The sequence below is a fragment of the Salmo trutta genome, chromosome 30, assembly GCF_901001165.1.
Source record: "Salmo trutta chromosome 30, fSalTru1.1, whole genome shotgun sequence".
Taxonomy (NCBI): Eukaryota; Metazoa; Chordata; class Actinopteri; order Salmoniformes; family Salmonidae; genus Salmo; species Salmo trutta.
The window spans coordinates 31,620,958-31,693,046 of record NC_042986.1 but is presented as its reverse complement, the minus strand read 5'-3'; the positions used below and the strand labels follow the sequence as shown (position 1 = coordinate 31,693,046).

Sequence of the window (72,089 nt, the reverse complement as noted above, 5' to 3'; positions counted from 1 at the left end):
CGTGTTCAAAGCCCTCGTACGTACATGGTCCCAATGAGAAAACACACAAATGCAAACTGCAGCTCACCTGGGGAGAGGGAGGGAGGGAGAGGGAAAGGCATAGGAGAGAAACAGAGAGAGGCAATCAGAAAGACAGTTAATTTTCAATTGCTGATGAACGAACACCAAACAGTAATGTGACATATTCAGGTTATTTTACAGTTCTTAGAGCAAAGGCTGTAGTTGTCAGTTTTCCTATTAAATGTGGTTTATAGTGGTTGAGGATAGGCACCTGAGGCAGAAAGACGTATGACTACAGCATGGTTGCAATCATGTCAATTCAAATGTCTAAGCCCCAATCTCTTTTGTTGTTCCGCTATCTATAACGTCTAGTCTAAGTTCCAATTCACTTTATCTGCTCCATAAATCCACATAAACCAGTAAAATATATCACATAGATCTTACCTCCGCTTCACCTAGCTCATTGAGTGGCTGCTGCTGGTGGTGTTTCTCCAGCAGAATGTCCAGGGCATACAGTGGCAAGAAAAAGTATGTGAACCCTTTGGAAATACCTGGATTTCTGCATAAATTGGTAATACAATTTGATCTGATCTTCATCTAGGTCACAACAATAGACAAACACAGTCTACTTAAACTAATAACACACAAACAATTATAATTTTTCATGTCTTTATTGAACACACATTCACAGTGCAGGGTAGAAAAAGTATGTGAACCCTTAGATTTAATAACTGGTTGACCCTCCTTTGGCAGCAATAACCTCAACCAAACGTTTTCAGTAGTTGCGGATCAGATCTGCACAATTTGGAATATTCCTCTTTACAAAACTGTTACAGTTCAGCAATATTCTTGGGATGTCTGGTGTAAACTGCTCTCTTGAGGTCATGCCTCAGCATCTCAATCGGGTTGAGGTCAGCACTCTGACTGGGCCACTCCAGAAGGGATATTTTCTTCTGTTGAAGCCATTCTGTTGTTGATTTACTTCTGTGTTTTGGGTCATTATCCTGTTGCATCACCAAACTTCTGTTGAGCTTCGATTGGTGGACAAATAGCCTAACATTCTAATGCTTAAATAAAGGTTACATTTGTATTTTTTTATTTTTTTATTGTTGATAAATTTGTGAATTCATTTTTCCGTCGATGATAAGAAGCTGTCCAGGCCCTGAGGCAGCAAAGCAGCTCCCTCCACCATACTTTACAGTTGGGATGAGGTTTTGATGTTGGTGTGCTGTGCCTTCTTTCTCCACACATAGTGTGTGTTCCTTCCAAACAACTCAACTGTAGTTTCATCTGTCCACAGAATATTTTGCCAGTAATTCTGTGGAACATCCAGGTGCACTTTTGCAAACTTCAGACGTGCAGCAATGGTTTGTTTTGGACAGCGGTGGCTTCTTCCGTGGGGTCCTCCCATAAACACCATTCTTGATTAGTGTTTTACATATCGTAGACTCATCAACAGAGATGCTAGCATGTTCCAGAGATTTCTGTAAGTCTTTAGCTGACACTCTAGCAATCTTCTTAACCTCACTGTGCATTCTACACTGTGCTTTTGCAGTCACCTTTGCAGGACGGCCACTCCTAGGAAAAGCAGCAACAGTGCTGAACTTTCTCCATTTATAGACAATTTGTCTTATTGTGGACTGATGGACATCAAGGCTTTTAGAGATACTTTTGTAACCCTTTCCAGCTTCATGCAAGTAAACAATACTTAATCTTAGGTCTTCTGAGATCTCTTTTGTTCAAGGCATGGTTCACATCAGGCAATGCCTCTTGTGAATAGCAAACAATTTGTTTTGTGTTTTTTAATAAGGTAAGGCAGCTTTAACCAACATCTCCAATCTCGTCCCATTGATTGGACTCCAGGTTAGCTGACTCCTGACTCCAATTACAGTGGCTTGCGAAAGTATTCACCCCCCTTGGCATTTTTGCTATTAACCCCCCCCCCCAAAAAAAAAGTCAATAGATTGTAGAGTCACCTTTTGTAGCAATTACAGCTGCAAGTCACTTCAGGTATGTCTCTATAAGCTTGGCACATCTAGCCACTGGGAGTTTTGCCCATTCAAAATGCCACCATGGCATTTTTTTGCTTTTACCTCCCTTATCTCACATCATTTGCTCACATTGTATATAGTCTTATTTTTTTATTTTTTTTTCTACTGTATTATTGACTGTATGTTGTTTACTCCATGTGTAACTCTGTGTTGTTGTATGTTGTCGAACTGCTTTGCTTTATCTTGGCCAGGTCGCAATTGTAAATGAGAACTTGTTCTCAACTTGCCTACCTGGTTAAATAAAGGTGAAATAAAATAAATAAAAAATTCTTCAAAGCAAAACTGCTCCAGCTCCTTCAAGTTGGATGGGTTCCGCTGGCGTACAACAATCTTTAATTCATACCACAGATTCTCATTTGGATTGAGGTCTGGGCTTTGACTAGGCCATTCCATGACATTTAAATGTTTCCCTTTAAACCACTTGAGTGTTGCTTTAGCAGTATGCTTAGCAGTATTGTCCTGTTGGAAGGTGAACCTCCGTCCCAGTCTCAAATCTCTGGAAGACTGAAACCGGTTTCCCTCAAGAATTTCCCTGTATTTAGCGCCATCAATCATTCCTTCAATTCTGACCAGTTTCCCAGTCCCTGCCGATGAAAACTTCCCCACAGCATGATGCTGCCACCACCATGCTTCACTGTGGGGATGGTGTTTTTCGGGGTGATGAGAGGTGTTGGGTTTGTGCCAGACATAGCGTTTTCCTTGATGGCCAAAAAGCTCAATTTTAGTCTCATCTGACCAGAGTACCTTCTTCATATGTTTGGGGAGTCTCCCACATGCCTTTTGGCAAACACCAAACTTGTTTGCTTATTTTTTTTCTTTAAGCAATGGCTTTTTTCTGGCCACTCTTCTGTAAAACCCAGCTCTGTGGAGTGTATGGCTTAAAGTGGTCCTATGGACAGATACTCCAATCTCCGCTGTTATAACAAGTGCGCTGAGAGTCGGGAAGCAAGTACAGGGAGTGAGTGCTTTAATAAATAAACAAAACAATAAATACGAAACACAAACAATGCACCGACATGGAAACAGAGTCAATAACACCTGAGGAAAGAACCAAGGGGAGTGACAGACATAGGGAAGATAATCAAGGAGGTGATGGAGTCCAGGTGAATGTCATGAGGCGCAGGTGCGCGAGACGATGGTGACAGGTGTGCGTGATAATCAGCAGTCTGATGACCTAGAGGCCGGAGAGGGAGTATACGTGACAGTACCCCCTCCCCGACGCACAGTTCCAGCCACAGGATGCTGACAAAGGGCATGAACCCGGGGATCAGGAGCAGACCGGTCACCCCTACTGAAGCGCGGGAACCTGACATGCCTGCTGAGGTGCGGGAACCTATCGAGCTGGCTGGGGCTCGGGAACCTGACAGACCGGCTGAGGCAGGGGAGCCTGGCGATCCGGCTGAGGCATGAGAGCCTGATGAGCCGGTGGAAGCAGGGGAGCCTGGCGATCCGGCTGAGGCATGAAAGCCCAACGAGCCGGCTGAGGCAGGGGTGCCTGGCGATCCAGCTGAGGCATGAGAGCCTATAGCGGCTCCCGGACCAGACGTCATTTACACTGACACAAAAAAACACTTCCTGATGCGTGTACTTCCTGATTGCAATAAACTGTAGCTTTTGGAGAAGTCATTAGCCTAGGGGTTGACATACTTTTTCCAACCTACACCCAAATCAAATGAAATTTTATTTGTCACTTACACATGGTTAGCAGATGTTAATGTGAGTGTAGCGAAATGCTTGTGCTTCTAGTTCCGACCATGCAGTAATATCTAACAAGTAATCTAACCTAACAATTTCACAACAACTACCTTATACACAGAAGTGTAAAGGAATGAATACGAATATGTACATACAAATATATGAATGAGTGATGGCCGAACGGCATAGGCAAGATGCAGTGGATGGTATAGAGTACAGTATAAACATATGAGATGAGTAATGTAGGGTATGAAAATATTATATAAAGTGGCATTGTTTAAAGTGGCTAGTGATACATTTAATTACATCAAGATGCAGTAGATGGTATAGCGTACAGTATATACATATGAGATGAGTAATGTAGGGTATGTAAACATTATATAAAGTGGCATTGTTTAAAGTGGCTAGTGATACATTTATTACATCAATTGTTCCATTATTAAAGTGGCTAGAGTTGAGTCAGTATGTTGGCAGCAGCCACTCAATGTTAGTGATGGCTGTTTAACAGTCTGATGGCCTTGAGATAGAAGCTGTTTTTCAGTCTCTCGGTCCCCGCTTTGATGCACCTGTACTGACCTTGCCTTCTGGATGATAGCAGGGTGAACAGGCAGTGGCTCGGGTGGTTGTTGTTGTTGATGATCTTTTTGGCCTTTCTGTGACATCGGGTGTTGTAGGTGTCCTGGAGGGCAGGTTGTTTGCACCCGGTAATGCATTGTCCAGACCTCACTACCATCTGGAGAACCTTACGGTTATGGTCGGAGCAGCTGCGGTACCAGGAGGTGATACAGCCCAACAGGATGCTCTCGATTGTGCATCTGTAAAAGTTTGTGAGTGTTTTTGGTGACAAGCCGAATATCTTCTGTGAATGTAGGATGTTTTTAATATAGACAAGAAAAATACAATTATTTGTGTGTTATTAGTTTAAGCACATTATGTTTGCCTATTGTAGTGACTTACATGAAGATCAGATCAAATTTGATGACCAATGTATGCAGAAATACAGGTAATTCCAAAAGGTTCACATACTTTTTCTTGCCACTGTAGCTTAGGTCTGGGCTACACTGGGTGATCTGGGCTGGGGTGGCTCCAGGAGGGTAGGTTTGCCTGGGGATGGGGGAGAACCTCAGCTCAGTCCCATCTCTCTTCATCCTGTGCAGCCTGTCCAGCCCCTCCTTCATGGTCTGACACTTTATCGTTCCTAGGCAGGTTCTGTTCCTCACGGTTCTTGGTGTTTGAGCTAAAGTTATGGGATTAGGTTGTTGACGGCACACATACAACCCAAGAGAAGCTGCAACCTTGTGGCCAGCTCCTGGTTCACCCAGGAAGTTAGGGAGACACACTTATACATCAGCTCATACGGGTAGGGGCCCAGGAAAGGGTCCAGGTCTTGTAGGCCCACCCAGACCCGGCCCACCTCCTCTTCATTCTGGGACGCAGAGAAATCCAGATCCTCCTCTTTGGGGTCCCAGTTGGCCAGACAGATCTCACTGCTTCAGAGGCCTGTTTTAGAGCCTGTTTCACCCCCACAGTCTGGTGCGTTGGAGGAGCAGTAGTGGAGTAAGTGGAGGCCTGGTGGGATCATCTTGACCCCCTGGAAGCAAGACCCGACCTGCCAGCTCTTGTAGTTGATACCGAGCTCTGTGCCCTCGGGAACGCTCCATAAGAACCAGGGTTGCCCCCTCCTCAAACAACCCCCATGCCCCCTTAGGATTTATGTCTCAGTTATCTCTTATAGTCTTACATCAGAATTAGACTTTCATCCATGTTTCTCAAATGTCAAATTTTGAAGTTGTTGCAAATGTCAAATTTCTAAGTGTTTAAGGTTAGGTTTAGCCATTATCTCTGAAATGTTAAGGCTAGGGTTAAGTTTAGACATTAACTCTGATTGGTTAAGGTAAGGGTTAAGGTTTGGGATAGGCTTTGAACAAAAATCTCAAAAACAACTTTATATTGCTGGATTCGAATTTACAACCTTTGGAATCAGAGAAAGAGGATTAGGTTAGGCATTAACTCAGAATGGTCAAGCCAAGAGTTAAGGTTTGAAATAGGCTTAAAACAAAAATCTCAAAAACAACTTTATATTGGTGGATTCGAATTTACAACCTTTGGAATCAAAGGCAGATGATTATGTTAGGCATTAACTCCAAACGATCCACATAAGGGTAAAGGTTTGTGAAAGGCTTTAAACAAAACTCTCAAAAGTAACTTTCTATCCCTGGATTCATACTTGCAACCTTTGAACAAAGACACAGATACCTATGTACACCTGCCATCTCTGTCCACACAGCCCTAGCAAAATCAAAACCTAATTGAAGGTAAAAACGATCACTATTGCCCCCTAGTGACCGGCTTTCATGTATGTGAACTGACGGATGGAAGTCAAATACTGATTTGTATCCAGTGCTCAAAACCCCCTAGAGTCGATTTAGCGTAATAGTAAAATCCCCATCAAAATCTGTGGCCCGTTAAACTAGCGATATCAGTTTTGTGTATGGGTACCAGTGAACAAAATGAATGGAAATACATGGAGATCGTTTAGTGCCTAAAATAAGAGGTTATATACATGTAAAAAAATATAAAAATAAAATAAAAAGATACATATACTGTAATTTCCGGACTGAATTTTTTTTTAAATTATTATTTTGAACATAAATAAGCCGCAGGTGCCTACCGGTACATTGAAACAAATGAACTTTACACAGGCTTTAACGAAACACGGCTTGTAACAAAAATAAATAGGCTTTAACGAAACACTGCTTGTAACAAAAATAAATAGGCTTTAACGAAACACGGCTTGTAACAAAAAAAATAAAACATTAGCAGTAAGCTTTAGTTGTCTTTTTGCACTGAGTCAATTCCTCACGCTGCTGTTTCCAACATCTTATCATCGACCAAGCTCCCGTGCAGCAGCTCTATTTCCTTTTCCAACAGCCAGATCAATCGCCTTCAACTTGAAAGCTGCATCATATGCATTTCTCCGTGTCTTTGCCATGATGAGGGTGACAAAATGACTACCGTAATCAGAATGATGGGAAGTTTGAGAGCGCTCGATTTAATCTAAACAGTAAACAAAAAAGTTGTTTGACCTTAACCCGTTCGGCAATTTCATTGGTCTGATGAAAGCTTCATGCCGCCAAAAAACTGAGCACGTCACAGAATGTGTTTTTTTGGAAGAAAAAAAATTGAAAGCGGGAAAAATGCATATATTAGCCGCGTCATTGTTTAAGCCGCGGGGTTCAAAGCCTGGGAAAAAAGTTGCTGCTTATAGTCCGGAATTTACAGTATATATATTTGTGTCCTGATCATTCTTATATGTCTCAGATATAGGACAGACACTTCAGAATAAAATTACTTTAGAATGTATTTTCTTTATCTATGTATGAAGCTGTTATTCAATGTGTTTCTATGGGCTAATAGCAGTAAGGCCAAATTCAATGTTTCATGAAACAAAAAATGTTTTCATACCTTAAGGGGTTCTAAAATTGTAAATCAAATAACTAAATGATCCTTGGTATGACCATATTGAAGTAGACATTTAAAATAGTTAGGGTTAAAGCCAATTAATTTACATTACATTTACGTGATTTAGCAGACGCTCTTATCCAGAGCGACTTACAAATTGGTGCATTCACCTTATGATATCCAGTGGAACAACCACTTTACAATAGTACATCTGTATCTTTTTTGGGGGGGAGGGTGGGGGGGGTAGAAGGATGACTTAATCCTATCCCAGGTATTCCTTAAAGAGGTGTGGTTTCAGGTGTCTCCGGAAGGTGGTGATTGACTCCGCTGTCCTGGCGTCGTGAGGGAGCTTGTTCCACCATTGGGGTGCCAGAGCAGCGAACAGTTTTGACTGGGCTGAGCGGGAACCGTGCTTCCGCAGAGGTAGGGAGGCGAGCAGGCCAGAGGTGGATGAACGCAGTGCCCTTGTTTGGGTGTAGGTCCTGATCAGAGCCTGAAGGTACGGAGGTGCCGTTCCCCTCACAGCTCCGTAGGCAAGCATCATGGTCTTGTAGCAGATGCGAGCTTCAACTGGAAGCCAGTGGAGTGTGCGGAGGAGCGGGGTGACATGAGAGAACTTGGGAAGGTTGAACACCAGACGGGCTGCGGCGTTCTGGATGAGTTGTAGGGATTTAATGGCACAGGCAGGGAGCCCCGCCAACAGGGAGTTGCAGTAATCCAGACGGGAGATGACAAGTGCCTGGATTAGGACCTGCGCCACTTCCTGTGTGAGGCAGGGTCGTACTCTGCGAATGTTGAAGAGCATGAACCTACAGGATCGGGTCACCGCCTTGATGTTAGCGGAGAATGACAGGGTGTTGTCCAGGGTCACGCCAAGGCTCTTAGCACTCTGGGAGGAGGACACAATGGAGTTGTCAACCATGATGGCAAGAACCATGTCTGGCAGACACTGATATGTCTGCCAGACATGCAGAGATGAGATTTGCCACCTGGTTATCAGAAGGGGGAAAGGAGAAGATTAATTGTGTGTCGTCTGCGTAGCAATGATAGGAGAGACCATGTGAGGATATGACAGAGCCAAGTGACTTGGTGTATAGCGAGAATAGGAGAGGGCCTAGAACTGAGCCCTGGGGGACACCAGTGGTGAGAGCACGTGGTGCGGAGACGGATTCTCGCCACGCCACCTGGTAGGAGCGACCTGTCAGGTAGGACGCAATCCAAGAGTGAGCCGCGCCGGAGATGCCCAACTCGGAGAGGGTGGAGAAGAGGATCTGATGGTTCACAGTATCAAAGGCAGCAGATAGGTCCAGAAGGATGAGATCAGAGGAGAGAGAGTTAGCTATAGCAGTGCGGAGAGCCTCCGTGACACAGAGAAGAGCAGTCTCAGTTGAATGACCAGTCTTGAAACCTGACTGATTTAGATCAAGAAGGTCATTCTGAGAGAGATAGCAAGAGAGCTGGCCAAGGACGGCGCGCTCAAGAGTTTTGGAGAGAAAAGAAAGAAGGGATACTGGTCTGTAGTTGTTGACATCGGAGGGATCGAGTGTAGGTTTTTTGAGAAGGGGTGCAACTCTCGCTCTCTTGAAGACGGAAGGGACGTAGCCAGCGGTCAAGGATGAGTTGATGAGCAAGGTGAGGTAAGGGAGAAGGTCTCTGGAGATGGTCTGGAGAAGAGAGGAGGGGATAGGGTCAAGCGGGCAGGTTGTTGGGCGGCCGGCCGTCACAAGTCGCAAGATTTCATCTGGAGAGAGAGGGGAGAAAGAGGTCAAAGCATAGGGTAGGGCAATGTGAGCAGGACCAGCTGTGTCGTTTGATTTAACAAACGAGGATCGGATGTCATCAACCTTCTTTTCAAAATGGTTGACAAAGTCATCCGCAGAGAGGGAGGAGGGGGGGGGGAGGATTCAGGAGGGAGGAGAAGGTGGCAAAGAGCTTCCTAGGGTTAGAGGCAGATGCTTGGAATTTAGAGTGGTAGAAAGTGGTTTTAGCAGCAGAAACAGAGGAAGAAAATGTGGAGAGGAGGGAGTGAAAAGATGCCAGGTCCGCAGGGAGGCTAGTTTTCCTCCATTTTCGCTCGGCTGCCCGGAGCCCTGTTCTGTGAGTAGTGTTGGAGGAGAGCGAGAGGGAAAAGGATACAAGGTTGTGGTCAGAGACTTGGAGGGGAGTTGCAGTGAGATTAGTAGAAGAACAGCATCTAGTAAAGATGAGGTCAAGTGAGAGGGTGAGAGGGTGAGGTTAAAAGAGGAGAGGAGTGGAAAGAAGGAGGCAGAGAGAAATGAGTCAAAGGTAGACGTAGGGAGATAAAGTCACCCAGAATTGTGAGGGGTGAGCCATCCTCAGGAAAGGAACTTATCAAGGTGTCAAGCTCATTGATGAACTCTCCAAGGGAACCTGGAGGTCGATAAATGATAAGGATGTTAAGCTTGAATGGGCTAGTGACTGTGACGGCATGGAATTCAAAGGAGGAGCTAGACAGATGGGTCAGGGGAGAAAGAGAGAATGTCCACTTAGGAGAGATGAGGATTCCAGTGCCACCACCCCGCTGACCAGATTCTCTCGGGGTATGCGAGAACACATGATCAGACAAGGAGAGAGCAGTAGGAGTAGCAGTGTTTTCTGTGGTAATCCATGTTTCCGTCAGCGCCAAGAAGTTGAGGGACTGGAGGGTAGCATAGGCTGAGATGAACTCTGCCTTGTTGGCCGCAGACCGGCAGTTCCACAGGCTGCCGGAGACCTTGAATTCCACGTGCGTCGTGCGCGCTGGGACCACCAGGTTAGAGTGGCAGCGGCCATGCGGTGTGAAGCGTTTGTGTGGCCTGTGTAGAGGGGAGAGAACAGGGATAGACAGACACATAGTTGACAGGCTACAGGAGAATGAAAATTAACTAAACAACTGGGGAAGCGAGAGACCAGGGCCTCCCTCACTAACCTTTCACTGAAACACTCAGATCTAACTCTTCCAACTTCCACTTTAGAAATTATAATTGATGTAAACTACAGTGGTTCAATGTTTCCAGGAATAGGCTCAAACTTAGTTTATTCAGCTAGATAACTTGGTACAGTATTCTTCCGTGAAACCCACCCAGTGCACCGTGTCCTATGACGCCGTAGCTAACTAGCATGCTAGCATCCAATAACACACGGTTAGCACCAATACTTGGTTACAACAAACTACCAATGGATCATTCGTGTCCGTGTCCAGTTCCTTTCATAACGCAGAAGTAATTAAACGTTGGCTAGCTAACACAAAGTCAGTCCTGCTAGCTACACAAGTGGAATGCACGACTCGAAAGTTCAGAAAGTTAAGCTTACGTTGCAAAAATCTTATTGACTAAAAATGATACAGTACTGCTAGCTGCTAGAGTTGGCTAGCTAGCAGTGACTGCGTTTACCTTTATCTTTTATCTTTGATACATAGACAACTATGTAGCTAGCTAACATTACACTAATCAAATCGTTCCGTTGTAATGTATTTACTTTCTACAGTACTGCTAGTTGGTAAAGTTGGCTAGCTAGCAGTGGCTGTGGTGTTGTGGTGTTGACACCGTTTAGAAAACGGCGCGAACGAACGAATACAGCTGGCTAGCTAACCTTGTTAGTTTCTCAAAGCTACACCTACACCTTTAGCTGCACCTTTATCCTTGATGCAAAGACAACTATGTAGACAACTATGTAGCTAGCTAGCTAACATTACACTAATCAAATCGTTCCGTTACAATGTAATGAAATGTAATATTACCAGCAGAGTGAAGTACAGCACGACTACTCCCTCCAGCAGCCAATTCCTCCTTTGGCCACCTCTCCTTCCAGTTCTCTGCTGCCAATGACTGGAACGAACTACAAAAATCTCTGAAACTGGAAACACTTATTTCCCTCACTAGCTTTAAGCACCAGCTGTCAGAGCAGCTCACAGATCACTGCATCTGTACATAGCCCATCTATAAATAGCCCAAACAACTAACTCTTCCCCTACTGTATTTATTTATTTATTTTGCTCCTTTGCACCCCAGTATTTCTACTTTGCACACTCATCTACTGTCAAATCTACCATTCCAGTGTTTTAATTGCTATATTGTCTTTACTTCACCACCATGGCCTATTTATTGCCTTTACCTCCCTTATCTCACCTCATTTGCTCACATTGTATATAGACTTCTTTTTCTACTGTATTATTAACTGTATGTTTGTTTTACTCCATGTGTAACTCTGTGTTGTTATATGTGTCGAACTGCTTTGCTTTATCTTGGCCAGGTCGCAGTTGTAAATGAGAACTTGTTCTCAACTTCCCTACCTGGTTAAATAAAGGTGAAATAAATAAATAAATAAATTAAATAAAAGTTTATGGTATGGACGTCCCAAGGATCCAGGATAGCCCTAACAGTGCTACAGAGTTCATGTTAACATGACTGTGCGTGTGGAATATCTTTCCCCACAGAAACAAAAACCTAGAATGAGAAACGTTCTGGAAGTTATGCAACTTGGGAAGTTTCTTGTTTTTGTCCATTTTGATAACAATTTCTTATAACAAGAGAACTAAACAATAGGTAACTAGTAATGGTCCATGTTTTGATCATTACATCAATAAACAACCAATGGTGCAGTTTATGAAACCTTTATCAGTGGGCATCTTGAATACATTTCATAGAACAGCAAATGTATCTATCGGTTTCACAAAAACAATATCTGGATTGTGAGATATTTAAGAGTTATAAAATGTGTGTGCACCAACGTATTACAAGTAAATATTTTCACTGCGTTGTAAAACCATCCTCTAACAACCATAATTAATGGGGCAACTCAGTCGGGTCTCAACTTACTGTTAAGAGTTAGAATAATAGATTACACAAGGTGACATTTCAACATGTGGTTGTGCATCAGCAGTCACTTAATTAGCCCAAGTCAGTTAAACATTTTTAGATTGGCAAGTTAGTCTAGCGGCTAGCTATCTAAACTTATAGTAAGCATGATCAGTTTGTTTTCTTTGTGGCCCCCGCCCACATCAAAGTGGCCCATCCCTGATCTATGGTGACTTATAGCTTATACATGTGGGACTGTACAGACAAGAAGTAAAAGGTCATAAACAGAGGGCCATTCCTGACATACAAACTGTCATTCTACTCTACCAAATAAGAACCAAACACAATCATAAATGCTTTTTTCAAACAATTTTGATAAAAATAAAACATTTTTTTCAAATTATTTTGTGGGTGTGTACAAACTATGCAGCTTCTGCCAACAGTTTATCAGTGCCCTGATGAGTCTCTTCCTCATCCTATTCTTTCCCTTCGTCCTCTGGGAAGTCACACACGGCGCTGTTCTCTTCTGTCTCCTCACCTTAAAGAAAGCAAAGGCAAAACATTGAGGATCCGTCTCATCTCATTACATCGGCGTTGACTGATATACATCATTTATACACGTTTACTATCATTATTAAAAAATGAATCGTAAGTGACAAAAAGCATTCGCCAGAACCATAGTGAAACCTATCCCTGTCTTTAAAGCAGCCTCACCAGGTCAGTGTGCCTGCAGTTCTGTCTGATCAGCAGTGCCATCATCTCCACTGGCTTCTTCATGCCCCTCTGCTGTCTGCTGCCCCGCCCGTGTCCCTGGTCCCAGCCCTGGCACAGGAACTTCTCCGTCATACCATGGATGGAGCGCAACACGTGCTGCAGCTGCCATAATGAAGCATGGGAAAACAGTGCATTATTAGGCATACTGTCAAATAAGATATTCACGTTGGAGATACATTTTGTATAATGATTGTGTTGTCATCTGCAATTCGCATTTTTATTTCATACATTCAAGCAATCAATCATTCATTCAATCAATCACTCAAACAAACAAACAAACAAAGTTGTAATTGGAGTATAAGGCAAGGGGTAATTGTTTTCACAGAGGGGCATATTAGCTACATCCCCTGTCCATGGTGCTGAAACTGACACACAAACAAACACACACACACACACACATTTGTTTTACTATCCTTGTAGGGAGCAAACAATTGATTTCTATTCAACATCCTATTTTTCCTAACCCTTAAACTAACCCTAACCTTAACCATAACCCCAAATCTAAAACTAACTTAAGCCTAAAATATAATTGTTTCCTTGTGGGGACCTGTGAAATGACAATGAAAATTTTCATTGTTTTACTATCCTTGTAAGGACTCCTGGTCCCCATAAGGATAGTAAAACCAAACACACACACACACACACACACACACACACACACACACTACCTTTCCTGAGGGACAATGGTCCCTCTCTTTGGGTGTGTCAAAAGTGCCTGTCAGATTCTGTTCCAAGAAAGCATACATGTCTGTTAGACAATAAAAGGATATACTTTTTTTTAAAGGATATAACATTCATAACGCAAACCAGTGAAGGCAATCAAAAACATGTATTCCACTGTACAGACTTGCCCTGCATAATATTTGTGTAGGCTCAAGCTAGTGCCAGACTTATGGAATACGTTTTTCTGAAGTGTGAATTTTGCATCTGCCATTTTCCAGAGTCAATATAACAGGTAGAATAAATTAATAAAGGCACAACTAATAGTTATGTTTGAGATAAAGCCATTTTTATCTTGTGAACAACAGTAACACACTTTCAACGATCTGAAGGACCACATACCAAATTCTGAAGTTCAACGAAGATTAGTTCTCTGTAAGTGCTGAGTATATCCGTGTAGTTGCACCTGCGCTTACTGTAGGAGACACCCAACAGCAGAAACACCACGACGCTACGGAGCACAGGCCCGTTCACAAACTGAAAAATCAAGTAGTGTGTGAGTTAACACATACCTGCCAGTCAGCTTGTTTTAATTCACATTAATTATTTGTAGATTTAATATGGAATGCGTCCTGCGCGCAATGCGGTTATTCTTGGGCGCACGACGGAGTCCGTAAACTGTAAGTATATGTCTATATTTAATCATGATCAAACTATTCAACATGCAACAGTTCAGAACAGAACAGAGAAAAAACATTATAACATTAGTTGGTTTTATCTACATGAATGGACCCCATCTCCAAGTGTGCTTTCCATTGATCTAGGACAGCACCCATCGTTACACAAGTATGCATCACATGTCAGAAGGGAATGGCCACCTACCATTTATCATTTTCTATAGGATGATCTTCAGACAAGCAAATCCGTGTCCTCGGGAGCCAGCAGGAGCTGCGGGAGTTATTCGTGATCGGGCTGTGTACATTGTATCCAAAAGGTTAGTAGCCTATTTGGGTGTTTAAAAACGCTTTCATGGGTCAACGCGTTGGCAAGCGGACCCAGGATGTGCAGTGATTTTCCCGAAGTTCCGTGGTTACCCAACATCGCCGAAATCCTATTGGCGTCTCTAGTTTCCCTCTCTGTCATGGGTTGCTAGCGGTGGGCTTAGAATTTCAGCAAACTCCAGTCCCATCAAGTCGAGGACAATTTCCACGATCAATCAATCACTTTTTTGGTTTCTTTCGGTTTCGTTGGAGTTGGAGAGATTATAGATGCAGGGGAGCAACGTGGATAGGTTTAGGTTAGATGCGCCCCAATCAGCGGGCTAGGTTATGTACACTTTGGAGACCTCAAAATAGTTTGGGCAAACTGTCGTGCGTAATAGTAGAATAATGCTGAAACTGTTGCTTTCAAACTGTTCCATTACAAACCGTTGCATTCAAACTGTTACATTGAAGTCTATATACAAAGGAATGTGAAATTGATGCCAAAAAAGCGTCTACTAAATGGCATATATTATTATTATATATACAGTGGGATCCCAAATGATTTGATCCCTTGATAAAGATTAGCAAAAAATACAATAAATAAATAATACAAGTACTGAGCTATATTGTATGCTAAAAAAACGGACAAATTGTTATTTTATACTAACACAATTAATCAGAGAAAGAGATTTTGTTTAACAAGTAAGAAAAAATATATATTTTTAAAAGTACCCTCACCTTGCAAGCTCGAGGATAATGATACGAGTATTTTTCTAAAATGCTTGATGAGAATGGAGAACACATGGGAGGGATCTTAGACCATTCCTCTATACAGAATGTTTCCAGATCATTGATATCCTTCGTCTGTGCTTATGGACTGGAACATTCTATTCAAACCACAGGTTTTTAAATGGGACTCAAGTCCGGAGACTGAGATGGCCTTGCAAAATGTTGATTTTGTGGTGAATTAACCATTTCTTTGTGGATTTGATGTGTGCTTGGGGTTATAGTCTTGCTGGAAGATCCGCTTGATTCACTTGGCAACCAGGTTTTTGTCTAAAAGTTTGTGGTACTTGGTAAAGTCCATGATGGGTACTGAGTCAGTCTGGTTGGGAGGGCTGCTATGATGTATGGTTGGATTAAAGAATGTTTATGTCCAGTCAGTACTGGAACGTTTACTTTAGGCACAGATGGAATCAGCAAATCCCAACCCAGAACATTATGGGTGAAATGCCAAACTGGTCTTATATCAGTGTCGAGACACACTGTCCACTTCATCTCTCATTGTGCTTACATCCAGAGCCCGGATGCACACAAACAGGCTACTTAGTGTTTTTTGGGTGATTCTCACAAAAATGTCATTTTAAAGAGATATTCTTAGGATTTTTTTTATCCTCATTTTCATTTGGAGTAAAAAGAAGGCACTATATATTACATTTACATTTTAGCAGACGCTCTTATCCAGAGCGACTTACAGTAGTGAATACATACATTTCATTTTTCATTTCATGCATTTTTTTGTTGTTTGTTTTTGTACTGGCCCCCCGTGGGAATCGAACCCACAACCCTGGCGTTGCACACACCATGCTCTACCAACTGAGCCACAGGGAAGGCTACAATATATACAAAAGTATGTCGACACCCCTTCGAATTAGTGGATTTGGCTATTTCAGCCACACCCGTTGCTGACGGGTGTATAAAATCGAGCACACAGCCAAATCTCCATAGACAAACATTGGCGGTAGAATGGCCTTGCTGAAGAGCTATTTGACTTTCAACGTGGTACCGTCATAGGATGCCACCTTTCCAACAAGTCAGTACATCAAATTTCAGCCCTGCTAGAGCCACCCCGGTCAACTGTAAGTGCTGTTATTGTGGAGTGGAAATGTCTAGGAGCACCAACGGCTCAGCCGTGAAGTGGTAGGCCACATAAGATCACAGAATAGGACCACCGAGTGCTGAAGCACGTAGAACGTAAAAATTGTCTGTCCTCGGTTGCAGCACTCACTATCGAGTTCCAAACTACCTCTGGAAGCAACGTCAGCACAAGAGCTGTTCGTCGGGAGCATCATGAAATGGGTTTCCATGGCAGAACAGCCGCTCACAAGCCTAAAATCACCATGCGCAAAGCCAAGCGTTGGCTGGAGTGGTGTAAAGCTCGCCACCATTAGACTCTGGAGCAGTGGAAACATGTTCTCTGGAGTGATGAATCATGCTTTAGCATCTGCAGTCCAACAGACGTATCTGGGTTTGGTGGATGCCAGGAGGACGCTATCTGCCCCAATGTACAGTGCCAACTATAACGTTTGGTGGAGGAGGAATAATGGTCTGGGGCGGTTTTTCATGGTTCGGGCTAGGCCCCTTAGTTCCAGTGAAGGGAAATATTAACGCTACAGCATATAATGACATTCTAGACGATTCTGTGCTTCCAACTTTGTGGCAATAAATCAAATCAAAATCAAATCAAATTTATTTATATAGCCCTTCGTACATCAGCTGAAATCTCAAAGTGCTGTACAGAAACCCAGCCTAAAACCCCAAACAGCAAGCAATGCATGTGAAAGAAGCACGGTGGCTGGGAAAAAAATAGATTGGGGAAGGCCCTTTCCTGTTTTAGCATGACACTGCCCCTGTGCTCAAAGGGAGGTCCATACAGAAATGGTTTGTCGAGATCGGTGTGGAAGAACTTGAATGGCCTGCACAGAGCCCTGACCTTAACCCAATCAAGCACCTTTGGGATAAATTAGAATGCCGACTGTGAGCCAGGCCTAATCATCCAACATCAGTGCCCGACTTCACAAATGCTCAGGTGGCTGAATGTAAGCAAGTCCCCACAGCAATGTTCCAACATCTAGTCGAAAGCCTTCCCAGAAGAGTGGAGGCTGCTATAGCAGCAAAGGCAGGACCAGCTCCATATTAATGCCCATGATTTTGGAATGAGATGCTCGACGAGCAGCTTTCCACATACTCACCAGAGACCCAAAACGCGCAGAGGTGTACTGCCAGGAGATCAAGAATCTTCAGACGGTAGGCTACGTGTCACTGGTGCCACCTGAGGTAGCTGAACAATATACTGAGTCCTGGTTTATACCCCACCATATTGTGAATCACAATGGAAAGGATAGGATTGTTTTTAACTGTTCGTTCCAGCATAAAGGACAGTCACTCAATGACCTTCTCCCTGGACCAACCTTGGGACCATCCCTGTCCTCTGTCAACATGCCGTAGCTGTAAGTGGTGACATCCCCTCTGCCAATGAAGCAAGAAACCTTGTTGATGTACTGCGGCAGTTGCTCCATACCATAGGCTGTCGTCGAGCACCTACTGCCGAGGCTAGATCGGAAAGCAGTGAACTGTGGCTTTCCCAAAGTAGCACAGACCTCCAGGTACCAACCCCTTTGGCAACGTTGGAACTGCCTCAGAGACTCCTTGAGATATAAGCACCACATTGTGTAGCTCTCCAAACCTACAATGAGGAATATCTACAGCATGCTTGCCCGTCAATACCACCCACTAGGCTACATCGTGCCTTTCACAACCCGAGCCAAGGTACTAGCCCAGGACCTGTTGAAAGAAGGGATAGTTTGGGATGAGCCCATTCAGCTTCAGAGCCTGCTGGACAGATGGCTTTTCTGGGAACAAGAGATTCCTGACCTTGTCCAGATGGAACTCACCAGAACTTACACACCACCATATGCTGACAATCCAAAGTCAACCAGAGACCTCCACATATTCTGTGATGCATCATAGAGAGCATATGGCTCTGTTGCCTACATGCAGACTGTGGATGACCAGAAGCAGATGCACATTTCCTTCATTCTGGCCAGGTCTCGCTTTGCACCAAAGAAGCAGCTGTCGATGCCACGCTTGGACCTGAGTGCTGCACTCACTGGGGCTCAGCTGGCCAGTGTCCTCGAGGCAGAACTCACCCTGCCCATCGGACAAGTCATCCTCTGGTCCGATTCAACTACAGTCCTTCATTGGCTCAAGTCAGAATCTTGTAGATACAAGGTCTTCATAGGAACTTGTGTTGCAGAGATTTAGAACCTTACAGATGTAGTCAACTGGGGACATGTAGATACCGCGAACAACACTGCAGATGACATCACTTGGGGCAATACCTTGAAAGAGCTGGCCCAACCACATCGATGCACCAAGGCCCTGAGTTCCTCCAGCACTCAGAAGATCAGTGGCCTTCAATGCCTTCTGCTGACCCGGAACCTGATGACAGCGAATTGAAGAAATCAGCCTTCTGCGGACATGTATCAGTCAGTTCCAGTCTTCAGCTCCTAACAACTAGATCCCTACACGGGGAGGCCGATCCACTCTCCAGTTCACCCAGCGAAGCAGCAGACTACATAGCCGCAGAGAACCTCCTCCTGAAGCAAGCTCAGATGGAATTATTTCGTGAAGAGGTCAAGGCCGTCATGTCAAACCAGTCTATTCCTTCTAACAGTCGTCTGGGTCCCTTGTCTCCTGAGTATGATAAGGATTCAGGACTCCTTGGAGTTGGCGGTAGATTGCGAAGAGAAGAGCACCTGGAGATGGATGCTATGCACCCCATCGCCTTGGATCCACATCATCCGCTGATCAAGTGACTGATTCAAGATTTCAACTAGACTCTCCTCCATCCCGGCCCAGAGTGGGTTCTGGCAGAACAGGGTCGTAGATATTAAATTCTGCGGGTAAGGGAAGCTATCCGGAAGCTTCAGCACACCTGTTTGCAATCCCAAAGATGGCGCATCAAACCTGATGTTCCAAAGATGGCAAACCTACCTCCTGCTCATCTGCATCTGTACAAGCCATCCTTCTACTCTCCCGAAGTGGATTATTTCGGACTATTCAACATATAAATTGGACGTCACAGCTAAATGAGATGGAGCATCGTCTACAAATGCATGACCAGCCGCTGCACCCACCTGGACCTCCAGGAGAGCCTGGATGCCAATGCCTTCCTGATGTCTCTAAGACGCTTCATTGCATGGCCTGTTGGGAAGATAACTCATACTTACCTGATGGACGTATTAGGACTGCTGCTATCCAGGTCAAGTGTCGGACTTACTTACAACCAGTGGCCCAGCTGGTGCAGCTCCCAGCCATCCTTGATGATGATGCAGAAGAACCTGTCACCTAGAACAAACTTTAAATTGGTCAGAAAGGAAATAATGTCCAAAACTGAGATTTGTAGGTGGCGAGCTGCACTTGGTAATGAACTAAACACTCTGCCTGCTTGTGATAGATGTGACAAAGTCACTGAGTTATTAAAGAGACAGGCTTTCTTACATAGCTGCCTAAATGTCTGCCACGACATTCTAACCAGATGGATTCATCAATGTGGGTGAATACCAGAACTGTAAGACCACATCTTGTATGGATAAATGGACAGTTAATTGGATATTCACAGCTGAGTGACATGGCACAGAATTGCAAACATTGTTAATCTTTAAACAACATTACAGAACCCTAAACTGAGGAACTGTCTCTCTCACCGTCTCTCTAATAGGAGCACAATCTCCATAACGTCACCTACTCAATCAGTGTATAAATTCCAGAGGCATCAAACTCTAATTCAATGCCATTTAGCAGACAAAAGGGACTTAGTCATGTGTGCATACATTTTACATATGGGTGGTTGACTTTGACTGCAGGGTCAGAATACGTTTCCCTTCTATGACTCTAGCAACTTGAATGTGCCTTGAGAGGAATATTGATCTCGCATAAAACACACAACCACAAGCCATATAGGTAAATAGGTAAACTATTCTACTGTGGGGTTGTCTGATTTTGTTATACTAACAACATTACATGGCAAAAATAGTAGCACTGGAAAGTTCCATCCTGAGTGATGAAGTATACGCTCTGAATGACTTTGCCAGAAGCGACAGTAGGCTACACACCGCTGTTGAGAGCTGCAATGATGCACATTATAGACTATTTAATTCCCTTCATCTGAACATCATAGTGTCAGCAACAATCATGCATGTCACTTCAGTGCACACAGCGTAACAGAGAAAATAAAATATTTGTGAATATATTTCATAGAACAGACATGCTTCTGTCTGTATTAGGCTGTGTCATCTCCAAACCATATATTGAGACAAATGACAGAGTAGCCTACAAGTAGATAAATAGAACTTGATTGATTGAACATGAAATGTATTTCAATATGATTGAAATAGGCCTATAGCCTACTGTTTATATTTTAAACTGTCTAAACCTTTGGGAGGGTTCTATTCAGAAATGTCAAAACAGACAGTCAAAAAAGAAATCATACGTGTTTGAAGTGTCTGTCTTATAGGAGATATAAGAAAGGTCAGTAAATATTTTTTAAACACACATTTAACCCCTTTTTTTGTTGGCACAGAACTTCCATAAAATGTTTTAACCGGTACGGGGTTACCTTCGTATGAGTCCTGTAACACTTGTGGGATCATAGAGTAAAACGGAGAATATCATTGTGTTTGTGAGAGTCTCCCCTTCCGTTTGGGGTCATATTAGTTTGTAGCCCAAACCGTTGGAACGCTACAGAGGTCTTCGTCTCGTTCTCTGACAAACATTACTACTGTAGCTCTACCACTTTCCACCGCAGATGCGAAAGGCCGACATAGGCAAACGCGGTAGATTGAGACGCAGTCCATACAAAAAACATATCTCTAGATTCAACAGATGGATTTTGATGGGGATGTTTGTATTATGTTAATTAGATTGCAGTCATCTCGGTATGTCGCTTGTTTGTATCAATTTCAAAGACAATGGCAATTTTGTATTTGTTGTCAACTTTGTTCTGAAGTTACTGGAGGTCCCAGAGAGATGGACCACCATTTGATTCTATGTTTAGCAGAGATGTTGTGTGTATAAAGTGACTTGGGAGGGCTTTATGTTCTCCAAGTGGTCTGAGGGAGGTGTTTGCCTGGATCATTTCTCTTGGAAGAATAGTGTCGCATCCCTCCAATAGACTTCCAGACAGTTGTAGAATCTATGCCAAGGGGCATTGAAGCTGTTCTGGCTCGTGGTGTCCCAACACCCTATTTACAGACTTTATGTGGATGTTTATATTGGCGGGATGCAGTTACTAAGCTAACACATGGAATTGTTTTAAGATGGCCATACCATGGATCATTTAGCTATTTGATTTTGAAGTTTAGGACCCCTTTAGGTATCAAAATAACTCTAAATAAAATATTGAATAACACATTGAGAAATGGCAAAAGACAGCCAAAAATGTATCATAAGGAATACGAGTTTGAAGAGTGTCATATCTAGGAGATAAGAAAGTTCAGGAAATATGACACATTTAACCACTTACTTTTGTTGCCACAAAACTACCTCCATACTTCGTGGTTAGTATGGGTTCCCTTCACACGAGTCCTGTGACACTTGTGGGGGTCGTAGACTAAAACAGAGAACACCATTGTGTTCATGGGTGTCTCCTCTTTCCAGAGTGGTCATAATAGTTTGTAAGCCAAACGTTTTCGTGAGAATACCCATTTTTGGGACGTCTAGTGGTCTGACAAACACTGCTGTAGCTCGGCCACTTTCCACTGCAGATGTAAAAGGCTGACACTCGGATGCTGTGGATTGAGACACAATACGTGCAAAAACTTATATCTCTAGTTTAAACTAATGGATTTTGATGCCGATTTTTTAAAGGTTACTTAGATTGACGCACAGGTGCGTCAATAGACTCTTAAATTAACTTTGCACTGTTGGAAAAGGACCCGTAAGTAAGCATTTCATTGTTAGTCTACACCGGTTGTTTATGAAGCATGTGACAAAAAATGTGATTTGATTTCCTTTACTTTGGCAGTTACCTGTATGTGATCTTTGAGCTGACTCATCTCACCATCATACCATACAGATCTTGGAAGATGCTTGTTTTCTTAAGAAGAGATCTCATATCCAAGGCAATTAAATGGTCGATTTTCAGTTTGTTGTTTATTGAGGAATCCTCCGGAGCGGTTTTAAACAGTTGTAAGACATACACAAGCAGTAAATCATAACTAACTATTTACGGTGTATATCTCGATCAAGCAAATTAGAGGAGTAAAAAAAACAATACCATGGTCAAATTAATGGTCACATTAACTTCTTTACAGAGCTGGTATCAGGTAACTTCGTCTGCTCCAAGAATACCCTTGCAGATTCAATTGAAGGACATTATATTTCACAATTCCATAAAAAATGAAGTTCAATAAAATATCCTGTTTTCATTTTCCCAACAGCAATGTGCTTTAAAAAAAACTCTGCATACATTGTATAACACTGTAAATATGCAAATATTCTGTACTAATAGTGAACCATAGTCCACTCCTCAGCCCAGGCAAGTGTGTGTCCGAAGACTGCAATTATGCTGTTACTCCCTACCACAGACTTTGAAAGGAGAGAACTTGAGGTGTGTGTCACTGGTTAATGGACAGAGGGGCATGGAGCCATAGAAACAGATCCATAACACACACAGTGTCTGTCTGTCCAACTTTAGAAGGTGTTTTTTATCTTGGAGGCGACCTGTGTGAGGATCTCTCCTATCTTCTTCTGCCAGTAGAGGACATGTTTGGACTCGGCACACCACAGCTCCCCGTGACGCGGCTCAGCGTTCTCACAACGCTTACGTACCTCTTCCTGCTGTTCCTACAGGGGACACAGAGAGAGAGAGAGGATGTGAGACACCATAGAACAACACAGAGCCTCCCACACACATACAAGCTCATTCACACACACACCTCAGTGCCGTGTTGCATCTCAAACTTGTAGAAGAGGGCCCAGGCGTCTCCCAGGTCTGGCTCAATCTTCACTGTCCTCAGGAACCACTCTCTGGCCTTAGTGATCTTACGCTCGCTCCAGAACAGCCTGCAACACACACACACACACACACACACACACACACACACACACACACACACACACACACACACACACACACACACACACACACACACACACACACACACACACACACACACACACACGAGCTGGTTACTGCCAGATTACGACTAATATGTTGACAGAGTGAAAGCAAGAGAGAGCGAGGGAGAGTTGAACCTACTGAAGGAATGAAAGCAGAGCGAGGGAGAGTTGAACCTACTGAAGGAATGAAAGCAGAGCGAGGGAGAGTTGAACCTACTGAAGGAATGAAAGCAGAGCGAGGGAGAGTTGAACCTACTGAAGGAATGAAAGCAGAGCGAGGGAGAGTTGAACCTACTGAAGGAATGAAAGCAGAGCGAGGGAGATTTGAACCTACTGAAGGAATGAAAGTTTTAAGTTTTAAGTTGTAATGTCACATGCACAAGTCTTTCTTGCAAACTCAAAACCCAACAATGCAATAATTAATAACAACGTAATACTAGAAAAAAAACATGAGAAATAAGAAATATGAAGAACACAATAAGTAAGCAAGCAAGCATACTATATACAGGGTCAGTTCCAATACCATATTTACAATGTGCTGGGATACTGGAGTGATGGCGGTCAATATGTACAGTACCAGTCAAAAGTTTGGACACACCTACTAATTCAAGTGTTTACATTTTTTACATTGTAGAATAATAGTGAAGACATCAAAACTATGAAATAACACATATCGAATCATGCAGTAACCAAAACGAAGTGTTAAACAAATCAAAATATATTTTATATTTGAGATTCTTCAAAGTAGCCTCCCATTGTCTTGATGACAGCTTTGAACACTGCACTGGTACCACTTGCCGTGTGGAAGCATAGAGGATAGTCTACGGCTTGGGCGGTTGGAGTCTAACGACTTTCAGGATATTTCTAACACACCGCCTGATATAGATGTCATGGATCTCGGCCCCAGTGACGTACTGAGCTGTCCGCACCACCCTCTGTAGCGCCATGCGATCGAGGGCGGTGCAATTGGCACACCAGGCATTGATGCAGCCACTTAAAATACTCTCAATAGTACAGCTGTAGAAATTTGAGGATACGAGGGCCCATGCCAAACTATTTCAACCTCCTACAGCCTTTCACGTTGTAGCCAATCAGCTCCTTGGTCTTACTGACGTTGAGGGAGAGGTTGTTGTTCTGGCACCACACTGCCAGGTTACTGACCTCCTCCCTGTAGGCTGACTCATCGTCACCGGTGATCAGGCCTACCACCGTCATGTCTTCAGCAAACTTGATGATGGTGTTGGAGTCGTGGGTGAACAGGGAGTACAGGAGGGGACTAAGCACACACCCATGTGGGGCCCCTGTGTTGAGGGTCAGCTTGGCAGAGGTGATGTTGCCTCCCCTCACCACCTGGGCTCAGCCCATCAGGAAGTCCAGGAACCAGTTGCAGAGGGACGCGTTCAGACCCAGAGTCCTAAGCTTGGTGACGAGCTTGGAGGGGACAATGGTGTTGAACGCTGAGCTTTAGTCAATGAACAGAATACTCACATACGTTTTCCTCTTATCTAGGTGGGTTAGGGCAGTGTGGAGAGACATTTAGATTGTGTCATATATAGATCTGTTGGGGTGGTATACAAATTGGAGTGTGTCTAGGGTCTCTGGGATGGTTGAGTTAACGTGTGCCGTAACCAGCCTCTCAAAGCACTTCATGATTACAGAAGTGTGTGCTACAGGGCGGTAGTCAATGTGCGAGATCACCCAATCCTCTGGGTTGGTGACGGCCCTCACACCGGACACAATGTTGTTGTTGTCAAAGCGTGCATAAAATGCATTGAGTTAGTCTGGTAGAAAGGCATCGTTGGGCAGATCACGGTGAGGTCATCCTTTGCAATCCGTAATGGCCTGTAGCCCCTGTCACATGCGGCGGGCGGCGGAGCCTGTGTAGTATGATTGTCCTTTGGCTCGTTTGATGACTGAGGAGGGCATAGCGGGACTTCTTAGTCGTTCCTGTCCTTGGCCGTAGCCTCAGGGTTGTCTACGATAGCGCTGTGTGCGGTAGCCTTGGCCTTTATTTTAGCACCAATCTCAGTGTTAATCCAGGGCTTTTGATTGGGAAGCAGCGAACCCTCACCGTGGGGCAACGTCGCCGATACATTTTCTAATGAAGAAGGGTGCCGGAGGTGGTTAGGTCGTCAATGTTGTCGGTGGAGTCTCTAAACATATTCCAATCAGTACTAGCAAAGCAGACCTGTAGCATGATCTTTGATTCTGGTGACCATTTCTTAACTGAGCGTGTCACGGGTACTTACTGTTTGAGTTTCTGCTTGTAAACAGGAAGCAGGAGAACGGAGTCATGATCTGATTTGTCGAATGGCGGATGAGGAAGGGCCTTACATGCTTGCTTGTGGATAGAATAATAGTGGTCTAGGACTTTATCACCCCTAGTGTCGTTGGAGATGTGTTGATGGAAGTTGGGCATCACGTGTTTTCGTGATAGGAATTAATATCGCCGACAACCAGAAAAGCACCCTCTGGATATAGGTTTCCTTGCTGGTTTACAGCCTTGTACAGTTCGTTAAGGGCCGGCTTGTTATTTTTCTTATCCCGAGGTGAAATGTATACAACATTCACGACAACAGCTGAAAACTCCCTCAGGAGATAGAAGGGTCAGCATTTGACCATCAGGAATTCTAAGACGGGTGAACAGTGGGTCGACACTTCCATCGTGCTGGAGTTAGAGGCAAACCCCTCCCCCCCTTGATTTCCCTGACTCCACTGTCCTGTCCGCCTGGTGAATGGAGAATCCATTGAGTTGGATAGTCATGGGGGGTGTCTTGTCCGAGAGCCATGTTTCAGAAAATCAAAGAACATTGCAGTTTCGAGAGCAGAGGGAGAGTTTAACCTACTGAAGGAACGAAAGCAGAGCGAGGGAGAGTTTGTCCTACTGAGACAGTACAAAGTGGAAGGTGGTCATAGAAAAGATAAGAGGAGGGGTGGGGGGAGTTTGTGAGAGAAAGAGTGAAAGATTAATGTTCTGTAGTTTGGTAGTGTGTGTCGTACTTGGCCACGGCTAGCAGGACGTGTGGGTCGTGTTCACACTTCTTCAGAGCATCAACACTCTTAGTCTTCCTCTGGGGCCGTGCCTCCAGAAACACTGCCTCAGCCCACAGGATACCTAGAGAAAGACAGAGATATATGTAAATATAATATGTAAGAGTATTTTCTCCACCCTGAACTGTTTTATGTTGAACTGATGATCATGACTAAATATAGACATAGTTAAAACACAAACAACTTTAACCTTCTGATGTCTGAGGACTAAACCATGTCAATTGAGTAAATACATTAGAATTCGGTTTTATTTACACCTCACTAGCTAGGTTTCCAACCAGTTGGCGACAGGTTTTCATGCGAATATTCTAAACTCCACATAAATACAACATTTCCCACTGGAGATGTTTACATCATCAAATTGACTTGTTGCGGATAAAAGGCTGTGCATGAGGACGTAATGCACATACAAATGACTTGTGCAGTTAAATTCCTATATACTGAATAAATAAATCTAATGTAAATGGGTTTCCATCGCATTTTCAACTCTACTGATGGGTTTGTAAAAAAATATTGTTGCGTTAAATAGCAAATGTGCCCAGCAGCTCGAAGATACAGCATACTACATGATGAGATCATTATTATTTTGTTTTGTCAAACGGCAGTCAAGCATCGATCATCACGTCACCAGAAAAAGACCCTCAAAATGTATTGGAAAGGATCATCAAGCTCATCTTGCACTTTCACCACCCTGTGAAGTTCATCATAACTTATTTCATCTGTAGTCTAATAAAGTGCACGCTTTCCAGATGAAACGTAGTGGAAAGACCACACACCATATCATCGCGTGACTCCAAGTTTACGTCAAAATGGTTATTATATCCATATTTGCGCATAAAGGCATTTCCGCCGCCATTTAACAAAAAGATCCCACCTTGTCTAGAGTATTGTTTTGTCGACATTGGAAAGTTTCCCGACACATTTGCTGTTTCCATCAGGTCTGTCGTGACATTATCTATCCGACGTGTACTTTACTCGCATAAAAATGTTAGATGGAAACCTGGTTTAGGTGAGTAAATACATCTCATATTCTCAGACAGTGAGACCTAGCAAACTGGGACAATCACCACCTGGATCTAGCAGACTAAAAAGACTGAGAATTGCTTTCCATCACACACACATTGTGACTGACTGTCTTACCTGAGTTGGGGCACTCTTGTAGGGCTTTAGCCATCAGTGTGTTGGCGATGTTCTTCAGCCCTGCCCTGAACTCCAATCTCACCGACTCCAACCTGACAACACATACACACAAGGTACTGTGAATGCATGTTTTACGAGTGTGTGTGTGTGTGTGTAAGCGTAATGCGTCTGTATATCTCACCATAGGTCTGGGCTCTGTGGGTTCTTGAGGCGTGATTTCTCCAGAATGGATCTGGCCCTGGTCAGCTGGCCAACCCTCTCCTCCAGACGAGACAGCAGCAGCCACAGGGACATGGAGTGGGGACACTTCTTCAGCTGCGCACACACACACACACACACACACACACACACACACACACAGAGAGAGTTAAGATGAATCAGTGTTAAACACATCTGTTTTAAGACCGGATCAATAACTGGGCAACATTGAACTTCAGATAGCCTACTGTCTCTCTAGCTATATGAATGTATTCAGATATCTCTCATCATCCAGAATGCTCGCTCCTGTCTTCACGTCCAATCTCCCTTCCACCTCTCTCACCCCCTGGTTGTAGGCCTCCTCGGCCTTCTCTCTCCCTCTCTCCCCTTCCTCACCCCCTGGTTGTAGGCCTCCCTGGCCTTCTCTCTCCCTCTCTCCCCTTCCTCACCCCCTGGTTGTAGGCCTCCCTGGCCTTCTCTCTCCCTCTCTCCCCTTCCTCACCCCCTGGTTGTAGGCCTCTCTGGCCTTCTCTCTCCCTCTCTCCCCTTCCTCACCCCCTGGTTGTAGGCCTCCCTGGCCTTCTCTCTCCCTCTCTCCCCTTCCTCACCCCCTGGTTGTAGGCCTCTCTGGCCTTCTCTCTCCCTCTCTCCCCTTCCTCACCCCCTGGTTGTAGGCCTCCCTGGCCTTCTCTCTCCCTCTCTCCCCTTCCTCACCCCCTGGTTGTAGGCCTCCCTGGCCTTCTCTCTCCCTCTCTCCCCTTCCTCACCCCCTGGTTGTAGGCCTCCCTGGCCTTCTCGTTGTGCTCAGACTGCTCCTCGATCTGTCCCCTCATCATCCAGAGCTTGGGGAAGTCCTCGTAGTGTTTAAGAGCCTCGGTACACAGCTCGTGGGCCGCTTCGATGTTCCCCAAAACCCACTCCAGCTTTACTGACTTCATAAACACCTGCAATGGGACAAACACACACTCTGTACATACATTTTTCATCTTAGTCATTACATTAGAACACTCTTACTCTCAGCAACATTCCATTCTGAATAAAATCTTGCAGAAGAAATAGCATTGAACAAATACATTTTTGGTGGCAAGACATCAGAGAACCATTTGAAATGTAACTAATATCATGTTAATGCTGCCAGGTGCAACATCCTGAAGCCTAGCCTGAGTGTTTCTACCTTCAACAACACCACATTGTTACTTTATCTGGCAAGGCAATGCTATGATCTCCTGGAGACAGACAGCACATTGGCAGTTTCCCATCCAGTTGTGAATCTAGCAAGCCTGGGCATGGATGCATGGATAACACACCATTACCTTTCATATAATACTTCCTCCCAAGTCTGAGGTCAGGTCCATCTCACCAATTGCTGCTGTTCTACCTGACCGAGAAGCAACCCCTACACACCTAGCACAGCCAGCAGCTTCCAGATTCACATTTCCCTGATAGTAAATGACTGAGGAAACTGTGTGTGTGTGTGTGTGTGTACTGTATGTTATCTATCCATCTATCCCACTGGGCCACTCTGACAAGACAAATGAGTTTGGAAAATATCCCCCTGGGGCTTTCGTTCTCTTTCACCCGACACTGATGTTGAGGTTGTGCAAACTGGAAGATGGATGACTGTAGGACTCACTCAGATTCAGCTCTTTGTATCCATAGAGGAGTCCTGGCTGACTGTAGGACTCGCTCTGATTCAGCTCTTTGTAACCATAGTGGAGTCCTGGCTGACTGTAGGACTCGCTCTGATTCAGCTCTTTGTATCCATAGAGGAGTCCTGGCTGACTGTAGGACTCGCTCTGATTCAGCTCTTTGTATCCATAGAGGAGTCCTGGCTGACTGTAGGACTCGCTCCGATTCAGCTCTTTGTATCCATAGAGGAGTCCTGGCTGACTGTAGGACTCGCTCTGATTCAGCTCTTTGTATCCATAGAGGAGTCTTGGCTGACTGTAGGACTCGCTCTGATTCAGCTCTTTGTATCCATAGAGGAGTCCTGGCTGACTGTAGGACTCGCTCTGATTCAGCTCTTTGTATCCATAGAGGAGTCCTGGCTGACTGTAGGACTCGCTCCGATTCAGCTCTTTGTATCCATAGAGGAGTCCTGGCTGACTGTAGGACTCGCTCCGATTCAGCTCTTTGTATCCATAGAGGAGTCCTGGCTGACTGTAGGACTCGCTCCGATTCAGCTCTTTGTATCCATAGAGGAGTCCTGGCTGACTGTAGGACTCGCTCCGATTCAGCTCTTTGTATCCATAGAGGAGTCTTGGCTGACTGTAGCACTCGCTCTGATTCAGCTCTTTGTATCCATAGAGGAGTCCTGGCTGACTGTAGGACTCGCTCTGATTCAGCTCTTTGTATCCATAGAGGAGTCCTGGCTGACTGTAGGACTCGCTCTGATTCAGCTCTTTGTATCCATAGAGGAGTCTTGGCTGACTGTAGCACTCGCTCTGATTCAGCTCTTTGTATCCATAGAGGAGTCCTGGCTGACTGTAGGACTCGCTCTGATTCAGCTCTTTGTATCCATAGAGGAGTCCTGGCTGACTGTAGGACTCGCTCTGATTCAGCTCTTTGTATCCATAGAGGAGTCCTGGCTGACTGTAGGACTCGCTCTGATTCAGCTCTTTGTATCCATAGGAGTCTTGGCTGAGGCTAACAGTTAAAGGTTATGGCTACATTTGATCACACTTGTTTTCCCAGAGAATTGTCCTGCGCCGCAGGAAATATAAACTTGTAGTGTAATTTCAAAAGTTTGTAATTTCCACTTAAAAATTGCCCGACTTGATTTTCCCTAACAAAAAATGTATTAACCCCTACAAAAATGTCCATTAATTATAATCCACGTATCTTGTAGCTGCAGGATTATTTTCCTGCGGTGAGAAACTGGTCGAATTAAGACTTGACATCTGTACAGTGGAGCAGCAGGATATTGTCCTCTGTCCCCCCACCTCAACTAAAGTTCCGGTCGAGGCTCACACGTGAACCAGACTCAAGCATCATATTATATATCCTCTATCACACATCCGCTCATTCCCACCCATACACAACCCAGGGTTTCCGTCGCCGGACAACATGACCGGGAAGATTTTAATTCACCGGCCATGACAGAAATCACTTTTAGATTATGGTAATGGATCTTAACAGACCACGGAACTCATGTAATGAAGGAGACAAAACATAATTTTCAAACATTTGTCAAAATGCAATTCGCTGGGAAGATGGCATTCTAACCAGTGCACCTGATAGCAGCGTGACAGAGATGAAAATCTGTAAAAAAAAAATAGAAAGAGGAGGAATCGAAAGATGCAACAACTACGATGGGTTGCTAATATGACTAGGATTGTGCCTTTGGCTTGTGGACAATTAAAGAAAATTGATATGAAAACCAATAGAACAGGAGAGAAATGACATAGCTTTGGGTCCAATAGAACAGGAGAGAAATGACATAGTGGTGGGTCTAATAGAACAGGAGAGAAATGACATAGCTTTGGGTCTAATAGAACAGGAGAGAAATGACATAGTGGTGGGTCCAGTAGAACAGGAGAGAAATGACATAGTGGTGGGTCCAATAGAACAGGAGAGAAATGACATAGTGGTGGGTCCAATAAAACAGGAGATAAATGACATAGTGGTGGGTCTAATAGAACAGGAGAGAAATGACATAGTGGTGGGTCCAGTAGAACAGGAGAGAAATGACATAGTGGTGGGTCCAATAGAAGAGGAGAGAAATGACATAGTGGTGGGTCTAATAGAACAGGAGAGAAATGACATAGTGGTGGGTCTAATAGAACAGGAGAGAAATGACATAGTGGTGGGTCTAATAGAACAGGAGAGAAATGACATAGTGGTGGGTCTAATAGAACAGGAGAGAAATGACATAGTGGTGGGTCTAATAGAACAGGAGAGAAATGACATAGTGGTGGGTCTAATAGAACAGGAGAGAAATGACATAGCTTTGGGTCTAATAGAACAGGAGAGAAATGACATAGTGGTGGGTCCAATAGAACAGGAGAGAAATGACATAGCGGTGGGTCCAACAGAACAGGAGAGAAATGACATAGCGGTGGGTCCAACAGAACAGGAGAGAAATGACATAGTGGTGGGTCCAATAGAACAGGAGAGAAATGACATAGTGGTGGGTCCAATAGAACAGGAGAGAAATGACATAGTGGTGGGTCTAATAGAACAGGAGAGAAATGACATAGTGGTGGGTCTAATAGAACAGGAGAGAAATGACATAGTGGTGGGTCCAATAGAACAGGAGAGAAATGACATAGTGGTGGGTCCAATAGAACAGGAGAGAAATGACATAGTGGTGGGTCCAATAGAACAGGAGATAAATGACATAGTGGTGGGTCCAATAGAACAGAAGAGAAATGACATAGTGGTGGGTCCAACAGAACAGGAGAGAAATGACATAGTGGTGGGTCTAATAGAACAGGAGATAAATTACATAGTGGTGGGTCCAATAGAGAAGTAAATGGAAATAAATTTGCCAAATGTATATAATTACTCCTGTCCATACATAAAATATTGAAAAAACTTCACCAGAAAGCATGACTTGGCCAGAGGAATCAAGGACCATTAGTTTCTTTAAAAATTGCTGTTGATCGTTTCAAATTACAAGCTTGTAGGCCTATGTCTATTTGGGAAGCCTGCGGTGCGAGTGGCAATAGGCCTAGATGATTACTGAGCTGCGGCTGTCAGTGAAAAACATCTAAGCACGCATAGAAACTAAAGTTATTATTGAAATGAAACTGCTCCATGAAAAGGCACATAATGAGAATCTTACCTGGCACACAGTGCACCAAATGGTTTAACATGCGATTGCATTTAGAATTGTTGCGCAATGAACAGGCTTATATAAAAGTGCATGTTTTCCTCCATCAGGAGAAATCCCACTCAAAATAGGCTCTGCTGGGCGCGTATAAAAGTTGTGTTGGATGAATAAGATACATAATGACTAACGAAAAAAGGCCAATTTCATTCCACCAAATTATGCACATTAACCTATACACCGATAAGCATGACGGTCAAATGTATTTCCATCAACTGGTATTTCCATCATTTAATAAAAAGCATTATTTTGCTATGGGATTTTTTTGGGCCGACAACAGTTTTAATCGGCTTTTCATTTGGATTTATTGGTGGAAAAAAGGCAAATGCCGGCTAACGGAAATGCTGCCCCCCCCACCACACTCACCCTGGCAGTAGGAGCACTGCTGCACCACACTCACCCTGGCAGTAGGAGCACTGCTGCACCACACTCACCCTGGCAGTAGGAGCACTGCTGCACCACACTCACCCTGGCAGTAGGAGCACTGCTGCACCACACTCACCCTGGCAGTAGGAGCACTGCTGCACCACACTCACCCTGGCAGTAGGAGCACTGCTGCACCACACTCACCCTGGCAGTAGGAGCACTGCTGCACCACACTCACCCTGGCAGTAGGAGCACTGCTGCACCACACTCACCCTGGCAGTAGGAGCACTGCTGCACCACACCACACTCACCCTGGCAGTAGGAGCACTGCTGCACCACACTCACCCTGGCAGTAGGAGCACTGCTGCACCACACTCACCCTGGCAGTAGGAGCACTGCTGCACCACACTCACCCTGGCAGTAGGAGCACTGCTGCACCACACTCACCCTGGCAGTAGGAGCACTGCTGCACCACACTCACCCTGGCAGTAGGAGCACTGCTGCACCACACTCACCCTGGCAGTAGGAGCACTGCTGCACCACACTCACCCTGGCAGTAGGAGCACTGCTGCACCACACTCACCCTGGCAGTAGGAGCACTGCTGCACCACACTCACCCTGGCAGTAGGAGCACTGCTGCACCACACTCACCCTGGCAGTAGGAGCACTGCTGCACCACACTCACCCTGGCAGTAGGAGCACTGCTGCACCACACTCACCCTGGCAGTAGGAGCACTGCTGCACCACACTCACCCTGGCAGTAGGAGCACTGCTGCACCACACTCACCCTGGCAGTAGGAGCACTGCTGCACCACACTCACCCTGGCAGTAGGAGCACTGCTGCACCACACTCACCCTGGCAGTAGGAGCACTGCTGCACCACACTCACCCTGGCAGTAGGAGCACTGCTGCACCACACTCACCCTGGCAGTAGGAGCACTGCTGCACCACACTCACCCTGGCAGTAGGAGCACTGCTGCACCACACTCACCCTGGCAGTAGGAGCACTGCTGCACCACACTCACCCTGGCAGTAGGAGCACTGCTGCACCACACTCACCCTGGCAGTAGGAGCACTGCTGCACCACACTCACCCTGGCAGTAGGAGCACTGCTGCACCACACTCACCCTGGCAGTAGGAGCACTGCTGCGGGCCTTGGCCAGTAGTCGACGTGCTCTCTCATATTCATTATTCTCAGACTCCAACTTCACAGCAGCCAGCCAGATCTCCTCGCTGTTCGGGTTAGCCTGGACACAGACAGATAGGAGGAAGGGTGTTTTACTTCCACCAAATGTTGGTTTGCACTTTGCTGTGTACCCTGTTGTTATAAAGAAATACTGTTGGAATAAGCATGTTTACTCCAGCTAGCAAGCTCATTGTTCCTCTCTCACCTGGAAGGCCAGAGCCAGGATGCTGCGGGCAGCAGGCACGTCCTCAGCCAGCCACTTAGACTTGGCCCCCATCAGCCATAGCACCTCAGCCTTGGGACAGTGAGCCACTGCCCTCTGCAGCAGCGCCTCCAGAGACTCCCTGAGGGGGAGGGGGGGTGGATAGTGGACAGTGAAGTAAAAGGGTGCATCATGGAGAGATAGAAAGGGAGAGAGAGATGTGGGTAAAGACAGAGGGAGGAGAAAGGAAAGAGAGATTGAATAAGTAATGGTGAGAAAGTGTGAGGACAGGCAGGCTTTGAAACCGTGATTGATCATAACTAACTGTATGGGTTTGGTTAGCTAAGCTAGCAAGTCTGTTTGTTACCAAGGCAACTATTGTCGCTATCTAGTAACCTTGCTAGCTACTTCAGTCGATGTTAAACACATTTCTCCCTGCAAATGAACACATTTCTAGCAGTAAATTTGTTAAATTACTGCCATGGTATAAATTGGATAATCAACTTGGGGCTCTATGCGTTCTCTGGAAAATATTGCAACACCGTGGAAGATTAGTTCCACTTCGCTAATGCGTTGTGGAACACACCTTCCACGTCCCTCATTATTTTCCAGAGAACGCATAGCCCCTCGTTGATTCCTTACTATTTTACATACATTAAATGAATGCAAAGCAACTAATGAAATTGACTGGCTTCTATTGAATCATTTCCCAATGACAACGTGCCACAGTGATGATATCTGCTTAGAAACAATTACAATCAATAGGTACAGGCATTCAATTCAACACACACCTGGTGCCGTGGTTCTTCTCGAAGTAGGCTGCGCGGAGCCACACACTCTTCTTGCTAGGGAACATCTGCAGGGCGTGGGCATAGATGGCACGGGCACACTCCAGAGCCCCATGGGACACACACTGAAATAAAAAGTCATTAGAGATAATGTATCAAACTATGGACATGCCATATGTGTCTAATATAAACGGAGTATCGCGATATTAGATCCAGGGGGATCGCGATATTAGATCCAGGGGGATCGCGATATTAGATCCAGGGGGATCGCGATATTAGATCCAGGGGGATCGCGATATTAGATCCAGGGGGATCGCGATATTAGATCCAGGGGGATAGCGATATTAGATCCAGGGGGATAGCGATATTAGATCCAGGGGGATAGCGATATTAGATCCAGGGGGATAGCAATATTAGATCCAGGGGGATAGCAATATTAGATCCAGGGGGATAGCAATATTAGATCCAGGGGGATAGCAATATTAGATCCAGGGGCATCGCGATATTAGATGATAAGGAATGGGTGAAAGGTCATCATGCTTACACTCTCGGCATCCTCCATCCAGGTGTGTTTACAGTCCTCCTCCTCAATGCCGATGCCAATAACCGCCCGGATCACCGCCTGGCACGTTGCAACGCTGCCAGCTTTATCACATTCCTCTGCATCCTGGAGAGGAGGGGGGAGAGGCAGAAAGAATGGGTTGAGCGAGGAGAGGACAGAGAGGGGTACGGACAGGAGGGGAAATGAAAAGAATCGGGAGAAAGTTTGAAAGGGAGAGGGGGAGTTGAAAGGAAGGACAGAAGGGAGGGAGGGAGGAGAGAGAGAACCACAGACAAGCCAGTGGAATGCTGGAGCAACTACAGAGTGATTTATGTGAAAACGTCCCCACGTCCTCTAAAAAAACACAACCAGGGATCCTCAACCATTTATAGACGGATTTATGGGCGGCTAGGGCTTCAAACTGTACTGGGGGAAAAACATGACATGATCTCTTTCTTTTGAGTTGAATCAAGCCAGTGTTTGATCTGGCTCTGCAGTGCCAAACCCATATGCTTAATATTATCCCTGTGTACTCCAATATACCTCCCATGCCTGTTCCAGAGAACTGTTGATGGACCACTTCACTTTAGAGCCAAGAAAATAGTAAAAACAAGGAAAAAGAAAACAAAGAAATAAATCCGACAGATAATTGCAATCCAATGCTTGGTTGCACAACAATAAGAGCAAGTTGAACAGAGGTGAAATGCACAGAGGTCAGAAAGACATCAGTCACCTACCTGCAGGAAGTGACACACACACACACCGTGCAAAGTGTTTGAGTGCTCCACTTGTTTTGTGCTGCAGTGATTAAATAAGATGGACGAGAGAGTTGTTCCAAATGACTCTGGCACGCCAGCACCTCTGAAGAGAGGAAGTGACTATAGTATCCTTTTACAGAGTGGAGTCAAGGGCAACACAGGCATGATTTGAGTAAAGGGTGAAGGGACTTGTCAACATTAGACGTTTTGAAAATGATGGAGGTGAAGCGGAAGGCTTTTGGATAATGGCTGCAGGAGACTGTTGTTTATTCAGGACAATAACAGGAGCTGGAAGTGGTTCACATCACTTTGTAGCACACTGGTGTTTCCTGCTCTAAATTCTCACACACTTTCTCCCTCTCACCTGTATCCACTGTTCTCTGTTGATCTCGACCCCATTGGCCCCGAGTGATGTGATGGCTCTGTCAACGATCTTCTCCACCATTTGCGTATTCCCGTTGGCCTCCTCCAGCTTGGCGGCGGTGATCCAGATGTGGCGGTCCGTAGGGATGTTCTCACGGGCCTTGTTCAGGACACGCCTGGCATTCTCATAGGTCTCCAACCGCGCCAGTGCCAGCCACAACTACAGAGGTAGAGGGGGCAGGAAGGTGAGGGAAGGGGGTGCAAAAAAAAAAGTTTATATTTTGGGATGAGCAGTCAGGGTCAGAATGCAGAAGGTAGAGTTGTATGAGACTCGGTCCTTATGAGAACACTGCACAATATCAATGTGTGTACCTCCACGCTAGTGGGACAGCACTCCACAGCTCTGCTCAGCATGATCCTGGCATCCTCTGGCTCCTCCAGTTCCACAGCAGTTTTCCACAGACGAACTGACTTAGACACATTCTCCAGCGCTGTGGGACACAGAGAGAGGAGTTACACCTGTGGTTCACAAACTTTTTTGGCCCGTGAATGAATTGGATAAATGACTAATCCTTTGTTCGTTCAACATGGTGGGATCTTTTTGTCTGTAAAATTAATTATGCGTGAAATGGCAGTGGCAATGAATGCCTTTATGTGCAAATATTGATACAATAACCATCGTATGGAAGTAAAGTTGGGAGTCATGGCATGACATGGTGCATTCGGTCCTCCCACTGCGACTCAGGAACCTTCACAGGGTGGTGAAAACCCACGGTATGACCGGAGGAGGCACAAAGGCCATTTAACGCAACAGTTTTGGTGACAAAACTATCGGTAGAGTAGAAAATGTGACGGATACACATTGAACATTCGATTTTTATTTGGTACATGAAAACTTAAGTTAAAAAGTACATTTTGTGTGCATTGTCATAACGTGACTTTTATCTGCAACAAGTCCGTTTGGTGGAAACACCACTGGTGGGAAAATAAACATTTTCTTCGTGCAGATTTTTTAAGATTCGCATGAAAATTTGTTGCCAGTTAGATGGAAACCTAACTACAGATTATGTTCTTCCCCCCTCATTTTCAAATACGGCGATCCCACATGGGATTTCTGTTAAGTTACAGCCTTCATTTTTCAACAAACTGTAATTTTTGTAGTTACTTAAGTAAATACCTGTAGTCAACTTGTGCAAAACGTTAGGAGATGAAGCAGATTGAGTTCTTCATTTGGTCTGTCACGATTTTACATTATGAACCACCTTAGTTCCCCAGAACAGTTTTGAGCTAGTCACGTGTTTCTTTGTAAATAGCACAATGGGAGAAAGAGTCCAGGTGTGTATTTGGTTTCACTTGGTAGTTAGCGAAGTGGCTGAATTAATAAGGAGACTGGGCATCATATAATGTTAGCTTGCTGACGTGTTTGAGAAGTCAAAGCTCTTTGGATGAATTATCTGCACAGATGTAACTGCTGCCATCTCCATTTCCTTGTGTTTTTTTCTCCCCTCCGTTGTCGGCTCCTGAGGCTTCTACGAGCGATTCCACAGACACAGCGTGTACACCTGCTGCTCCAGAGCCCTTCTTCCTTCAGACAAGCCTGTCAAAACGTCTTTCTCTTATTAACATTTACTTATAAATGTCCAAACTTCAAACTCACAAAACTATATTCGGTAGCTACAACGTATACTTGAATAACTATGAGCTGGATTGCCTGTCTTCGCAATGAGTTTATTTTCATTTGTGCTCGTTAGCATATTTAGCTAGCAGCCACTATACGCCATTACCTGTTCTAATTTGGTAATAGACGCCCTGGTAATAGACGCCCAATGTTTCTTTTTTTGCATTTTTAGTGCCCCCTTGTGTACTAAGACGGTAATACCGTAAATCCCGACGACGTGACGATATGAAAACCTGGATATTGTCCAACCCTAAAACACAAACATTTCTGCAAAAACATTTCATAATGTAATCACGGCAATTATCATTTTAATATCAACATATTGCCTCAATCTTCTAGGCACACTGATGGATAAATAGATAAGTGTTTTTTATTTCTATGGTGAAATACAGACATGGGCAGCCCAGATATGTAGGGGCTGAACACTTTCAAAGGAAGCAAAACATCCAGTCTCTCAAAGAAGTATGCTGCTGGGAACAGCACTGTGTGTTATAGAGCAGTGGTCTCACCATGACAGAGTGTAAATAGAGGCTGTGTCATGACTAGAAGTGTCCATTGGGATAAGAAACAAGGTTCAAGGTTGGGTTCAAACGGAGCCATGGCCTGTTGAACGTTTTATTTCCCTTCTCTCAGTCTTTCCTTTCATCACTAGTCCAAGCTCAATAGTCTCAATAGCAGACACTTAAGCCTTGTTCACACCGCAGGCCTTAATGATTACATCAGTTTTGTTTTTCAAATCTGTTTTTAAATACTGACTGACCAATAGAGCCCGGCCGATATGGGATTTTTGGATCCAATTCCAATTTTAGAATGGAAATATTCACCGATAACTGATATACAGTGCATTTGGAAAGTATTTAGACCCCTTGACTTTTTCCACTTTGTACGTTACAGCCTCATTCTAAAATAGATTAAATAAAACTGTTTCCTCATCAATCTACACACAATACCCCATAAAGACAAAGTGAACATAGATTTTTTTGAATTTTTAGCAAATGTATAAAAAATTCTAAACAGAAATACCTTATTTACACAAGTATTCAGACCCTTTGTTATGAGACTTGAAATTGAGCTCAGGTGCATCCTGTTTCCATTGATCACCCTTGAGACGTTTCTACAACTTGACTGAAGCCCAACAGTGGTAAATTCAATTTATCGGACATGATTTGGAAAGGCACACACCCGTCAGTGCATAACAGAGCCATGATGTTGAAGGAATTTACCGTAGAACTCCGAGACAGGATTGTGTCGAGGCACAGATCTGGGGAAAGGTACCCAAAAAATTCTGCAGCATTGAACGTCCCTAAGAACACAGTGGCCTCAATCATTCTTAAATGGAAGAAGTTTGGAACCACCAAGACTCTTCCTAGAGCCGGCCGCTCAGCTAAACTGAGCAACCGAGGTCGTATTGCCGCATTGTATCATGTATTTGGATATTTCTGTTAGGGAACACTACCCGGTGAAGTGCGCGTGTGCAATAACTCAATTCGCCCTTGCACTCCTAAAGAATGCAGTTTTTTTTTTACTTTGGCAAAGTCTACAAACTTAGTCTACCGTAAATTCCGGACTATAAGCCGCAACTTTTTTCCCAGGATTTGAACCTCGCAGCTTAAACAATGACGCGGCTAATATATGGATTTTTCCCGCTTTCAATTTATTTTTTAAATATTTTTTTTAAAACACATTCTGTGACGTGCTCAGTTTTTGGCGGCATGAAGCTTTCATTAGACCAATGAAATTGCAGAACGGGTTAAGGTCAAACAACTTTTTTGTTTGCTGTTTAGATTAAATCGAGCGCTCTCAAACTTCCCATCATTCTGATTACGGTAGTCATTTTGTCACCCTCATCATGGCAAAGACATGCATATGATGCAGCTTTCAAGTTGAAGGCGATTGATCTGGCTGTTGGAAAAGGAAATAGAGCTGCTGCACGGGAGCTTGGTCTTAATGAGTCGATGATAAGACGTTGGAAACAGCAGCGTGAGGAATTGACTCAGTGCAAAAAGACAACTAAAGCTTACTGTTAATTTTTTATTTTTTGTTACAAGCCGTGTTTCGTTAAAGCCTATTTATTTTTGTTACAAGCCGTGTTTCGTTAAAGCCTGTGTAAAGTTCATTTGTTTCAATGTACCTACCGGTAGGCACCTGCGGCTTATAGACATGTGCGGCTTATTTATGTTCAAAATAATATTTTTTTTTTAATTCACTGGGTGCGACTTATATTCAGGTGCGCTTAATAGTCCGGAAATTACGGTACTCTTTTTGTAACAGATTCTAGTTTTGGAAACAGAAAACTGTATTGAGACCAAATGTTTAAATCGATGAGAAAATTAGCAAAATATTGGCAAAAATTCATCTTGCTCCATCTTCTCCGACTGCCAGCCACTGGGTTTCCTCTCATCACCATATTTGGTATTGCGTGGAAACGCCAACCAGATGCTTCACATTTATACATCTGGTGAAATATCTTGCTCATTGTTCTATCTGTGGTTGGGGTTTAGAGTAGGGACATCCCAAGGATCCCTCAGTGGACATCATCAAGTCCTCTCACACAGCTAGTTAGCTGGATAGCTTGCACTCGTCATGGAAATGGCGATTGGCAAAATGTGAATTAGGACCAGTCCCTACCAAGTGACAGTGACATGTTTTTTTGTGTCTCTGAAAACATTTGAATGATAGAGCTTGAGGAATACCCTTACTAAAGAGCACATATAACACAACAGATTTCCCTGGCTTCACTAAAAAGCTATAACATTACCACAACTTTGAAGTTCGCACAGCACTTACTTTACATTTGGGCATTGCATCCATTGTTTGTCACGACACCCTACCATGACACTTTACGTAAACGGCCTGTGTGCATTTTATTGAGCTGGCAAGCTTCTATCCACTCAGCACTCACGGTAGAAGCAGTAAGACTAAGAGTTAGTTCACTCTCATCTCAGACTGGTGTGGATGCGTTGGCCCGATTGGTAGTGTCCAGTCTTACTGTAGCGTGCCAAGGCAAGATAGGCTTAAAGCAATGAGGGACAAATAACGAAATGTACAAAAAGTCAAATTCTTTCAAGAACAGCTTTTATGACGAGCGTTTTCTTTGCATCTTATATTGGTCCTTTTCAATGGATTAAAAAACAGCACGAAATATCGGCCAATAATATTGGTGAACCGATAAATCGGTCGGGCTCTACTGTCCAGAGAACAGGTTACAAGTGAACAAATCGGATGTGTGTGTGTTCAGGCAGAAGTCATCTGCTGACAATACTACACTAATTGTCATAGTAATGACGGGTGTGGCGCAGTGGTGTAGGCAGATAACTTCCTATCATTCAAAAGTTAGGTAGAAATCTAAGGTGACAACAATGCCTACCATTGGCTGTTCAGACTCCAAGAAAAATAACAGATTCAAATTGGATATGCAAAAAAACTTGATTTGAGTCACTTCAAACTGTCAATGTGAACAAGGCTTTACAGGTCTCAACAAGAACTGGTTTGCACCATTGTAGCTTTGACAGGACACAAACATCTCACCCTTCCTGAGGACGCGTTTCTTGGCCCTGACGTCAGTCTCCAGCTCGGCTGCTCTGATGTAGATGCGGACAGACCCGGGGAGGTGACGCACCGCCTGGGCCACTACTGCCTTGGCAGTGTCCCCTGGCTGCAGCCTGGCGGCCTCCAGCCACACATCCTCACTCTGGGGACAAAACATACCCATTCATCTCACACACATTGCCTGGTTTCACCACTGCCTTGGCTGAGTCACCAGGCTGTAGACTAGCAGTCACATCCATCAATCATTATCACCAATGAGGTGAAGTTTTGGAGCATTATCATTAGTCTGCAGTAATGTGCAGATTACAGCCAGAGACACCTCTAGACTAGACCTATCTATCATCTAATACAGGGTAATTAGGCCAGCCCATTTTTAATGTCTGGAACTCTAAGCAGGCCAGCACAGACACTGACTGGTGGAGAAATTGAACACCTAATTTAAAACCTAAAAAGTGAGCACACAAATATACAGATAAGCATCATGGGAAGCAAGAAGTGTATTTTGAAAAGATACTTTACAGTTTGTGTACGTTACCTTGGGACACATCTCAGTGCCCTTCATGATGAGGTTCCGGGCCACCTGTAGTTTCCCTGTGACCTCCTCTAGCCTGGCCGAAGCAATCCAGGCAGGAGGGTGGTGGGGGTTGGTCTCCCTCACTGACTTCAGCAGCAGACGGGCCTTCTTAATGTCACTGCACATTCACAAGAAGACAGTCAACAACACAGCCAAAAATATAGATCAGCAACAAATGTGTGTTCGTAGTTAAGTTTATTCTCTGGGCCACTCACCTGATGTCTCCTCCATGCGTGGGGATCATAGAGTTTAGGTCAGTGAGATAACCTTTAGGGTCCACCACCGTCTGTCCACTCACAGAGTCAGACACCTGAGAGGAGAGAGATGGAGATCAGCACAAATATACAAGACAGGAAGTTATACTGGGGACCACATGCTTACTGGAGACTTGATACCATCTGACCAGTCCCTTCCATAACATATACAGTGAGCTCAAAAACTAATTGGGACAGAGACACATTTTTTGTTGTTTTGGCTCTGTACTCCAGCACATTAGATTTGAAATGATAAAATGAATATGAGGTTAGTGCAGACTGTCAGCTTTAATTTCAGGGTATTTTCATCCATATCGGGTGAACCGTTTAGAAATTACAGCACTTTATGTACATAGTTTTGGGGCGGCAGGTAGCCTAGTGGTTAGAGCGTTGGGTCAGTAACCGAAAGGCTGCTAGATCGAATCCCCGAGCTGACAAGATAAACATCTGTCATTCTGCCCCTGAACAAGGCAGTTAACTTCTCTAGGGTAGGGGGCAGTATTTTCACAGCCGGATGAAAAACGTACCCAAATTAAACGGCCTACTACTCGGTCCCAGGAACTAGAATATGCATATTATTAGTAGATTTGGATAGAAAACACACTGAAGTTTCTAAAACTGTTTGAATGATGTCTGTGAGTATAACAGAACTCATATGGCAGGCAAAAACCTGAGAAAAATCTAACCAGGAAGTGGGAATTCTGGCGCTTGTAGTCCTTTCAAGTCATTGCCTATCGAACACACAGTGACTTAGGGTTCATTTTGCACTTCCTAAGGCTTCCACTAGATGTCAAAAGTTGTTTATGATGAGGCGTCTATGATGAACAGAGAGCGAACAGAGGAAGTTGGAAGTTGTTGACTCAGTAAAGTACTGCCGTTCATTGGCGCGCTTTCACGCGAGAGTTAGCTGTGTTCCAAAACGTTTTTCAAGACATTGCAATAGTCCGGTTGGAATATTATTGAAGTTCTAAGTGAAAAAGGCCCTAAAGATTGATGCTATACAACGTTTGACATGTTTGAACGAACGTAAATATAACTTTTTTGGACTTTTCGCCGTGACATTTTCCGCGCGCTTCCTACACTTGGAGTAGTTAACTGAACGCGCTAACAACAAGGAGTTATTTGGACATAAATGATGGACTTTATCGAACAAAACAACATTTATTGTGGACCTGGGATTCCTGGAAGTGCCTTTTGATGAAGATCATCAAAGGTAAGTGAATATTTCTAATGCTATTTATGATTTTAGATGACTCCAAAATGGCGGGTATCTGTATTGCCTAGTGTATTTTTCTGAGCGCAGTACTGAGATTATTACAAAGTGTGCTTTCCTCGTGAAGCTTTTTTGAAATCTGTCGCTGCGTTTGCATAAAGGAGATGTTCATCTATAATTCTTTGAATAACAGTTTAATATTTTATCAACGTTTATGATGAGTATTTTTGTAAATTGTTGTGCTGATTCACCGGGAGTATTGGAGGCAAAATATTTTCTGAACATCACGCGCCAATGTAAAATGGGGTTTATGGATATAAATATGAACTTGATCGAACAAATGCATGTATTGTGTAACATGATGTCCTAGGAGTGTCATCTGATGAAGATCGTCAAAGGTTAGTGCATAATTTTAGCTGGTTTTCTGTTTTTTGTGACGCCTGTCCTTGCTAGGAAAATGGCTGTGTGCTTTTTCTTGTGTTGGAACTGTCCTAATATAATCTAACTTTATGCTTTCGCCGTAAAGCCTTTTTGAAATCAGACAATGTGGTTACATTAAGGAGACGTGTACCTTTAAAATGGTGTAAAATAGTCGTATGTTTGAGAACTTTGAATAATGACATTTTGTGGTTTTGAATTTGGCGCTCTGATTTTTCACTGGCTGTTGAATAGTGTGAACCGTGGGTGGGACGGTAGCGTTCCACCTGCCCAAGAGAGGTTAACCCACAGTTCCTAGGCCATCATTGTAAATAAGAATTTGTTCGTAACTGACTTGCCTAGTTAAATAAAGGTTAAATAAATAAATACCCCCCCCCCCCCCATTTTGGGGGATCAAAAGTATTCTGACAAATTCACTGATATGTGTATTAAAGAAGTCAACATTTTTGTATTTGGTCCCATATTCCTACACATTTGTTGGATGCATTTGCTGTTTGTGTTTCAGATGATTGTGTACAATATAAATGTATAGCAAATAATGTATTGTGACATTTTGGAGTCATTTATTGTAAATAAAAGTATAATGTTTCTTAACACTTCTACATTAATGTGGATGTTACCATGATTACAGGTAGTCCTGAATTAATCATGAATAATGATCAGTGAGAATGTTAGATGCACAAATATCATACCACCAAAACATGTTAACCTCTCCCTATTACAATAACATGGGAGGGTAGCATTTCTGGTGGGGTATGATACATTATTTACCATTGATTTCTATTAGGCACAAAATCATCTCAAACACAACCAAAACAAACAGCAAATGCATCCAATCTTGTAATCATTGCGTGCTAGGATAATGGCACCAAATACTAAAAACTTTTACTACATATTTGAATTTGACCCAATACTTTTGTACTATGTTCACATTATATTTTACATGAACATTTTAGTCATTTACCAGAAGCTCTTATCCAGAGAGACTCACAGGAGCAATTAGAGTTAAGCGTCTTCCTCAAGGGCACAGACTGATTTTACACCTAGTCTGCTCGGGTATTCGAACCAGCGACCTTCCGGTTACTGGCCCAACGCTCTAAACCACTAGGCTACCTGAAACCTGATAAAGATGAAAACACCCTAAAATGAAAGCTGACAGTCTGCACTTTAACCTCATAATCACTGTATCATTTCAAATCCACAGTGCTGGAGTACAGAGACAAAGAGAAAAAGTATTATAATAACTGTCCTAATACTTTTGGAGCACATGTAGGTTGGGGAATAACAGTCAAACTAGACACAAGCTTTTAAGTCAGTAGGACTAAAGTGGTGCATTACCTGGCTGAGCCTCATGTCCATCAGTGTGTTCCTGGCCTGGCCGATTTTCCTCATGTCCAGTTCTCCTGTCCCAGGGGTCATCAGGCCAGGGGTCATCCCCCCAGGGTACGGGCTTTCCAGACCACCAGGGAGGTTCAACTGGAGACGGAACAAACACAAATAAGTGTCTGGATGAGAACCAGTAGACTAGAAATACTTTTTGGCATAGGTAGGATTAGGGCTGTGGCAGTCATGACATTTTGTCAGCTGGCTATTGTCATGCAGAAGACTGCCGGTGTCAAGGTAATTGTTGACCGTTAATTAACAAACAAGTTTCGCATCTCCAGGCATACAAGACTCTGATGCGCGCCTTTGGAACCTCTACATGTAAAATAGTCTAATAATTTACACTGGGTTACAAGTAAGGGATTACAAAAACGGTAACTGTAATCTGTTACTTACCAGCAAAATTATTTTTTGTAATCAGATTACAGATACTTTAGAAAAAACAGATGATTATTTTGAGGATTACTTTTAAATTCAGAAAGGAAGTTTGTGGGGGAAAAAATCTTTGACACTTCTGTTTTCTCAATGACATTCAAATCAGCATTGAAAAAAGGATCAAGTTTAAATTTGTTCCACCTGAGCGAGTCTGACCACAAGTCAGAGACCACTATGATGACACACCAAATGTGTTTTATGGATCGTGGGAAAAGAGCAGGAATAGGTTTTTGTAGGCTACAGTCCAAGCTATGGTCTTCCAATGGTGTGACTACTGTCAGCATCCAAAGATTATCCAACTTGAATAAACACTTGGAGGTAAGGATGACAGTAGTGGTGTAGTCTACAGCGATATGGATATCACTTATTATTGATATCTACATAGCGCATAGATTTTTTTCCCCCCACCTTTATTTAACCAGGTAGGCCAGTTGAGAACAAGTTCTCATTTACATCTGCGACCTGGCCAAGATCAAGTAAAGCAGTGCGACACAAAAAACAGAGTTACACATGGAATAAACAAACGTAGTCAATAACACAATAGAAAAATGTATGTACAGTGTGTGCAAATGTAGTAAGATTAGGGAGGTAAGGCAATAAAATGGCCATAGGGGCGAAATAATTACAATTTAGCATTAACACTGGAGTGATAGATGTGCAAGTAGAGATACTGAGTGCAAAAGAGCAAAAATAAATAACAATATGGGGATGAGGTAGTGGGGTGGGCTATTTACAGATGGGCTATGTACCGGTGCAGTGATCGGTAAGCTGCTCTGACAGCTGATGCTTAAAGCTAGTGAGGGAGATAAGTCTCCAGTGATTTTTGCCATTCATTCCAGTCATTGGCAGCAGAGAACTGGAAGGAAAGGCGGCCAAAAGAGGAGTTGGCTTTGGGGGGTGACCAGTGAAATATACCTGCTGGAGCACGTGCTACGAGTGGGTGTTACTATGGTGACCAGTGAGCTGAGATAAAGCGGTGCATTACCAAGCAAAGACTTATAGATAACCTGGAGCCAGTGGGTTTGGAGAGGAATATGAAGCGAGGGCCAGCCAACGAGAGCATACATGTCACAGTGGTGGGTAGTATATGGGGCTTTGGCGTCAAAACGGATGGCACTGTGGTAGACTTCATCTAATTTGCTGAGTAGAGTGTTGGAGCCGATTTTGTAAATTACATCACCGAAGTCAAGGATCGGCAGGATAATCAGTTTTACGAAGGTATGTTTAGCAGCATGAGTGAGAGGCTTTGTTGCGAAATAGGAAGCCGATTCTAGATTTAATTTTGGATTAGAGATGCTTAATGTGAGTCTGGAAGGAGAGTTTGCAGTCTAGCCAGGCACCTATGTATTTATAGTTGTCCACATATTCTAAGTCAGAACTGTCCAGAGTAGTGATGCTAGTCAGGCGGGCGGGTGCGGGCAGCGATTGGTTGAAGAGCATGCATTTAGTTTTACTAGCATTTAAGAGCAGTTGGAGGCCACGGAAGGAGAGTTGTATGGCATTGAAGCTCGTCTGGAGGTTTGTTAACAGTGTCCAAAGGGCCAGAAGTATACAGAATGGTGTCGTCTGCATAGGAGGTGGATCAGAGACTCACCAGCAGCAAGAGCGACATCATTGACTGTGTACAGAGAAGAGAGTCGGCCGGAGAATTGAACCCTGTGGCACCCCCATAGAGATTGCCAGAGGTCCGGACAACAGGCCTCCGATTTGACACACTGAACTCTGAGAAGTCGTTGGTGAACCAGGCGAGGCAGTCATTTGAGAAACCAAGGGTGTTGAGTCTGCCGATAAAAATGCAGTGATAGAGTCGAAAGCCTCTGTGATTCACACTGCTGCTCTCGCATTTAGCTATTTGCACCTCACGGATTGTGGTTGTTGTGGATGAATGTTCACAAATCTAAATGTGTTTTCGAACCCAATAATGGTTGAATTCAAGAAATTTAAGCTGCCTATCAACCATTGTTTTTGAAACCAGTGGACAGCCAGTGAAAAATGCCCTTTTGCAAGAGCTGCATAGTGCGGATCCCAGCCTATGGAATAAGTGTGGGGCTTTTATTGCTCAATCTAATTCATGCTGATAAAAAAGTCCATAAGCCTTATGGACATGCTCAAACTTGCACACTTTTGATTGACCCTTTTAAGTCTATCTGTAGTTGCTACATCAATTTTGGGACTTATATATACACTGCTCAAAAAAATAAAGGGAACACTTAAACAACACAATGTAACTCCAAGTCAATCACACTTCTGTGAAATCAAACTGTCCACTTAGGAAGCAACACTGATTGACAAATTTCACATGCTGTTGTGCAAATGGAATCGACAACAGGTGGAAATTATAGGCAATTAGCAAGACACCCCCAATAAAGGAGTGGTTCTGCAGGTGGGGACCACAGACCACTTCTCAGTTCCTATGCTTCCTGGCTGATGTTTTGGTCACTTTTGAATACTGGCGGTGCTTTCACTCTAGTGGTAGCATGAGACGGAGTCTACAACCCACACAAGTGGCTCAGGTAGTGCAGCTCATCCAGGATGGCACATCAATGCGAGCTGTGGCAAGAAGGTTTGCTGTGTCTATCAGCGTAGTGTCCAGAGCATGGAGGCGCTACCAGGAGACAGGCCAGTACATCAGGAGACGTGGAGGAGGCCGTAGGAGGGCAACAACCCAGCAGCAGGACCGCTACCTCCGCCTTTGTGCAAGGAGGAGCAGGAGGAGCACTGCCAGAGCCCTGCAAAATGACCTCCAGCAGGCCACAAATGTGCATGTGTCTGCTCAAACGGTCAGAAACAGACTCCATGAGGGTGGTATGAGGGCCCGACGTCCACAGGTGGGGGTTGTGCTTACAGCCCAACACCGTGCAGGACGTTTGGCATTTGCCAGAGAACACCAAGATTGGCAAATTCGCCACTGGCGCCCTGTGCTCTGCACAGATGAAAGCAGGTTCACACTGAGCACATGTGACAGAGTCTGGAGACGCCGTGGAGAATGTTCTGCTGCCTGCAACATCCTCCAGCATGACCGGTTTGGCGGTGGGTCAGTCATGGTGAGGGGTGGCATTTCTTTGGGGGGACGCACAGCCCTCCATGTGCTCGCCAGAGGTAGCCTGACTGCCATTAGGTACCGAGATGAGATCCTCAGACCCCTTGTGAGACCATATGCTGGTGCGGTTGGCCCTGGGTTCCTCCTAATGCAAGACAATGCTAGACCTCATGTGGCTGGAGTGTGTCAGCAGTTCCTGCAAGAGGAAGGTATTGATGCTATGGACTGGCCCGCCCATTCCCCAGACCTGAATCCAATTGAGCACATCTGGGACATCATGTCTCGCTCCATCCACCAACGCCACGTTGCACCACAGACTGTCCAGGAGTTGGCGGATGCTTTAGTCCAGGTCTGGGAGGAGATCCCTCAGGAGACCATCCGCCACCTCATCAGGAGCATGCCCAGGTGTTGTAGGGAGGTCATACAGGCATGTGGAGGCCACACGTGCCTGTATGAGCCTCATTTTGACTTGTTTTAAGGACATTACATCCAAGTTGGATTAGCCTGTAGTGTGGTTTTCCACTTTAATTTTGAGTGTGACTCCAAATCCAGACCTCCATGGGTTGATAAATTCGATTTCCATTGATTACTTGTGTGATTTTGTTGTCAGCACATTCAACTATGTAAAGAAAAAAGTATTTAATAAGATTTTCATTCATTCAGATCTAGGATGTGTTATTTTAGTGTTCCCTTTATTTTTTTGAGCAGTATATATATATATATATAAAATTGTGATATCATGGATGGTCAGTCCTTGCATACATAGCTCTGTCTATTTATCTGAGAGTGGTTACATTTCTACAGGCCCATCCCTCAGCTTTTTACCTAAGAAGAGGCAGGGCAAACGTTTTGTTATTGTTTCATCTGTGGATTTCAAATCAAACTTTATTTGTCACATGTAGACTTTACCGTGAAATGCTTACTTATAAGCCCTTAACCAACAGCAGAGTTCAAGAAGAGTTAAGAAAATATTTACCAAGTAAACTAAAATGAAAAGTAATAATAAAAAGTAACACAATAAGAATAACGAGACTATATACAGGGGGCACCAGTACAGTCAGTGTGCGGGGCTACAGGTTAGTTGAGGTCATTTGTACATGTAGGGGGGTGAAGTGACTATGCATAGATAATAAACAGAGAGTAGCAGCAGTGTACAAAAGGGTGGGGGACAATGTAAATTGTCCGGTGGCGATTTTATTAATTGAAGCTGTTGAGGAGCCTTTTGGTCCTAGACTTGGCGCTCCGGTACCACTTGCCGTGCAGTAGCAGAGAAAACAGTCTATAACTTGGGTGACTGGAGTCTCAGACAATTTTATGGGCTTTCCTCTGACACAGCCTATTATATAGGTCCTGGATGGCAGGAAGCTTGGCCCCAGTGATGTACTGGGCCGTTCACACTACCCTCTGTCGCGCCTTACGATCAGATGCCGAACAGTTGCCATACCAGGCGGTGATGTAACCCTTCAGGATGCTTTCAATGGTGAACCTGTAGAACCTTTTGAGGTCTCCTGAGGAGGAAAAGGTTTTGTCGTGCCCTCTTCACAACTGTCTTGGTATGTTTGGACCATGAAAGATAGTTGGCGATGTGGACATCAAGGAACTTGAAACTCTCGACCCACTCCACTACAGCCCCGTCGATGTTAATCAATCAATCAATCAATCAAATGTATTCATAAAGCCCTTCTTACATCAGCTGATGTTACAAAGTGCTGTACAGAAACCCAGCCTAAAACCCCAAACAGCAAGCAATGCAGGTGTAGAAGCACGGTGGCTAGGAAAATCTCCCTAGAAAGGCCAGAACCAAGGAAGAAACCTAGAGAGGAACCAGGCTATGAGGGGTGGCCAGAGATTATAACAGAACATGGCCAAGATGTTCAAATGTTCATAGATGACCAGTAGGGTCAAATAATAATAATCACAGTGGTTGTCGAGGGTGCAACAGGTCAGCACCTCAGGAGTAAATGTCAGCTGGCTTTTCATAGCCGATCCTTCAGAGTATCTCTACCGCTCCTGCTGTCTCTAGAGAGTTGAAAAAAGCAGGTCTGGGACAGGTAGCACGTCCGATGAACAGGTCAGGGTTCCATAGCCGCAGGCAGAACAGTTGAAACTGGAGCAGCAGCCCGACCAGGTGGACTGGGGACAGCAAGGAGTCATCAGGCCAGGTAGTCCTGAGGCATGGTCCTAGGGCTCCTGTTCGGCCCGCCTTTTCCTGTAGTCCATGATCAGCTCCTTTGCCTTGCTCACATTGAGGGAGAGGTTGTGGTCCTGGCACCACACTGCCAGTTCTCTGACCTCCTCCCTATAGGCCGTCTCATCACTGTCAGTGATCAGGCCTACCACTGCTGTGTCATCAGCAAACTTAATGGTGGTGTTGGCGTCATGTTTGGCCACACAGTCGTGGGTAAAAAGGAAATACAGGAGGGGACTAAGTACACACCCCTGAGGGGCCCCAGTGTTATGGATCAGCGTGGCAGACGTGTTGTTGCCTACACTTACCACCTGGGGGCAGCCTGTCAGGAAGTCCAGGATCCAGTTGCAGAGGGTGGTGTTTAGTCCCAGAGTCCTTAGCTTAGTGATGAGCTTTGTGGGCACTATGGTGTTGAACGCTGAGCTGAGTCAATGAACAGCATTCTCACATAGGTGTTCCCTTTGTGCAGGTAAGAAAGGGCAGTGTGGAGTGCGATTGAGATTGCGTCATCTGTGGATCTGTTGGGGCGGTATGGGAATTGGAGTGGGTCTAGGGTGTCCGGGAGGATGCTGTTGATGTGAGCCATGACCAGCGTTTCAAAGCACTTCATGTCAACCAACTTGAGTGCCACTGGGCGGTAATCATTTAGACAGGTTACCTTCGCTTCCGCACATGCTTTGAGTACATGTCCTGTTAATCCGTCTGGCCCAGCAGCTTTGTGAATGTTGACCTCTTTAAAGGTTTTGTTCACATGGGCTACCTAGAGCGTTATCACACAGTCATCCAGAACAGCTGGTGCTCTCATGCATGCTTCAGTGTTGCTTGCCTCGAAGCGAGCATAGGATTTGCCCTTTAAACATTGGCATATTATCAAGATATCAGTGTCCCCAACAAAAAGGTAAACAATAGGCCTATAACAAATGCAGCATATGGCATTTATTTTCCACATGTAAACAGCACTTTTCAGTAGTGCTCAAAGCATGCCATTCCATGAGCGCAGCATTTATTTTTCAACTCGAATCAATGACCCCAATCCGTCCTCCGTGACAACAAAATAATAAACAACGGAGTAGGGCTGGCTAATAAGTCCTTAGTTTTGGGGTCATGCGCAGGTAAAACAATTTGGCTAATCTATACGGCCAGTCAGTCCAATAAATGTTATACCCCTTGATCTTCAAGAATAGGACTTGGAAATATGGAATTCTGATACACTTTGGTTTTTAATGTAAAGATATCATTTAATGGTATTATATGTAGTAGAACGCGATGGGTTAGAAGAAGCCTACATAACCAACCCATAAAGTAAAATTAAACATCCATACATGGCCAGCAATGTAAACTTTAACATTGATTTATCCTGCAATAGTTCAATTGGTAACATACATTTTTGACTTCTTCTAATGCCTCTTAAGGGGAAAGTAATCTAAAGGTAACTGAATGTAATCAGATTACATTACTGAGTTTGGGTAATCCAAAAGTTACTTTACAGATTACAATTTTAGACAACTGTTACGGATTATATTTGTAAAGTAACCTACCCAACCCTGAATATACACCCTCACAATAAATCCATTCTTTATTTTAGTCAGGTCTAAAGAAACATTATGATATGAAGAAAATGTATTTCAGAAGAACAGAATATGAGTTGGCCTACTGTATGTTAGTTATATGGCTATGCTCCATGTCATAGGCTGTAGGCTTGTTCATTTAGCTGGCAAGATATGCCTATAAATCCTGTGCCATTATTTTATAGTAAGTGTAAAAGTGATAATTTGAAATAACTAAATATGCTGGATTTAGTTATTTGTGAACCTTAGTTGTGAATGATACAAACCTTAGAATGTCTTAGAAATCAGAACAGATATGGGCTGCATGGTGGGACTATAGGGTATTGATGATTTGAGAAAGTAGCAAAAAAAGATTTGAGCTCTGTTTCTTGCCTCAGGCTGCACAGCTGTTCTCTCATCAAGTGATCATATTTTCACCCATCAGACTATTCTCAATTAAAATCAAGTCTTTACTAATATGTCAAATTTGTTTCGATTTAGAATGTCCCATTATCAAATGGACAGGGGAAAAAGACGGGATTTTCCACCCAAACTCTGTATGCCATGGGCTCTCCAAACTTGATCCTGCAGCTAGCAAGTGCTTCATTTGGGAAACTAAGTGGAATCTGTTCAGGAACATCGATAGTAACATGTTTTCACAACAAAACATTTCACTAAACTGTTGAGAGCCCGTCTGCGCGCTCAAGAAAGGAATACAAGGGGAGAGAGAGGAGATGGAAACGCATGGTGGTGAGATATTCTGTATAGCTAAAAGTAATGTGTCACCATTTAATTATGAAAATATAAAAAAAATGCCCTATTACTAGGCTATTCTAAACCAAATACAAATTGCCTAATTGTAGGCTAACTGTAAGCCGCCTTGCATAATCAATGAACCAGCAGCATCGCCCAGGACTATACTTTCTCTCCCAGACTCATGGATAGACATTTTGGAGTGTAAGGTAACCAGTCCATCCAGTATGCATAATAATACAGTCCACACTCAAAGGCTAGACCAATTATGTACCAAAGACATCTTAGATCAGTTTTGTTTGATGTTTTCTTGCCATGTGTAATATGTGGAAGGCTACATATTGTATAAGGGCACGATCATTTGAATGTAGTGGGGGGGCTTGGACACATAAGACCATGCATAAGCTCTAACAGTATGGGTGTTTTGAATTAATCATCACCTTAGAAAGCATTTACGTTGGTGTCAGAGTGGTTAGAGGGACAAGAGCCCTGAGCACCAGGCCATTAGGACCTGATGGAGGGACAAGAGCCCTGAGCACCAGGCCATTAGGACCTGATGGAGGGACAATAGAGCCCTGAGCACCAGGCCATTAGGACCTGATGGAGGGACAATAGAGCCCTGAGCACCAGGCCATTAGGACCTGATGGAGGGACAATAGAGCCCTGAGCACCAGGCCATTAGGACCTGATGGAGGGACAAGAGCCCTGAGCACCAGGCCATTAGGACCTTATGGAGGGACAATAGAGCCCTGAGCACCAGGCCATTAGGACCTGATGGAGGGACAAGAGCCCTGAGTACCAGGCCATTAGGACCTGATGGAGGGACAATAGAGCCCTGAGTACCAGGCCATTAGGACCTGATGGAGGGACAATAGAGCCCTGAGTACCAGGCCATCAGGACCCGATGATCGTTAGCCAGTTGGGTACTACCGAAGCATGTCAAGAGTGCATATGAGAAGATTACCGCAACTCAACAGTCACATGGAATTTTACTGCGGTCATGACTCATGACTGCCGGTGTGGCAGTAATACAGTCACCCCAACAGCCCTAGGTAGGATTTGGAGAATGTTTCAGTGGCAGAAGTTGACTCCTACAGGCACATAATGAAACTGCAACATATGACAAAACAGAGAGAGTGTGGTATGAGAGTATGGTGATGCATGACCCTTAGAAGTTGGTGAGTATGCTTGAGTGTGTGTCTGCTTCTGTGCATGTAACGTTACTAACCCCCTGCAGTGGGTCCACAGTGGTGTGCTTGTCTCCTGTGGTCAAGTGTTTGGAGAAGAAGCTGTCTGGTACAGGGGTGAGTTTCTCATAGCGCGGGTTCCTCTGGCGCTTGTTCCTGGCATCGCCAACCTCCGGGATACTCAGCCACTCCTCATCTGACATTCCTGACAGCTTCCTCTACACACAGAGACCAAGAGCCAGAGAGAGAGAAAGGGAGAGAGAATGAAGAGTAGAATAGACGTATTGGTTTCAATGTCATATCCATTAAGAAACGGAAAATGTGTCTTTGGCAGATTTAAAAGGTAGGACTGCTCGGAGACAGTACAGGAGAGTCGACTCTGTTGCCATGAGAACACAGTGCCCAACCTTGAGGTCAGAGAACTGCTGCTGGATCTTGGGGCGCTCCATACGGTACTTCTCTATCTCATCCTTCTCCCTCAGCTCCCTGGGGACCACACAGGACAGACTGGGTTAACACAACAGAGCAGTAACACGCACACACACACCCACCCTCAGGAGCAGTAACCCACACTAATAAATACATGGAAGTCTCTTCTCTCACCTCCTCTCCTTGCGTCGTTCGTCCATCCTCTTGTCCAGAGCTGCGTAGATGGCGTCTGCCTCCTCGTCGTCTTTCTCATAGGGTCCACTGGAGAACAGACTGCCAGCATAGCCGTTAAACTGAGACAAAGTGGACAGAGGCAGATGTTACAATACGTTGTGAGCTGAGCTTTGCCTGAACTTGTTCTTGGGTGTCATGTATAAACAAGCACCTCATCATAGTTGGTGTCATTCAGATCCTCTTCGTCGTCTTCCTGGTTCTTCTTCATCTTGTCCCCCACCGTCCTCTGCCCCGGGGGAGCATGGCGGTCATCCACCGGGTCGTTGGCATCTCGAGCGGGACCGATATCAGACCGGGTGGTGAAACCTGTGGCTCTGGAGACAGAAGAGGTGGAGATAGATGGAGATTCAACCACAAACTAGAACATTATTCTTCAATCTAGCCAGCAGATCTGACCCGCTTGCTTACAGCTGCACTAGGGTCAGACAGGCTTCCTGTGTAGATTATTACACAGCAGAGCAGGCGTGAGAGATGGCTTGGAAAACATACCTCAATCCAGGGATGAGAAATGTCATGTTCATCAAATTGTCCCATTATCCCAACTGTTACACTGAGAAGATTAAACGACTGCTAAAAATAACTACCAGTTGTAACAGTTCAGTTAGGATAATGGGGCAATTCAGAGTATAACTCATTTCTCATCCCTGTATTGAGATATTTTCAGAGCCATATCTCGGGTTGGCTCAGCTGTGTCTTAAACTACAATGGAAGTCTGTCTGACCCTAGTGCAGTTGTAAGTAAGCTGGTCGGATCTGCTGGCTATCTTCAATCCTGCTCCTGGAGACCACAGCCTCTGTAGTTTTTGTTTCAGTCTGGTTCTGGAGTGTTTACATAGGTAGATAGCGAGCCAAACATTGCATTGGTGCACAAGTAGTTACTAACGTTACTTAATAACAAGGAAGGAATTTTAGACCTATTGCATCTTAACACTATTAGCAAGATTTAGGTACAAGTACTTGATTGCCAGCCAAATTCAAGATTGTTTTCCAGTCAAAGGTAGCTTAGTTACTGTAGCTAGCTAGCTATGTGGCTAAGCTAACTAACATCATGCCTGCTTACCCTCTGCCGAGTCCAGGCACATAGCCTAGCGGCGCGGCCATCCCAAGGAAGGGCTTTTTCTTCTTGCCCATGAGCGGCGAGGACATGGGCATTGGCGGGGGCTCGGCATTACGCCCGCCACCCCGGCCACCTCCAGAACCTCTACCAGAATTCTGCCCGCCGCCCCCAAAGCCTCTACCATCATTCTGCCCGCGGCCACCGGATCCTCTACCGAAATTCTGTCCACCGCCCCTGGAGCCTCTACCATCATTTTGATTTCTGTTATTATAGTTTCCATCTCTGCTAGCCATCGTAGCTAGTTATACCGACAACGCGGTTAACTCACTAGGTATAATAAGAACGAGTTCACTTCCGGAATAATCTTCTTCGTGTGAGCTCCCGGCAGACTGGAACTTTTGGAAATAATAACATACGCACTTCCTTTTAAAATCATGGCATTGGTCTGCAGCAGCGCCCCTTGTGGCGCACCACAACTACTACTGCCATGCTCTACCAGCAGAGTGCAGCAGCCTACAGGAAAATGTGCAGGCTAGGAGAATAGCCTACTTTAGGCCCATTGCACATATCCCAGACATGGCAACTGGAATTTGTAGTCTAAATGGTTTATTAAGTCTACCTGTAACTACAGGGAATAAATATGCATTGGTTTCGGGTCATGTATTTGATCAGCACATAGTTGAGTGAATCTGCTAGCCCTCATCAAGAGAAGCTCATTAGGCTACCTCAGCCTATCTGGTTTGACAGCCAGGTCATTTTGAGTCTGCATTTCACCATTATTGACATAATGAAAGTCGACACTGTCCTATTTCTTGAGAGAACCAATTTAAAAACACAGCTGATTGGCCGACACATTTTAAACAGTGTTTTAAAATTAATTGGCATACATTTTGACAGAGATGCATTATCTAATATATATCAAACCAGTCTAACATGGACACTAAAGTCTTCTTGGGCGGTCCATTGTCAATCACAGGACGGGCTCACTGCGATAAATGTAATTACAACCTAATATGACGTTTTTGTGCTGTCTGTCTTGTGATGAAGTACCTCCGCCTATGCATCAATTTGATTCCATCACCTTTAACTTTAGCCATCTACAGCCAAGGCCTCAGCATGTTCATTTCTCTTCATTTAATTTGCCTCCAGGGCAGACATAATTCCACTTCTGGGAGAAGATTCTGTGATGAAAATGGGCTGTCAGCTGCATTAGAGGATGTATGGCTTCAACAGCCCAGAACCATTTTATAGATCCAAAGAGCCGCAAAACTTCACAGACCTGATTTAATTTTTGTATTTAACCTTTGTTTTAACTAGAAAAGTCAGTTAAGAACAAATTCCTATTTACAATGACAGCCTACACCAGCCAAACCCAGGCCTATTGTGCGCCGCCCTTTGGTACTCCCAATCATAGCCGGTTGTGATACAGCCTGGATTCGTACCAGGGTGTCTGTAGTACGCCTCTAGCACTGAGATGCAGTGCCTTAGACCGCTGTGCCACTCGGGAGCCCCATTACTGAAAGCCGGGAGTCAGGTGCGGAGAGCCGGGAGCCCCAGTTAACCATTGCCGATGTGTACGGAGATAGTTGATATTGAGTTGATAGTATATTCTTCATACAAAATTCTGATAGATTGTCGAACTGAATATGTTTAACTTTTCCCCAAAGTAGAACGCTACCATCCCCAGAGTGTGTAGACTACTGTTCCAGCCCAGTGTTAACGTACCTGATTCAACTGGTCATCATGTCCATGACGAGAATCAGGTGTGATAGTACTCGGTTGGAACAAAACCTTGCAGTCAATGTGGATCCCCCAACGTACAGTGTTGTATAATACTGGAAGTAGACATTCTCCTCCTCATATGCTCCTGTCTGTCTGTCTGTCTGTCTGTCTGTCTGTCTGTCTGTCTGTCTGTCTGTCTGTCTGTCTGTCTGTCTGTCTGTCTGTCTGTCTGTGTCTGTCTGTGATCCAGCGATCCAGCGATCCAGGTCCGTGTCATTAGAGGGAAACCACCCATCAGTAATGCTGATTGAGGTTAATTATCAAGAAAACCCTGCATGTCAAACCCATGTCCATATCTAATCCCCTGGTTACTGTTCTGAATGCATTCAATCACCTTTGTTTGAGGTCAGCCTTGGCAGATGCAGATATGGGTCAATGCCAGATGAAATCAGTGGATGAGCAGTGAGTCACAATAAAAGGTATTTTTGGAACTTCCATCATCTTATTTTTTCTATTCGTGTTGTAGGATATTTGTGGTAAACAAGCTACATCTCTCTGCTGACACGCACAGACACAAACATGCATGGAGGAGAAAACGAGAACACCATGTCACACACACACACACACACACACACACACACACACACACACACACACACACACACACACACACACACACACACACACACACACACACACACACACACACACACACACACACACACACACACATACACACACACACACACACACACACACACACACACACGCACACACACACAGAGAGTCTAGCATGGCGGTGGCCCTGGTAGCCAGCAGAGATAATGGATGTTCTCTCCCTTTGATGGATTACAGGCAATATTCACACTGGGCTAAATGGTAAAGCTACCGCTTACAAGGAACAGGACAGTGACATGGACAAAAGAAAGCCCGTACAACCTCCGATGAGACATCAAACATGCTAAATGACAATATACACTGGCCGGACAAAATATTAAATATTAATCCTAATATTGAGTTGCACCCCCTTTTGCCCTCAGAACAGCCTCAATTTGCCGGGGCACGGACTCTTCAACGTGTCGAAAGCGTTCGAAAGGGATGCTGGCTCATGTTGACTACAACGTTTGGGTGGTGGACCATTCTTGATAAACACAGGAAACTGTCCAGCATAAAAAACCCAACAGCGGTGCAGTTCTTGACACAAACCGGTGCGCCTGGTACCTGCTACCATACCCGTTCAAAGGCACTTAAATCTTTTGTCTTGCCCGTTCACCCTCTGAATGGCACACATACACAATCCATGTCTCAATTGTCTCAAGGCTTAAAAATCCTTCTTTAACCCGTCACCTCCCCTTCATCTACACTGATTGAAGTGGATTTAACAAGTGACATCAATAAAGGATCATAGAGTTCACCTGGATTCACCTGGCCAGTCTATGTCATGGAAAGAGCAGGTGTTCCTAATGTTTTGTACACTCAGTGTAGGAGAAAGGTGGAATCCTATTACACCGGCTCTGACGCTTGTCGCATGTTGCAGGGCTTGCAGACGATAATGGATTACAGAGGGAAACCTAGTCATAAAATGCCCAGTGATGAATAACTTCCAAATGAACTAAATGCCTTTTATGCTTCGAGGAATACAACACTGAGTCTTGCGTGAAAGCCCCTTTGTTCCAGATGACTGTGTGATCTCAGTGATCACACAGTCTTAACACTCACACAGGTTAACAGTCGCAAGGACACCTGGCCAGATGGAATACCAGGATGCGTTCTCAATATATACGCAGACCAGCTGGCATGTGTCTTCACGGACATCTTCAATCTCTCCTTGTCCCAGTCTGTAATCCCAACATGTTTCAAATTGACCACCATTGTCCCGGTTCCCAAGAACTCTAACTAAGTGACTATTGCCTTGTAACATTCACATCTGTAATTATTAAGTGAAAGGCTGGTCATGACACACATCAACACCATCATCCCAGACATTCTGGACCCACTCCAATTCACATACCATCCCAACAGATCCAGAGATGCTGTAATCTCAATTGCACTTCACACTGCCCTCTCCCACCTGGACAGGAGGGGAGATAACTGTGTGAGAATGCTGTTCATAGACTACAGCTCAGAGTTCAACATAATAGTCCCCTCCAAGCTCATCACCAAGATGGGGACCCTGGGACTGAACACCTCCCTCTGCGACTTCCTGGGTGGTGAGGGTAAGCAACACCTGCTTGCTGACCATCAACACGGGGGCCCCAAAGGGGTTAGTCTCTGACTGTACTCCTTCTTCACCCACGACTGCGTGGTCACGCAGGACTCCAACACCATCATCAAGTTTGCTGACGACACAACGGTGGTCGGCCTGATCACCACAGCGATGAAGACAGCCTACAAATATAATAAAATAAAATAAAATGTTATTTGTCACATGCGCCGAATACAACTTGTACGGTGAAATGCTTACTTACAAGTCCTTAACCAACAATGCAGTTCAAGAAATAGAGTTAATAAAATATTTACTAAATAAAATACATTTAAAAAGAAGAATATCTAATCAATCAAAAAGTAACACAATAAATAACGAGGCCATATACAGGGGGTACCGGTACCGAGTCAATGTGGAGTCTATATAGAGGGGGTACCGGTACCGAGTCAATGTGGAGTCTATATACAGAGGGTACCGGTACCAAGTCAATATGGAGGCTATATACAGGGGGTACCGGTACAGAGTCAATGTGGAGGCTGTATACAGGGGGTACAGGTACCGAGTCAATATGGAGGCTATATACAGGGGGTACCGGTACAGAGTCAATGTGGAGGCTGTATACAGGGGGTACCGGTACCAAGTCAATGTGTGGGGGCCCTTGGATTTGACATGGGCCCTTGGATCCTCAAAAAGTTTTACAGTTGCACCATCGAAAGCATCTTGGCTGGCTGCATCATCGCTTGGTATGGCAAAATGCAAACCGTTACAGAGGGTAGTGCGGACAGACCAGTACATCACTGGGGCCGAGCTCCCTGCCATCCAGGACCTCTATATCAGGCAGTGTCAGAGGAAGGCCCAAAGTATTGCCAAAGTCTCCAGCCGACCAAGCCACAGACTGTTCACTCTGCTACCATCCGGCAAACGGTACCAGAGCATTGGCTCTCGGACTAACAGGCTCCGAGACAGCTTCATCCCCAAGCCATAAGACTGCTAAATAGTCATAAGACCGCAAAATAGTTAATTAATTCAATGTTTCCCCAGACTATCTTGCACTAACTCTATACACACTCACAAGACTATGTATGCACATCATATACACACTCACTCACATACACTCCACTGATACTCTCATACAAAACCCACACACATTCACATACACTACATTCTTAAACGGTTCTTCTGCTGTCACCAATGGAGAACCTTTTGAAGAACCCTTTTAGGTTCCAGGTAAAACCCTTTTGAGTTCTATGTAAAACCCTTTCCGCTGAGGGTTCTACATGGAACCCAAAAGAGTTCTACCTGGAACAAAAATGGTTCTACCGGTAACCAAAAAGAGTTCTCCTTTGGGAAAACCGAAGAACTCTTTTGGAACCCTTTTTTCATACAGACACGCAAACCAACACGGGCCCACATACACTCACGTGCACACACACACACACACACACACACACACATAAACACACATATGCTGCTTCTATACTGCTTTAAAAAAAAATTGTTTTACCTATTATTATCTGTCCAGATGACTATTCACTTTACCCTGCCTTTATGTACATATCTGTAATGAAGTGAATATTATGCCATAATACAGTCCGTGTTTTGGTACTGTAGGATTCCAGTTCCATGTTTTACGGTAGCCAGACAGCAGGAGGGGTATGACATGTGAAGTATGCAATGCCAGCATACTTCTGAGTAAAGTTAAACTAAAGTTTACGAACGCCCGACCTCAGTTCGACCTCAGTTCTAATAAAAATAATAAATCTAAACAACTGGATGTTACAATATCTACCTCAAATACCTTGTAAATAAAGGTCAAATAAAATAGTACCTCTGCACATTGATCTGGTGCTGGTACTCCCTGTATATAGTTCCACATTGATCTGGTACCGGTACTCCCTGTATGTAGTTCCACAATGATCTGGTACTGGTACTCCCTGTATATAGCTCCATATTGATCTGGTGCTGGTACTCCCTGTATATAGTTCCACATTGATCTGGTACTGGTACTCCCTGTATATAGCTCCACATTGATCTGGTACTGGTACTCCCTGTATATAGCTCCACATTGATCTGGTACTGGTACTCCCTGTATATAGTTCCACATTGATCTGGTGCTGGTACTCCCTGTATATAGTTCCACATTGATCTGATACTGGTACTCCCTGTATATAGCTCCACATTGATCTGGTACTGGTACTCCCTGTATATAGCTCCACATTGATCTGGTGCTGGTACTCCCTGTATATAGTTCCACATTGATCTGATACTGGTACTCCCTGTATATAGTTCCACATTGATCTGGTACCGGTACTCCCTGTATATAGCTCCACATTGATCTGGTACTGGTTCTCCCTGTATATAGTTCCACATTGATCTGGTGCTGGTACTCCCTGTATATAGTTCCACATTGATCTGGTACTGGTACTCCCTGTGTATAGCTCCACATTGATCTGGTACCGGTACTCCCTGTATATAGTTCCACATTGATCTGGTGCTGGTACTCCCTGTATTTAGCTCCACATTGATCTGGTGCTGGTACTCCCTGTATATAGTTCCACATTGATCTGGTACCGGTACTCCCTGTATATAGTTCCACATTGATCTGGTACCGGTACTCCCTGTATATAGTTCCACATTGATCTGGTGCTGGTACTCCCTGTATATAGCTCCACATTGATCTGGTGCCGGTACTCCCTGTATATAGTTCCACATTGATCTGGTGCTGGTACTCCCTGTATATAGCTCCACATTGATCTGGTGCTGGTACTCCCTGTATATAGTTCCACATTGATCTGGTACCGGTACTCCCTGTATATAGTTCCACATTGATCTGGTACCGGTACTCCCTGTATATAGTTCCACATTGATCTGGTGCTGGTACTCCCTGTATATAGTTCCACATTGATCTGGTACCGGTACTCCCTGTATATAGTTCCACATTGATCTGGTACCGGTACTCCCTGTATATAGTTCCACATTGATCTGGTGCTGGTACTCCCTGTATATAGTTCCACATTGATCTGGTGCTGGTACTCCCTGTATATAGTTCCACATTGATCTGGTACCGGTACTCCCTGTATATAGTTCCACATTGATCTGGTGCTGGTACTCCCTGTATATAGTTCCACATTGATCTGGTGCTGGTACTCCCTGTATATAGTTCCACATTGATCTGGTACTGGTACTCCCTGTATATAGTTCCACATTGATCTGGTACCGGTACTCCCTGTATATAGTTCCACATTGATCTGGTACCGGTACTCCCTGTATATAGTTCCACATTGATCTGGTGCTGGTACTCCCTGTATATAGTTCCACATTGATCTGGTGCTGGTACTCCCTGTATATAGTTCCACATTGATCTGGTACCGGTACTCCCTGTATATAGTTCCACATTGATCTGGTGCTGGTACTCCCTGTATATAGTTCCACATTGATCTGGTGCTGGTACTCCCTGTATATAGTTCCACATTGATCTGGTGCTGGTACTCCCTGTATATAGTTCCACATTGATCTGGTGCTGGTACTCCCTGTATATAGTTCCACATTGATCTGGTGCTGGTACTCCCTGTATATTGCTCCACATTGATCTGGTACTGGTACTCCCTGTGTATAGTTCCACAATGATCTGGTACTGGTTCTCCCTGTATATAGCTCCACATTGATCTGGTACTGGTACTCCCTGTATATAGCTCCACATTGATCTGGTACTGGTACTCCCTGTATATAGCTCCACATTGATCTGATACTGGTACTCCCTGTATATAGCTCCACATTGATCTGGTACTGGTACTCCCTGTGTATAGCTCCACATTGATCTGGTACTGGTACTCCCTGTATTTAGCTCCATATTGATCTGGCACTGGTACTCCCTGTATATAGCTCCACATTGATCTGGTACTGGTTCTCCCTGTATATAGCTCCACATTGATCTGGTACTGGTACTCCCTGTATTTAGCTCCACATTGATCTGGCACTGGTACTCCCTGTATATAGCTCCACATTGATCTGGTACTGGTTCTCCCTGTATTTAGCTCCACATTGATCTGGTACTGGTACTCCCTGTGTATAGTTCCACAATGATCTGGTACTGGTTCTCCCTGTATATAGTTCCACATTGATCTGGTGCTGGTACTCCCTGTGTATAGCTCCACATTGATCTGGTACTGGTACTCCCTGTATATAGCTCCACATTGATCTGGTACTGGTACTTCCTGTATATAGTTCCACATTGATCTGGTACTGGTACTTCCTGTATATAGCTCCACATTGATCTGGTACTGGTACTTCCTGTATATAGTTCCACATTGATCTGTTACTGGTACTTCCTGTATATAGTTCCACATTTATCTGGTACTGGTACTTCCTGTATATAGCTCCACATTGATCTGGTACTGGTACTTCCTGTATATAGTTCCACATTGATCTGGTACTGGTACTTGATGTATTTTGCTCCATTCTTGTGTATTTTATTCCTCTTGTGTTAAAATGTTTATTTTTATTATTCATTTTTAACTCTGCATCATTGGGATGGGCTCGTAAGCAAGCATTTCACGGTAAAGTCTACACTCATTGTATTCGGCGCATGTGACAAATAACATTTCATTTGATTTGATGTGTTGCTAATGCCGTGCAACAGCTGGCAACGTTTCCTCTGAATGCAGCAAAACTTCCTTGAGAGAAGAAAAGATAAAGAATGAGCGAGATAGATAGAGAGAGACAGAGAAAGAGAGAGACAGAGAGGGAGAGATACAAAGGGAGAGAGAGAGAGAGAGAGAGAGAGAAAGATATAGAGACAGCGAGACAGAGAGAGAGAGAGAGAGAGAGAGAGAGAGAGATACAGAGAGAGAGAGAGAGCGACGAGGCAAGAAGTGCATTCTATGCCATCAAAAGAAACATACACTGCTCAAAAAAATAAAGGGAACACTTAAACAACACAATGTAACTCCAAGTCAATCACACTTCTGTGAAATCAAACTGTCCACTTAGGAAGCAACACTGATTGACAATAAAGTTCACATGCTGTTGTGCAAATGGAATAGACAACAGGTGGAAATTATAGACAATTAGCAAGACACCCCCAATAAAGGACTGGTTCTGCAGGTGGGGACCACAGACCACTTCTCAGTTCCTATGCTTCCTGGCTGATGTTTTGGTCACTTTTGAATGCTGGCGATGCTTTCACTCTAGGTGTAGCATTAGACGGAGTCTACAATCCACACAAGTGGCTCAGGTAGTGCAGCTCATCCAGGATGGCACATCAATGCGAGCTGTGGCAAGAAGGTTTGCTGTGTCTGTCAGCTTAGTGTCCAGAGCATGGAGGCACTACCAGGAGACAGGCCAGTACATCAGGAGACGTGGAGGAGGCCGTAGGAGGGCAACAACCCAGCAGCAGGACCGCTACCCCCGCCTTTGTGCAAGGAGGAGCAGGAGAAGCACTGCCAGAGCCCTGCAAAATGACCTCCAGCAGGCCACAAATGTGCATGTGTCTGCTCAAACGGTCAGAAACAGACTCCATGAGGGTGGTATGAGGGCCCGACGTCCACAGGTGGGGGTTGTGCTTACAGCCCAACACCGTGCAGGACGTTTGGCATTTGCCAGAGAACACCAAGATTGGCAAATTCGCCACTGGCGCCCTATGCTCTTCACAGATGAAAGCAGGTTCACACTGAGCACGTGACAGACGTGACAGAGTCTGGAGACGCCGTGGAGAACGTTCTGCTGCCTGCAACATCCTCCAGCATGACCAGTTTAGCGGTGGGTCAGTCATGGTGTGGGGTGGCATTTCTTTGGGGGGCCGCACAGCCCTCCATGTGCTCGCAGAGGTAGCCTGACTGCCATTAGGTACCGAGATGAGATCCTCAGACCCCTTGTGAGACCATATGCTGGTGCGGTTGGCCCTGGGTTCCTCCTAATGCAAGACAATGCTAGACCTCATGTGGCTGGAGTGTGTCAGCAGTTCCTGCAAGAGGAAGGAATTGATGCTATGGACTGGCCCGCCCGTTCCCCAGACCTGAATCCAATTGAGCACATCTGGGACATCATGTCTCGCTCCATCCACCAATGCCACGTTGCACCACAGACTGTCCAGGAGTTGGCGGGTGCTTTAGTCCAGGTCTAGGAGGAGATCGCTCAGGAGACCATCCGCCACCTCATCAGGAGCATGCCCAGGCGTTGTAGGGAGGTCATACAGGCACGTGGAGGCCACACACACTACTGAGCCTCATTTTGACTTGTTTTAAGGACATTACATCAAAGTTGGATCAGCATGTAGTGTGGTTTTCCACTTTAATTTTGAGTGTGACTCCAATTCCAGACCTCCATGGGTTGATAAATTGAATTTCCATTGATTATTTTTTGTGTGATTTTGTTGTCAGCACATTCAACTATGTAAAGAAAAAAGTATTTAATAAGATTATTTCTTTCATTCAGATCTAGGATGTGTTGTTTAAGTGTTCCCTTTATTTTTTTGAGCAGTATATAATTCGACATTGCAATTAGGATCTGGCTAAAAATACTTGAATCAGATATAGAATGAGGGAGATAGATAGAGAGACCTCACAACCCTTTATGGTTGTGAGGTCTGGGGTCCACTCACCAACCAAGAATTCACAAAATGGACAAACACCAAATTGAGACAATGCATGCAGAATTCTGCTACCATATCCTCTGTGTACAACGTAAAACACCAAATAATGCACACAGAGCAGAATTAGGCCGATACCCGCTAATGATCAAAATCCAGAAAAGAGACGTTAAATTCTACAACAAACTAAAAGGAAGTGATTCCCAAACCGTCCATAACAAAGCCATCACCTACAGAGAGATGAACCTGGAGAAGAGTCCCCTAAGCAAACTGGTCCTGGGGCTCTGTTCACAAACACATACAGACCCTACAGAGCCCCAGGACAGCAACACAATTAGACCCAACCAAATCATGAGAAAACAAAAAGATAATTACTTGACACATTGGAAAGAATTAACAAAAAAACAGAACAAACTAGAATGCTATTTGGCCCTAAACAGAGAGCACAGAATACCTGACCACTGTGACTGACCCAAATTTAAGGAAAGCTTTGACTATGTACAGACTCAGTGAGCATAGCATTGCTATTGACAAAGGCCGCCATAGGCAGACCTGTCTCTCGGAGAAGACAGGCTACAGTGGCAAGAAAAAGTATACGAACCCTTTCGAATTACCTGGATTTCTGCATAAATTTGACATACAATTTGATTTGATCTTCATCTAAGTCACAACAATAGACAAACACAGTGTGTTTAAACTAATAAAACACACATTATTGTATTTTTCTTGTCTATATTGAATTCATCATTTAAACATTCACAGTGTAGGTTGGAAAAAGTATGTGAACCCCTAGGCTAATGACTTCAACAAAAGCTAATTGGAGTCAGGAGTCAACTAACCTGGAGTCGAATCAATGAGTCGAGATTGGAGATTTTGGTTAGAGCTGCACTGCCCCATAAAAAACACTCACAAAATGGAAGTTTGCTATTCACAAGAAGCATTTCCTGATGTGAACCATGCCTCAAACCAACCATGCCTCAAAAGACCTAAGATTAAGAATTGTTGCCTTGCATAATGCTGGAAAGGGTTACAAAAGTATCTCTAAAAGATACATTGTAAAACAAATTGTCTATAAATGGAGAAAGTTCAGCGCTGTTGCTACTCTCCATAGCAGTGGCCATCCTGCAAAGATGGCTGCAAGAGCACAGTGTAGAATGCTCAATGAGGTTAAGAAGAATCCTAGAGTGTCAGCTAAAGACTTACAGAACTCTCTGGAAGATGCTAACATCTCTGTTGACGAGTCTACAATGTGTAAAACACTAAACAAGAATGGTGTTCATGGGAGGACACCATGGAAGAAGCCACTGCTGTCCACAAACAATGCTGCACATCTGAAGTTCGCAAAAGAGCACCTGAATGTTTCACAGCGCTACTGGCAAAATATTCTGTGGACAGATGAAACTAAAGTTGTGTTGTTTGAATGGAACACACAACACTATATGTGGAGAAAAAAAGGCACAGCACACCAACATCAAAACCTCATCCCAACTGTAAAGTATGGTGGAGGGAGCATCATGGTTTGGTGCTGCATTGCTGCCTCAGGGCCTGGACAGCTTACAATCATCAACGAAAAAATGAATTCCCAAGTGTATCAAGACATTTTTCAGGAGAACGTAAGGCTATCTGTCCACCAATTGAAGCTCAACAGAAGTTGGGTGATGCAACAGCACAACGACCCAAAACACAGAAGTATACCAACAAAAGAATGGCTTCAACAGAAGAAAATATGCCTTCTGGAGTGGCCCAGTCAGAGTCCTAACCTCAACCTGATTGAGATGCTGTAGCATGACCTCCAGAGAGCAGTTCACACCAGACATCCCAAGAATGTTGTGGAACTGAAACAGTTTTGTAAAGAGGAATGGTCCAAAATTCCTCCTAAACGTTGTGCAGGTCTGATCCGCAACTACTGAAAATGTTTGGTTGAGGTTATTGCTGCCAAAGGAGGGTCAACCAGTTATTAAATCCAAGGGTTCACATACTTTTATCCACCCTGCACTGAATGTTTACACGGTGTGTTCAATAAAGACATGAAAACGTATAGTTGTTTGTGTTATTAGTTTAAGAAAACTGTGTTTGTCTATTGTTGTGACTTAGATGAAGATCAGATAACATTTGATGACCAATTTATGCAGAAATCCAGGTAATTCTAAAGGGTTCACATACTTTGTCTTCCCACTATATGAGCGCACTGCTCACAAAATGAGGTGGCAACTGAGCTGCACTTCCTAACCTCCTGCCAAATGTATGACCATATTAGAGACACATATTTCCCTCAGATTACACAGATCCACAAAGAATTCAAAAACAAACCCAATTTTGATAAACTCCCATATCTAGTGGGTGAAATACCACAGTGTGCCATCACAGCAGCAAGATTTGTGACCTGTTGCCACAAGAATAGGGCAACCAGTGAAGAACAAACACCATTGTAAATACAATCCATATTTATGTTTATTTATTTCCCTTTTGTACTTTAATTATTTGCACATCGTTTCAACACTGTATACATACTACATGATATGACATTTGCAATGTCTTTATTATTTTGGACTTCTGTGAGTGTAATGTTTACTGTTCATTTTTATTGTTTATTTCACTTCTGTATATTATCTACTTCACTTGCTTTGGCAATGTTAACATGTTTCCCATGCCAATAAAGCCCCTTGAATTGAATTGAATTGAGAGAGAGAGAGAGAGATACAGAGAGAGAAAAAGAGAGAGAGAGGGAGAGACAGTACTTTGTAGTCTCATAGATTATGTAAACTTTTAACCTGGAATGACTTGAGCGTCAAAACACAGAGGTTTAGGCAAGGGGATGATCTCTGATGTTGTTTCGATGGTGCAGAGTTTAGTCAAGACAAGGCACACACACACACATAAACTGATTATCAGTGTACCTTATCCGGGTGATGTTTTATATTTAGCAACATACAGCAGTGAGGTCATCACCCAGAAGCATCTTCTGTTAGGAGATTGACACTTATCAAGCAGTATATGTAAACACACTCAAGGAGTGTGGGTCTTCTAGGTAATCTTCATGAGGCATTATGTTGATTTGTACTTATTTCAATAAAGATGACAACAAATCCTGCAATAATTTTCAGGAGTATCTGGCTGATGTTTCCGATTACTTACTTATTAGAAAACATAGTAGGAAATGATAGTGTAGAAAAATGAAGAATGATAACAACGGACAGCATTACAGTGTATGTATGTGAGTGTGTGTGTGTGTGTGCGTGCGTGTTAGTGTGTGTGTGTAACCGTCGAAGGGAGTAGACCAAGGCGCAGCGTGGTTATTGCTCATCATGAATTTATTATACTGAGAACACAATAAACAGAGAAACAAAAGACGACAGCCAAACAGTTCTGTCAGGTAAGATATACTAAACAGAAATAAACCACCCACAAAACCCAAAGGAAAACAGGCTACCTAAGTATGGCTCCCAATCAGCGACAACGATGTACAGCTGTCCCTGATTGAGAGCCATAACAGGCCAAAACAAAGAAATACAAAACATAGAAAAAAGGACATAGAATGCCCACCCTAGTCACACCCTGACCTAACCAAAATAGAGAACAAAACCCTCTCTATGGCCAGGGCGTGACAGTGTGTGTCTGCATGTTACAATAATGCATGTTCGTTCATGTGTGTTCTTGTTCACACGAGTCCAGTGCATGAGTGCCTTTGACCTATTTATCAAGCAACACGTATAGTATGTTCAGGAATGAAAAGTCCCACAGTCCTCTGGTTCATCACACAATCTGACCTCTCTACTGTCACAATGGACTAAGGAGTGCAATTCAATCAAACCCGCACTATACACTTTTTCATACGGTCAGAGAAGATCACAATGTAAAAACCTATTACCAGGTGGGTGGAGTATGGACTGTCTTGGGCTCCAGATACATAGGGCCCTGGTCAGACCTAGGGCACTAGATAGGGAATAGGGTTTGCTTCATTTGAGATGCAGTCTGTGTCTGTTGTTGGGTGAATGTGGTGAGTGGGACTCACTGTGGAAGGTTAAGGACAAAGATGGCCACAGTCTCAAACCAATCACGTATTCAATTTAAGATTTATTGATTGAGAGTGCTGTCGGTACACTCTATAGTCTATACACAAGCAGAGGGCATGAGAGAGAGAAACGGTCAATGCAATGTTCCGCATTACAAATGGTTCACACAAACACACACATGCACGCACACACACATATACACACGCACCCTCACAAGTACATTCATGAATGCACACCCACATACAGATGTAGGGTATAATTAATTGTCATTTTTGTAGGGGTTGATACATTTTTCATCAGGAAAAATCAAGTCTGACATTTGAAAGTGGATATTACAAACTTCAGAAGCCTTTTTAAACCTCAAATACACTAAAAGTAAGAAAGGTCCTGCATTGCGGGAAAGTTCTCCTGAAACAAGGTGATCAAATTAAGATCCTACATCTGTACTCAAACACAAGAATTCACAAACATACTGTATAAACATATTGGTACAGTATGTACTGTAGAGACATATACAGAGTTAATACATTCTTCGATGTGTGTTTTCATGCTTCAGCGTGAAGCTTATTGTGAACTCATTTTGTCAATTTCATTTCATGTACAAATAAATGATTGAAGTTAGTGATGTAACAGTGCAAGGAAAGAAAAAGTCTCAAAATAGGCCATGTACATCATCATTTTTTAATTTTATCCACACATGCTAAACTCAATTATGGTCTCTCAGTTCAACGTGGTCTCTGTGCTTGCCTTTCCATAAAGATTACAAACACACGCACTCATGCACACATGCATGCTCACACGCACACGTGCACACACACACTCTCACACACACATGAAAACACACACACAAAGGAG

General features: G+C 44.1%; 1 protein-coding gene and 1 pseudogene across 1 annotated transcript; both read right to left on the bottom strand.

The window, feature by feature from the left end:
* The window catches only part of LOC115168905 (protein AAR2 homolog), a 41,865-nt pseudogene extending 35,846 nt beyond the window's left edge, over window positions 1-6,019 (bottom strand).
* Window positions 6,020-22,332: 16,313 nt separating this feature from the next.
* Window positions 22,333-57,110, bottom strand: prpf6 (PRP6 pre-mRNA processing factor 6 homolog (S. cerevisiae)). The gene is made up of 21 exons (XM_029723867.1): window positions 56,711-57,110; window positions 55,803-55,965; window positions 55,592-55,710; window positions 55,396-55,474; window positions 55,030-55,206; window positions 45,794-45,931; window positions 42,766-42,860; window positions 42,512-42,668; window positions 41,956-42,118; window positions 37,122-37,240; window positions 36,751-36,969; window positions 35,632-35,754; window positions 35,091-35,212; window positions 34,303-34,441; window positions 34,039-34,158; window positions 28,482-28,658; window positions 27,698-27,831; window positions 27,517-27,608; window positions 26,326-26,440; window positions 23,142-23,268; window positions 22,333-23,049 (listed from the first exon to the last, which is right to left on the bottom strand). The coding sequence occupies exons 1-21, from the start codon at window positions 56,998-57,000 to the stop codon at window positions 22,897-22,899; spliced, it is 3,021 nt and encodes a 1,006-aa protein (XP_029579727.1). The 5' UTR covers window positions 57,001-57,110; the 3' UTR covers window positions 22,333-22,896.
* Between the last annotated feature and the right edge of the window lie 14,979 nt (window positions 57,111-72,089).

What these genes read in the sequence shown, in the direction of transcription:
- prpf6 (XM_029723867.1), bottom strand. Translation starts at nt 57,000, where the DNA reads ATGGCTAGCAGAGATGGAAACTATAATAACAGAAATCAAAATGATGGT. An exon ending in ATGACACCAACTATGATGAG is followed by an intron (nt 55,711 to 55,802) that starts GTGCTTGTTTAT and finishes ACTTTGTCTCAG; the next exon opens with TTTAACGGCTATGCTGGCAG. An exon ending in CCACAGAGCCCAGACCTATG is followed by an intron (nt 27,609 to 27,697) that starts GTGAGATATACA and finishes ATGTGTTGTCAG; the next exon opens with GTTGGAGTCGGTGAGATTGG.